This window comes from Vulpes lagopus, chromosome 17, assembly GCF_018345385.1.
Source record: "Vulpes lagopus strain Blue_001 chromosome 17, ASM1834538v1, whole genome shotgun sequence".
In the NCBI taxonomy this organism is placed as follows: domain Eukaryota; kingdom Metazoa; phylum Chordata; class Mammalia; order Carnivora; family Canidae; genus Vulpes; species Vulpes lagopus.
The window spans coordinates 18,745,207-18,817,295 of record NC_054840.1 but is presented as its reverse complement, the minus strand read 5'-3'; the positions used below and the strand labels follow the sequence as shown (position 1 = coordinate 18,817,295).

The 72,089-nt window shown below is 38.2% G+C and overlaps 1 long non-coding RNA gene across 1 annotated transcript; it reads left to right on the top strand.

Moving 5' to 3' along the window:
- The first annotated feature begins 34,064 nt into the window (after positions 1-34,064).
- Positions 34,065-62,706, top strand: LOC121477318. The gene is made up of 3 exons (XR_005984212.1): positions 34,065-34,089; positions 54,146-54,201; positions 62,629-62,706. It is a non-coding gene; the product is annotated as an uncharacterized LOC121477318 (long non-coding RNA).
- Positions 62,707-72,089: the final 9,383 nt, after the last annotated feature.

The window sequence follows — 72,089 nt, the reverse complement described above, 5'->3', positions numbered from 1 at the left end:
CTGAGTCACTTTTCCCTGAAACATGATTTACTCTTTTAATATGTAAATTGAAGCCTTTTATTATGCCAGAAAAATTTCCTTCCATCATATTTTAAAATTTTTGTTCTGTGTCATAGTTTGAGTTTTTCCTTTGGAGACTCAATTACGTTTATATAGGATTTGCTTTGCCAGTCTTCTAAATCTGTTATTTTCACTCTAGTTCATGTTTCTTTACTCCATCTTCATCCCATTCCATAGCCATCATTTTTCACTCATTATCTTATTTCCACTTCTTTATTTAACTTGCTTATTTCTATTTGCAATTCCCCTACTGTATTTTCCACAGTGTCATTCTTCCTTATGCTTCTTCCTATCTGGCAGCTTATATTTCCCTTCTTCCTCTTATCTTGCCTCTTCCTTTAATTCTTGTATTTCTATTTTGTGCCACAACTGCTTTATTTGATTTTTGTATTTAATGATAGATTTTTGGTTATAATTTTCATATGTTACCTAACAATATACTGTGTGTTGTCTTCTTCTTCTTCTTCTTCTTCTTCTTCTTCTTCTTCTTCTTCTTCTTCTTTTTAATCTTTTCTGACAGTAAGTTTTGTTTCTCTTTTTTACTTTTCTTTCTTATAGTATCTTTTATCAAGGCTGTGTCAGATCCTTTTCTTAGGATATATGGTTGAATCAGTTAAAATTTCCTGGTGTAGCGAAAGTTTGGGAAGAGGGAAGAGGGCACAAGGAATACTGTAGCCTTCCAGGATTTGTCTCTCGAACTTTCTGCCCTCTAATACGAATGATACCAACTGTTTTCTTCAAGTAGAGCCCCACTGTGGCTTTGCTGTGAGGATATACCCCCTTGACTTCCCTCAACCAAACTCCTGGGCCTTGGAGGGCTTCTTCCTGTCCTGGGCTCCCCAGCTCTCTTGCTGGTTAATGCAACCAGAGGACAGAGTTTTTGTCCAAGAGACATGACTGGTCCACTTACTGTCAGGTGCTGTGTTTTTGTGGATCTTTCTGAATTTATAAAGGCTGAACTATTCTCACCCCTTGACATTTTTTCACTTTATCACTGCCTTTCACCCCATATGTAGGTTCAGTCTGATCTATTTCATCTTATCCCTACTTAAAATATATACCTCTCTAAATCTTTCCTGTGGGCTTCTGACCGTAAGAAATACATTTTCTTCTGGCTCTTTCTGCTACTTTTCAGTCCATCTGGAAACTTGCTTCCTCTATAATGCACCACCACTCCTTATGCCACTCTCTCTGTCCCATGGAGCTAAGACCATGTTCAGCTGCTTTAGACTATGTTTTTGAATTTGTTGCTTTTTTTCTGTGCCTTAGTTAAATTAAAAATGGGATTTACTTGATCTATTTTTTCCTCTCTTCTTCCTTCTCTTTCTTTCTTTCTTTCTTTCTTTCTTTCTTTCTTTTCTTCTTTCTTTCTCTTTCTTTCTTTCTCTTTCTTTCTTTCCTTCTTCCTTCTCTCTTTTTCTTGATATAATTTCAGGATGAGAAAGGAGGACTCTTCAGATTAAAGCTAGCTCCATATTCATAGCTTGGAATCCAATGATTCAGTATAAACAATAAATTAAATCTGGAGGTTTTAAATGGCCTTTCACTACCCAGCACATGCTGCACATGTAGCCTTTACATCAACCCTAGAGATTGATTACTATTTTTAGTGGGGCTTCAGGAGCCTGCAACTAGTGCAGCTTGCTGGGTTCTTGTGCTCAGAAAGCCCTGCCCTTAACGTTCAATGTTCTGAAGTTGGTTCCCATCTTGAAATTCTTAATAATTCAATATTTTGAACTTATGTTTTGTAAGCTAAGCTTGGTGGGACAATGGAACTTATGCAGTGGGTTTGGGGCCTGGGCACATGCACTGTCCTACTCCCCACACCTCCCCAGCTTCCTCAAGGTAGGACAGATTTTGGGCTGTTCCTTCTGCTCTTAAACTGCTGCTCTTTGCCCAGAGTGGTGACCCTGCTGGTTAGAGGGCTGCATTTCACCATTGCTCTCCACTCATAGAGCATTGGGCAGGCAACTTATTAAACTCATTCAAGCGTGAAAGTTTCAATTTTTTGCGGACCAGCCATTCACCATGGGTTGAGTGACAAGTTCACAGGAAGAAGAGACTGATCAGCCAGTCTCTCCAACCTAAGGGTCCTGCATTTGCATTTCCAAACTGTGTAGCCGGCCCTATTTACATTTTGTGGCTTAGAATGTTGAGGCTAAAATACACAGCTAGTAAAGGGGAGGATTCTGGAGCTCTTAGCCTCTGTACTCTACTTCTGTCTAAGACTACCAGATAGTTTGCACTGTCAAGATAGAGTAATTGGAAGACAAAGGCAGAAATTCCATTGAATTTGTTCTCTGCAATTGATGTGCTTTAGATCTATCAAAGCAGAAATTTGTGTACTTGGTAATTTGAAACACACTTGCCTTTTGTTCTTGAAAAACAGGGAGTAGGTATTGTGGAGGATTGAAGGAGGTAGAGGTATGGCAGAGGGTTAGGGAAGAAGAGTTGGTGGTGGTAGTAGCAGTGATGAAGTTAGCTCTATTGCTGGGGGAAGTTAATGAAAAGTGCTAATCAAAGTTCAAAAAAGGTAGAATAAAAAAAAAGGCAGCATCAAATCTTGTAAAGAGATTTAGGGATGGCATTCTTCAGGCATTTGACCTAGCTTTTTAAAGATGGCTAAGATTTTGACGTACAGAGAAGGAAAGCATGAGAACCAACAGAGAGAAGAGTGTGCAGATATATTCCGGGATGTGTTCACTTAGAATAACTTTCTGGTCAAGTGAAGAAGGCATCTTTAGCTTACTTTCATTGAAGCATCATGAGGTATTATCAGCTGAATAAGACTTACAGCACATGACAAACAATCCTAAGCAAAACATGAGCAGACCTCGGGTGATTTTCAAGAATATTGAGGTGAAAAGGACTCTCTCTGCAGGGTATTGAATTTCCTGTAGATATTAGAGACTCTGAACTAATAAGATTCCGTTATTAATGCAATAGGATCTTGGTTTTACCAGCAGCATGGTGAAAACTGAGACGGTTGATAACATTAACATTTACATTTAATAATCTATATCCATTCATTTAACACATATTAATTAGTATGTGTCAGATTTTTGGGAAAATACTTTAATGACCTTATCTTGCCCTCAAGCCACTGTAATCTGTAAAAGGGAAGATAAGAAAGGTAGATAAGCATCAAGAAGAAAAGTAATAAGTCCCTTCTAAGACTGGGATAAAAGGCTGTGTAATTCCAGAGAATGGAGACATTCAAGCCTTCAAGAACATCAAAGAAGTCTTCATCCAGTATTTGGCATTTAAATTGGACTTTGAAGGATGGAGATTTCATCATGCAACAATTGAGTGAAAGAATCCCCATGTGGAGAAACAGCATGAACAGAAATAAATAAGTAAGCGATAATACAGTGAATAGTGAAAAATTCAGTTTGATAGGGGTGGCAGTAGATATTATAGAGAAGAGTTTTGTATGCCCAGAGAAATGTCAGGAGAGATGTTTTTACAAAGAATATTCATCATAGAAATTCTTTCTAGTGATGCCAAATTTATAGCCATGAACAATGGCAGAAGGGCCAAAAAATGAAGAGCCCCACATAAGAAAGCAAGGAGCTGCTTCAGAATGGCTGTGAGCTCTGGAGAGAAAATACCACTGCATTTCTCAGAAGACATGAGTGTGACACTGCTCCAAAGGAAAAAAGAAAGGCGCTGATTCTCATGACTAAAATTACATCTTGTCACTTTCCCTTTATTTCAGTGGCCATTCTGCAGGCTTTAGATACAGACTTAGAGGATGACTGATCCAAATTCTCAACTATTCATATTCTTGTCCAGAAAGAAAATTCCATATCTGTTCCTGGGAGATAACATGTGCACATAGGTAAAGAAATAAGAAATAGTCCATCAATCCAAGCAAATTAGGTTATAGCACCAACGTCCATCTCTAAAAAATACTATTTTAGGCAAATGAGGGCAATAGTTTTTAAAAACATATTATGATTTTGCAACTATCTGAGTTAATCAAACAAATATCTTATATTTTGTTGTCTATTATGGTTTTCAAAGTAGGTTCACATCCATATGTTCAAATGTATCCTCAAGGATTCGAAGATTATCAGGGCATGGAAATTAAGCCTTTTAATTTTTCAGATGAGGAGACCGGGAATGAGATACTAAATGGCTTTCTGAGAAATCAAAGGTTTTTGAGGAGACCAAACAGCTAGTCCTCTCTTTTCTGTTGCGGATGTGGAAACAGACCTATGGAGGTGGTTGACTCTCCCAGAGACTCCAAGCTAGGAAGTGATGAAGTTGAGACTCATACTTTTCTTTTAACTCTTGAACCAGGAAACTTCCCTCTACACCCTGCTGCTTCTAAAGAGTAAGTGGGAGCTTTTCTTTTGATAATTTCCTCCAAATGACTCAGCAAACACTTGAATTCTATTTCCCAAGAATGTAGTCTCTTCCATTAAACTTTCTGTAGCCAGTGTGCCTCAGCACGGTTTGTTCCATTCTGCACTCTCGTAAATGAATAAATTCTTCACCTGCAGAGGAGTGACATTTAAAATAAAGCCAAATAATTTTCTGTTTTTGAAAATGTCAAAGATGATCAGGGATCACTTCCAGGCTTGGAGCTATGGTAGCAATTTTTTCTTGAATGACTCTGCAGTTTAAACCCATATGGGTTGATATAATCTCTGGGCCTCATCTGGTGAGTTGAAGTTTTGAAATTCACTTAATCCCTTGCTATCTTGGAATCAGTATCATACCCTGGATGGGCCAACCAAAGTTTAGTGTTTATGGTTATATATATAAGAAAAGATCATTGCAGGCTACAAATCAGCGGTGTACCCAAGTGCTATCTAACTGCTGGGAGAATTATTTCACAGTATGAAAGAAACAAGGGAAAAGAACACTTTGGTGCTTTACAGGCTTTAGATGGTCCAGATAATTTTGAAAATTCATCCAACAGGGAAAAATAACATTCAGTTACAGACCTGAAGACAGAGTTTATGACTAATTATTTATGATACACAAAATGTCCTATTTCCTAATAGACATCACATGTAGACTGTAATTTGGATATAGAAAAGATATTTTCTGTATTTCTGCCTCCTGGGGAGGATGGTAAGAGCCTGATGGGCAATTGGATCCATAGTTTCTTTGTCTATCCTCATTTTGTGTGATTTTGGCAAACAAAACAAAACAAAAAAACGACAACATAAAAACAAACCTCTTTGGTGCTTCAGTTTACCATTTTTTAAAACGATTTTTTTTTTTTTGAGAGAGAGAGAGTATGAGCAGAGGGAGGGGCAGAGGGAAGGAGAATCCTCAGCATACTCCCCATTGAGTGCAGCTCCCCACAAAGGGCTGTATCCCAGGACCCTGAGATCATGACCTGAGCCAAAACCAAGTGTCGTATAGTCGAGCCACCCAGGAGCCCCTTAACATTTTTATTGTATGTGTATAATTCCTGTTTTCAGGGCCTGCCAGATGTTGTACTATAAAAACTTTACATCTACTCTTTGTTTAACAAACATTTGCCTTATGATTTTGAGAGACAGCAAGTTTTCTCTCATATGCTGTTTATTAACATGTGCACAATTGCTCCAAAATGCACGTCAATCTTCTGGGGGATGAGATAGTTGGTAGGCAGGGCTGCGGTAGTGCCCGACTGGAAGCCAGTCAGCAAAAAATGGCTGAAGGCACCACCCTTTCCTCATTTGAGAGGTTTGCATGTTTCCTCATCACACTTGCGATATATTTCAGCTTATCTGGATTACAAAATTTTCTTTTGTAGAAAGCATTGGATTTTGCCTTCATTTCATGAAAGCATATTCATAAATAATTGAGAAACTTCAGTGTTTAGAAATCACAACAGGCCTTCTTCACTGGGCCTGGCATCAGGCTCAGGCCTTTAACATGGTTTACAGAGGCAGAGGATGATAGTGGCAGAGAAGTCAGAGTTAGACAAGAATTTGTTTCTATGAGATTTTAGGACCCTTTATGGTGGCAAGTGATTGGTTCTTGTCTGGAAGACAGCGGGAGTAAGAAAACTTCTAGGAATTCCTATTGTGATAGGCTGGTGCTCTTCAATTTGTAGTTCACGGACATTTCCTAGGACAGGTGAATTCCATGAGAATGTTAAAATAAAAGAAATTTATGCAAGTAAATACAAGGGCTTGATCCCCCAAATGTTCTCTATTCTCATACTATGGCAGAGCATAACATAAAAATAAAAGTCCCTCACCCCCTCTAATCCCTGCAGATCCAGTGCAAGAGGCAATCTCTTTTACCTTTCTTTGACTTACATTTTTCTGGTGGGTGCTTGATATCCATGCATAACCATAAGAAATAAACATAATAACTCCATTTCTTGATTCATCAACCAACTCTTAACAGTAGCAGCTGACTCAAAAAACAAAAGATGCTGTTTGCTCATATATAAGCTATTCCTATTTTCTAAGAATTTTTCCCTAATTTTTATGGTTTATACACTTGAGAATTGTACAATTCGTTTATAAAGTAGCAAAAAATAAAACCGAACGATGTTTACATTATTCGGATTATGTAAATATTACTCACTGCAGAACCAACTTGTGTGATTGGATTTGTAAAGTAAAGGAAATGTAATCTGAAAACATTAAATCTGAGTCGCTTTACAGAGAATTTTCTGCAAGTCAAAGCCAAATGAGTTCTCTTTTCTTACAGTCCATTAATTGTTCAAAGTCATGCCATATTTTAGATCAATTCATGTCTGGACCATGAGGAAATGAGCCTTTCAGAACTCTGCCTAAGAGAGTGAGGATCCTTTTTGAGAGAATGTCAAAGGAAAGAGAGAATAGATCAGGACTGTTTGAGAAATGAGGTTTTAATTGTCAGAGCAGAGAGGTCTCCTGTAGACTTTATCTAACACCTAGAGAGGATGCGTACAAGTGAAATGTAAGATAATTATTTTTACAATTTCTATAAGGCAGGTAGGGTGCAGGGGATCATTGCTTTGATAATTTGATGACTGAATAAAATACAAAAAGTGTAAGGAATATTTACAGAACTCTGCCCCAAAGTGAAATCTCTAGGACTTTAGCAATACTTAATATTGGCAATAGGTCCTAATAGAGATTGTGGGATTTGTTAGACATCACAGTCCATAAGGATAGCTGGAACAGGATGGAATGTAGTGGAAACAGTTATAATATGCAGTGGACATGGACGTAGCCAGAAGCAGCAGATGCAGACCCTTCAAAGGTAGCGGTGCCCAGAAAGGGCTCTGCTGAAAGCAGTTCTTACTCAGGAGACATGGTCACACTCATTGGGTATGGTTGTGTTCAACAGATAGTAAGGGTTCCCAGAAAAGAAAAGTTAGTTTACAAGATGGAAAAAAAATGGTGGGATTTATATGGAAGATGAGTAGTTTGTTCATGAGATCTCCCTGAAAACATAATTAGGAAAGGGGAGGTAGGGAAAAAGGCTAGTCAAAAATCAGTTGTACTCATTTTTTTGTCTTTTATAGGCTCTTGATAAATACTGTAACATCTTAATATATATTTATATAAAGAGATATTATATCTCTATAGCAATATGACAGCATGGGGAATGTTGGGTTGAAGAAACTATGTTTGAGAGGATCTTGCACAACCTCTGTAAGGTTAACCAGAGCCTCATTTTACCAATCTATAAATTGGGGATAAAAAGAGACTCCTTCCTCACAAGATATTCTAAAATCAACGAGAGAGATGTGAAAGACTCCAATGGGTCATTGAACTGTTAGCTTTCATTGTGTAAAATAATCTAATTTCAGAAAATCCTTTCCTCTGGATGCTTTCCCCTTCCCAAACACCAGGGGCTTCTTATCTTTTGCTGGTACAGCAGTGGTGATTGATAGCATGCTCACCCCCTTCATCCATATAATTGGTGGGTTTGGACTGCCCTGGGGCAGTCAAAGAAGGATATACTTTATAGTACTTTGAAGGGAATATATAACCTTATTGTCCACACTGTCTGGGGCAGAATGTTCTCCTGCAGTGACAGTTCAAACCCCTCACTCTCAACCCCTAAGTAAATGTAGTTAACTTAGATTTATTAATAAACCTTTGGGAATTGTTGAAAAGTTTGGAAGGAAATTCCTGTCTGTTACTGTGAATTATCATTTGGATATTTCCAATATTTGCTTATTGAGCTTATGTGGGATAGTAATGTGAGTGGTGTAAGGGAGAGCACTAGAATAGGATTCATAAAAGGAGAGGCTCATTCTCTTTTTGTCTGCATAATTTTGAGCACATATCTATATCTCACTGAGCCTGGCACAGCATCTCAAATAAAGTATTTTCTCTTTCTAATAAGGACCTGGGGTATTGGGGACAGATGTAGTAATTAAATGGGAAGATTGCTGCATAGTGAGGCAAGATCGAGGCTTTGGGCAAGATTTTTGTCCTTTTCTGAATATCAAGATTTTGTTTGTTTTAAGTGCATAAGGAGGGGATCTTCCCAGTCATTTCTAGAATACTTAGCATTGTTTTATTTTAACTCTAATATGAGCATCTGTGCTAGGGAGAAGAATGGTGCCCCAGAGATATTCGTGTCTTAATCCTTGGAATCTGTGACTATGTGCGTTTTAGGGCAAAAGTAACTTCACAGATGTAAAACTTTGAGATGGGGATATTATCTGTGATTATCCAGACAAACTCAATCTAATCACATGGGTCTTTAAAATCATAGCACCTTTCCCAACTGAGTCAGAGTGAGAAGGTGTACTTATGGAAAAAAAGACATAAACAAGGACATGGATCCTCTCCTAGAGCCTCCTGAAGAGAACAGAACACAGTTCTGCTGACACCTTTATTTTAATACAGTGAAACCTGGGTTAGACCTCCCCTTTACATATCCATAAAATAATAAATTTGTGGGGGGATCCCTGGGTGGCTCAGTGGTTTAGCGCTTGCGTTAGGCCCAGGGCATGATCCTGGAGTCCCAGGATTGAGTCCCACATTGGGCTCCCTGCATGGAGCCTGCTTCTCCCTCTGCCTGTGTCTTTGCCTCTCTCTCTCTGTCTCTCATGAATAAATAAAATCTTTAAAATAATAATAATAATAATAATAATAATAAATTTGTGTTTTACGCCCTCTGTTTTTCAGTAATTTAAAGGCAGCTATAGAAAATGAGTGCAGAATATATATCACTCATGTTATTAGCATTTATTTAGCTCTAATATGTAGTAGTTGCTATTATACCCAGTGAAGGATCAGACGTGCCCAAGAGTCTTTAGTTAGGCTGAAGAGATGCATATTATGCAAACTTGTCTCTCAAAGGGGGGAATCCAAGTATGAAAAGATAGCAAATGAAAGCTCATTGGAAATTCAGAGAAAGGGGAAGTGATACGTGCCTGGGGAGGACAGGAGAAGAGGCGATTAGGAAGATTTCCACTGGAGTCATACTTTTAGAATTCAACCTTTAAGGATGTGCAGAATTTGACCATGCAAAGATGGGCCTACATTTAAAGTCTCAGGAATAGCACATGCAAAGATTCTGAGGCCAAAAATTACGACCTGGGTGTAAGAAATGGTAAATAAGTACCATTTGGCTTAGTTCGAGCATGAGAAATTGAATGTTAAACGGCCATTTTACATTATAATGACTGTGAGGCAGAATGAGAAATGTTTCCTATTATGCAATGTAAAAAAGCCAAATGTAAAATTATATCTGAGCTGCAACTTCAGCTTTGTAAATTATGTCTGCACATGGGCAAAAGCTGGAAGGAAATACCAGCCACAACAACATTTATTAATAGGTGGTATTAGGGTAGAAGCGTTCCAGTTAATTCTTCTTTTTTGATTATTATTATGTGAGTGATAGTTAGAAATGCATGAAACTCATTTGTGGATGATTATATCTTGCAAATATGAGGGTCTGATGTGTATATACATAACTTAAAATAGAAATAACTTGCACATTAGACTTGGTGGTCATAGTGTACAGTCTTTAATTTCTAGGAACTCTGCAAAACAAAGACAGTCAACAACTCTATTTTCCTTTCTCATATTTATTAGCATTTGAAAGTAGGCGTAAAATATATGTGCAAGGTGTTTCTACCCACAGCAAAAGACTCATCTAATAGGCAACCATCTGATAGGAAGGACTGATTTTGCAGCGGGACATTGTGATGACAAACCTTGGCTATCTGCAGAAAAAGTAAAATATGGGTTATTATTTAAATTAAAGAGATGAAATGCAAAGATTAAATAACATTTCATAGAAGCCAACCTGTGCTCAAGGGACTCACTTATTAGACAGTCTTGTGATAGAAAGTAAAATATATCCATCTCTCTGAAAAGCAATTTATTGCCCACCTCACTGTCTTGCCAACCTCAGCATTCTCTCAAGGTAGCTGGAAGCAGAATTAGTTGCAATAGTATTCACAGGTCTATCCACCTCTATCTATTGCCAAGATGAACTACATCTGTTTGCCTTGAAAGAGTTGTTGTCTTATGACTTATTATGGTATGGCTTCTTATGAAGCTACATACTCATTTGGCACTTTTACCAAATTAACTTTTTCTAATCATCAAAATGTGTGTCTGTGTATTGACATCTTCTGCAATGCGTTTGACTTCACAGCTGCTGCAAACACTAAGTAGAATGCCTTACTTGACTAAATCACTAAATCCTATGTTGAAATTAGAAGGGCATCTAGGAATCATTTATCAAGCCATCTTACTTTATGGAGGGGGGAAACTGAGGACCAGAAAGGGCAATACTTTCATGAAATTTCATAGTAAAAGTTAATGGTGATGCAAGACTAGCAATAAGTCTTCCAATTCCCCATATGGTAGGATTTCTAAGTAACATATTATCTTCTTGTTGGAAGCACAGATTGGGTTAAGGGACAACAATTATAAGCATGTTCTAGAATGTTTAAATGGGAAACTAAGTTTGACTTTGGGGAGAAAAAAGAAATTAGGTTTACCTCCCTTCCTTTTAGATGGGTGGTAATTAGCATGTTGCCAGATGGTGGAAACAGGGGGCACTGTTGGAGAGTGTATGAGGTTGATACTGCTCTGACCACATGTGGCATCTTTATTTTTCTTATTGTACTTAAAGCAAAGAATGGCACATGGCAGTTACTCACTAACACTCACTGAAATGATGGAGTCAAACAACAGTTAATACTGAAATGTGTATTGATTTTCTAAGGACACCGAGTCCAGTCAATGGCTCTGGAGGGCTGCAACACCATGGCAGGTCCTTATCCTCCCAGAAATTGATATCTAGTTGGAAGAATAGAATTTACAAAACAGCAACTGCTGAAAAAGAATTCACTTAATTGCAAGCTTACTTAGCATAGTTGCTAAGAAAAGGAATCAGAGACAACAATGATAGTAATCATCAAGAGTAATGATTTCAAAGAAAATGAGAGAGCTGAGCTGGGTCTTAAAGATAGGAAGGCCCGGGGGAGTTGACGAAGAGAAGATAATGAATCTCTTGACTTCTATTATACCATTTTTTTCCTGAGTTTCTTTTTGCATTGTTGCTTGTTCTCTTGTCTCCTTCGTGAGCATATAATTTTCTGACCCCTTATATGTTGGTGTTAACAGGCTCTCATTTCTAGGGGGTCCCATAAATTCTCTTATTTCTTTAGTTTGAGTTAGGTAACTGTCATTTGTAACAGAACAAGTTCTGGTTTGTCCTTTGAGTTTGTCTCTTTTTTTAATTTTAATTTTTAATTTTTTTATTTTTAAAGATTTATTTATTTATGATAGACACACACACACAGAGAGAGAGAGAGAGAGAGAGAGAGAGAAAGGCAGAGACACAGGAGGAGGGAGAAGCAGGCTGCATGTCGGGAGCCCGACGCGGGACTCAATCCCGGGACCCCAGGACCGTACCCTAGGCTAAAGGCAGGTGCTAAACCGCTGAGCCACCCAGGGATCCCCTCTTTTTTTTTTTTTTAACATTAAACATGTTTCTAGGAGATTTCCACTATTGTTTAAGATTTTACAATTACCTAAGAGATGATTTTCAAATCAATTTCTTGAGTCTGTATTTTATTCTTAGATATTTGGCAATGTGTAGAGACATTTTTGGTGGGCAGGGGAGAGGGACACTATGGCATCTAATGGGGTAAGGGCAGGGATGCTGTTTAAGCATCCCTCAAGGCACATGATACCCCTCCCCACTACTTCCAACACAGAATGATCCAGCACATGCTGTCGCTAGTGCTGAGATAGGAAAATACTGCCAAAAAGCCTTTTACTGAACAGTACAGCCATAATGCACCTTGGAGATCATCAACTCACCCATCACATTCTCCAACTGAGAATCTTGAAACTTGAGACACCTGAAGTAGCTAATCTCAAATCCCATTGGGAAACATATACCAGGGCCAGAACAAAAATCCCACATCATGAAATTCCCATTTCAGTGCTGCTTTACATATAGAAAAAGACCCAGAATCTGGCCATAGTGTGCCGGAGGGGCCTCATACTAGCTTGTGAGAGTCAATTGTTAAATATTCAGAAAAACGTTCCCCTTATCAATCACAATGACTCACTGCGCATGCATCAAATATTAGTACTATCAGGAAAATATAATAAAAATTTAAAATTAAACTCTTATAAATGAGTTTTCTTTTTCTACTGGTTTTGTCTATTATAGATTAAATTCTGAGTATGCATTCTTCTTAAAGCAAGTGTAAGTTAGGTTGAAACAATTCCTCATTTTTCTAGTTTGTTTTTTCCTTCATCAATTGTACTTTTTCCAGTAAATAAAACATGCCTGTACCATTAACTTTTATATCATTAATCTGTTCCTAAAAATGGCCATTTTTTTCTTGATTTGATCTCTGTGGAATTTTGGCAATGCAACATGAATTTGATGATGTCACATCTGAGAGATTTCATGAAGTGGCAATCAGTGTAGGAAGTGAATAATGTACTTTTTTAATGCTGATTTATCTAAATGGACATATGCTTCTATTCTTTTATGCCATAAATAATTTGCTGGCATCTGTGACATACAGATATTACCCTAAAGCCTGTTTTTGTGAACTGTAACCAAGCCAAAGGAATAAGCCAACTATATGTTCCCTCTTTCTGATCAAATGCAAATTTTCTGTTTAAAAGGCAAATTTTCCATTATCAAAAGATGAATGAAATGGCCTTGGGTTTCATTTGGGTTCCTTCTTTTTAAAAAGTAGGAAATAATGTGTAAGCTAAGAATATGCAATGGGCCATTTTTCTTGATTATAAATTTGACACTCACAAAAGTTTTTTTTTTTTAATTTTTATTTATTTATGATAGTCACACAGAGAGAGAGAGAGAGAGAGAGGCAGAGATACAGGCAGAGGGAGAAGCAGGCTCCATGCACCGGGAGCCTGACATGGGACTCGATCCCGGGTCTCCAGGATCGCGCCCTGGGCCAAAGGCAGGCGCCAAACCGCTGCGCCACCCAGGGATCCCGACACTCACAAAAGTTAAAACCAATTAACTAAAACTTGCTGCTTCTTATTAATTTCCTTTGCATTTTAGCCTACGATAGAACTATACTTATGGCATCCTAGAAGGCCAGAGCTGAATGACCTTTTAGGTTTATAATCCAATTTCTTGATTAAGTATATAGAAAAACAGACTCAAAGCTAGCAAATGACTTGACAAAAATAGTACAGGAAGGATCATCCTGCTCTTCCCACTCGATCCCAGAACATCTTGGCACTCATGATATCTGCCTTTACGATTACAAGGACAGAAAATTAAAAAGTATTCTCATCCACTTTGCATATCCCACACACCTTCCTTCTTTTTACCTGTTTACACCGAAGAGCCACAGATCCCTATCCTTTCTTTGCTACAAATTCCATACAAGAGTTTGATCACACCCCTTTTTGCTTAGATTTAAGTGACTTAAAATATAAGTGTTATTAGATAAAAGAATACCCCAATCTAGGAAGCATTTATATTTTCATAGATATTTGAGAGAGTCTCAGATTTTGTCTAATAAACTTTTTTATTTTAGAAAGGTTTTAGATTTACAGAAACATTGTGAAGATAATAAGAGAGTTCTCATACCCTCCATACCCACTTCCCCCCTATTATTAATCTCTTTCACTGGTGTAGCACATTTATCACAATTAATGAAGCAGCACTGATATGTGATTATTAACTGAAGTCTATACTTTATCCATATTTGCTTAGTTTTTAACCTGATTCCTTTTTTTTTCTGTTCCAAAATTCCACCCAGGATAATGAGCTATTCTTACTTGTCATGTCTTCTTAGGTTCCTTTTGGCTAAGATGTTTCTCAGACTTTTTGAGGACCAGTACAGTTTTGAGGATTAGTAGTCAGATACATTTTAGAACATCTCTCAATGGCAATTTGTCATGATGTTTTTCTTATGATTAGACTGAAGTGATGGGTTTGGGGAGAAGATTGCAGAGGTGAAGTGCCATCCTCATCACTTCATAGCAAATATATATATTATTAATCTGACATCACTATCAATGTTAAACTTATACTTATAGAGTATGTTTATCAGGTTTCTCCACTGTATTCTTACTCTCTGTATCCATGCAGTACTCTTTGCAAGGAAATCACTGTGCCATCACATTTAAGTAGTAGGCATATGCTTCATTCCCTAAACAGTATCAGCATAAATTATTTGGAATTATTCTACACAGCAGATTTGTTCATTCACTCATTCATTCATTCACTCATTCATTCATTCATTCATTCATTGTGTCAGTATGGACTCACAGGGTATAATTGAGCTTTACCTATATTATTGTTCAAATTGTCCCAGCATTGGCCACTGGGGGTACTCTCAGTTGATTTCTGTATCCATTTGACATTCTCCCATTATGGTGTATTTTGAGTACTTCCTTATTTTCTGGCAAAAGGAGATGCTCCAAGTTCATCTTGTGTATTTCTCTCCCTAGTTAGAATCAATGATTTCATGAAGGAGCCCTGGAAAATGGCATTTAAAACCATTTAAATTTTCCATTTAAACAGTATTAAAACCATTCATTTAAAACTTGATATTTATTTATTTATTTATTTATTATGTATTTATTTATTTTTAAGTAGGCTCTATACCCAACATGGGGCTCGAACTCACGACCCTGAGATCAAGAGTCACACTCTATCAGCTGAGCCAGGCACCCTTAAAACTTTGTATTTAAAACCAAGATCTGTGTCCTAATTGTGCTTATTGTGACTGGTTTATCATTGATTCTAGTTTCTCTCACCTGACAAAGCAAGAAAATACATATGTGTATGCTAACCTGTGTAAATATACTTATTCATAAATATTACTGTATGTAACTATTTGTACCTATGTAAAGTTAAGTATGAGTTCATAGCATTGTCTCCAACTCTACTCCATTGTCACATGGATCATTCTAACCCCCTAATTCTGGCTATCTGTAACTTTGCACTATAAGAGTATGACACTTGGCTCCCACCATCCATAATCTATTTATTTAATTGTTAAATTGCAGTATACATGTACAGTGGATACATGTACAGAACTAGCTCAACCCCTGTGATAAATGACTTTGGAAATCATTGGACAGTGCTTATGTCCATTTCCTTTTGACATACTCTTACAGAACACACTCATTCTAGAGTTACTCAGGTCAGCTCCTTTCCCCTCACCCTTTCAGTGAGATTATTTCATAAATTTGTAGTACAGTTAGATTTTAGTCAGAATCTGCATTCTGTCTTGGGATTCTTCAACTTTATAAATACTTTTCCTGAAATTTCATACACTGATTGACACTTTATAAATTTCTATGGGTTTTGACAAATGTGTAATGCCATGTATCCATCATTACAGTATCATATAGAATATATTTACCACTTTAGATCATTTCTGTTTCACCTATATAATATTCTTTCCCCCGCCACTCTACAAATCCCTACCAACCACTGATCTTTTTACAAACAGCTCCATAGTTTTGCTTTTTTTTTTCCAGAATGTCATATAATGAGAATCATACAGGATGTACTAGCTTCTTACACTCAGAAATAGGCATTTAAAATTCATCTGTGTTTTTATGTGGCTTCATAGGTCATTTCTTTCTTTCTTTCTTTTTTAATCACTGAATAGTATTCCATCGTATGGATGTACCACAGTTTGTTTAGTCTTTTGCCGTTTGAAGGACATCTTAGTTGCTTCCAGTTTTTGGCAACTATGAATAAAGCTGCTACAACATTTGTGTGTAGATCTTTGTGTGGGTATAAGTTTTTAAGTCAGTTGGGTAAATGCTTAAGTGTGAAATTGCTAAATAATATGTTAAGACTATATTTATCTTTGTAAGAAATTGCCAAACTGTCTTACAAAGTGGCTGTACCCTTTTGCATTCCCATCAGCAATGAAGGAGAGTTCCTGTTACTTTGCATCTGTGCCAGCAATTGGCACTGTCATATTTTAGGTATTAGCTATTTTAATAGGATCGTAGTTTTGCATTTCTCTGAGGATGAATATTTGTGCAGCTTTTTGTATGTGTATCTTCCATATGTATATCTTCTTTGGTGAGGTGTCTCCTAAGCTTTTGCCCATTTTTTTTTAACTGGGTTGTTATTGTTGAGTTTTAAGAGTTCTTTGTATATTTTGGATAGTAGCCCTTTATCAAGTGTGTCTTTTGCAAACATTTTCTTCCAGTCAGTGGCTTGTTTTCTCATTACCTTGACATTGTTTTTCACAGAGAAGGAGTTTTTGTTTAAATGAAGTTCCAGTTTATCAATTGTTTCTTTCATGGATCATGCCTTTGGTGCTCTATCTAAAAACCTGTTGACATAACACAAGGTCATCTAAGTGTTTTCCTATATTATCTTCTAGAATTTCTATAGTTTTTCATTTTGCTAAGTCTATGATCCATTTTGAGTTAGTTTTGTGAAGGATATAATATCTAGAATCATTTTTTTACATGTGGTTGTCCAGTTGTTCTGATACCTTTGTCAAAGAGACAATCTGTGCTTCATCACATTGCCTTTTGCTCCTCTGTCAAAGATCAATGGACTATATTTATGGTGGTCTATCTTTGGGGTGTCTATTCTTTTCCATTGATCTAATTTTCTATTCTTTTGCCAATACTAGGCTGTTTTGATTACTGTAACTTTATAGAAAGTCTTAAAATCCGACGGTGTTCTTGTCTAACATTATGCTAGCTCTGCTGCGTCTTTTGCTTCTCTGTTTGAACTTCATAATTAACTTGTTGATATCTATAAAATAACTTGGTGGGATTTTGGTTGGTATTGTATTGAATCTATAGATCAAGCTAGGAGTATTCTGTTTTTTTTTTTTTTTCCTTTCCTTTTGTTATGTCTTGTAAGTTTTCTGATGAAAGCCACTTTTGTTATATTGGACAACAGAAGTATGTAGAGGACTCAATTAATATGTGAGGGTTAGTTTACAGATTAGTGTGAGGATTTATTTCAAACTAGCCAGGAGGTAAGCTATGTTTAATGTTTGTTTTTGCTATAGGTACCAGAGGTTTCAAATGCCTCATGTGTCCTTGTCTTTGTCTCTCCTCCTTACTTTGTGGCTTTCTCCTCAGGGAGAGGTTATGTTTCATAGGCTTTTCTGCTGTAACTACTGTTATTATACAGAGCCCTGTTGCGTAGCAGTAAGGCATGGCGGTAGGGGAGTGTCCCAAAATGAACCAATCTAGATTTTTTTTTTTCTTTTAGTAGGCCTGTGCACCTGGCTATGGCCTTTATAAGTGATTTGATAAGGGATATGTTGGGCTTTTCTTCTCCCCCAACTTCAACTCCTTCCTTGGTTACAGAGTTTCCAACTTATTCCTTTGAAGCCTGTCATTATTCATTGATTAGGAATTCTGAAGAGGATTTGAGTGGAGAGGAGAATTCCATTTCCCCAGCTTGGATATGGCTTCAGAATTGTGTTTAGGCAAAATAAATTCCCCTGGCATGTAGGCATTTGTGATGGAGAAAACTCGGGGTATAGTTCACAATGGTTCCTCTCCCTTTCCCCTGCCAGGACCTGATATTCTCTGGGATCCTCACAGTGAGAACTTTCTAGCCTTTCTGGAGGAGAAGCCCAGGACAATGTGGAGCTCCTAAAGGACTGCACTCCTCAGATTTCCTCACTGTCATGCTAGTCTACAGTCAGCCTCCAGTAGTCCATCCAAATGGCCATTTGCAGTTTCCTTTCAGTTTAGGGTCCAGCGGCTTTCGCTCCAAGTAAGCAGATCTTAGCTGCTATCACTTTATGGATTTACTTGTCTCTCCTGATTTCAGGGGTTGCAATTTGCCCTACGACCTCAGTTATCTGATAAATTAAAAAAAAAAAAAGTCATTGATTTTTAGTTTGTCCAGCTTTTTCTTGTTGACAGCTTCTAAAGCCTTTACATAAAGCTGATCCCAGAAGTTCTCCCTCAAATATGAATTTTTGAACTTTTGGGCATAGACTAGTGGGGTTGCTATTTGAGAGTGAGCATGGGCTTTAGGTTATGCCAATGATCAGGTTACTGATCCATTCATGTTTAAATTGTTGTCAGAGGGAAAATAATCTCCCTGTGTGTTTTCGCTTCCATAAGTTAGAATGAGAGTTGCAATATGCTATCTTTAAGGGTGCTACTGGCTTATGTATTAAATTTTCAGGTTCAAAAGTCTCCTCTTAGAATTCCTCTTATGACAATTCACGGTTTCTCTCTAGTGTCTGGTTCTGCCCAGACTTTTCAGGTAGAGACAGGCCCTATTCTGGTCCCTCACCATCAGGCTTTCTGCTGGCCTGGAATAATGTCCTGTCCATATGGCAAATGACTTCCTATTGCTTTGGAGTCAGATAGTGGTATTACATCCCATCAAAGCTGGTGGAAGCCTGAATGATCTTCCAGTCGATATTCCTCTGGGAGACTCAAGGAGCCTGTCCTTTAAGGACACCACTTGGAAAATAGTCAGCTGCTTTTCCAATATGTCCCTTTTATAAATGTTTTATGGCTTTACTACTACAACCATTACAGGCTATTATTTCTTGAGCTCTTGCCATGTATAAAGCAGCATTCTATGCCTTACACATATTGTCTCATTTAGTCTGCATATAACCCTCTACGTCAGAGAAATTTTTATTTTATTCATGTGCTGATTGCCATTTTGAGAGAATAACTGGTTCACTTTTCTACTGATTGTATTTGGATGACCTGGGATTTAAACTCAGATCTGTGCCATTACCAGGCTTGGATTCTTTCTCCTTATTCAGTCTTAGGTGTTTGAGTTTCTTGTTGTCTTAAATTTGCATGTTTCATTATCTGCAGTCACCTTCAACCAGAGCATATCTTTTCATGTGATTTGCATTCACATTTCATAACTCAGAGGGTTTGTTGGGTGGAAATATCATCCTTTGTAACTAAAGAAATAGAATGTTCTGCTGGGTGTTGCATGATGTCAAGAGATATGAGTGGTGGTTTAGATCTAAGTAGCTGCGTGACCTTGAGCAAGTCACTTTTTTGTAACACCTACCACTTGCCAGATACTGTTCTAAGCGCTTTATATATATTAGCTCATTTTCCTCTGTCTCAACAACCTTGTAAGACATACAGTGTGCAAATGCAATTTTACAGTTGAGAAAACTGAGGCAGAGAGAAGTAAAATAACTTGCCCCAGGCAAGTTATTTTGTTGGCATTGCCAGGATGAAAGCCTAGTTGGGATGGTTCCAGGATCCAAATTTCTAACCATGACCACCACTAGGCAATGTGGTCTTATTTATGCACCAATTATTTATTCCCACAAACCTTTATTAAAAACCTATTGCACTGATGTTAAGTGCTGGGAACATAGTAAGAAAAAAAAAAGAAAATGAGTCTGGCTCTGCCCCAATAAAGCCGACGGTCTCCTAAACCCTTGCCACTAGAAATTCTCTTGCCCCCAGCAGCAGGGCAGCACTTGGGAACTTTTTAGAAATGCATACTCTCAGGCCTCACCTCAGACCTACTGAATCTTTTGCACAACAAAATTGGAGAAGCACTGAGGTAGAGCCTGGACACTAAAGGGTAGACCGTGGCCTTTTGTTTCTTCTTCTAGGCTCTGGTTTCTTCACGTGTAAAAGGGAGGAGGAACCCCTGGGCTCTGATATTCCTCCATTGTACCTTCTGGGTCACAGGCCAGACTATGGAAAGAGGCAGTGAGCTGAGAAGAAAAGGATGCCCGTGGCCTGGGTTGGGGGGGCCAGGCCTGCGGGACAGGGTGAGGGGGGGGGGGGGGAGGCGCTGCCTGCGGACAGGGTCGGGGGGGGCGCTGCCTGCGGGACAGGGTGCGGGGGGGGGGGGGGGGTCCTGCCTGCGGGACAGGGTACGGGGGGGTCCTGCCTGCGGGACAGGGTGCGGGGGGGGGGGTCCTGCCTGCGGGACAGGGTGCGGGGGGGCGTCCTGCCTGCGGGACAGGGTGCGGGGGGTCCTGCCTGCGGGACAGGGTGCGGGGGGGGGGTCCTGCCTGCGGGACAGGGTACGGGGGGGTCCTGCCTGCGGGACAGGGTGCGGGGGGGGTCCTGCCTGCGGGACAGGGTGCGGGGGGGTCCTGCCTGCGGGACAGGGTGCGGGGGGGTCCTGCCTGCGGGACAGGGTGCGAGGGGGCCTTGCCTGTGGGACAGGGTGCGGGGGGGCCTTGCCTGTGGGACAGGGTGCGGGGGGGTCCTGCCTGCGGGACAGGGTGCGGGGGGCCTGCCTGCGGGACAGGGTGCGGGGGGTCCTGCCTGCGGGACAGGGTGCGGGGGGGCCTTGCCTGCGGGACAGGGTGCGGGGGGGTCCTGCCTGCGGGACAGGGTGCGGGGGGTTCTGCCTGCGGGACAGGGTGCGGGGGGGCCTTGCCTGCGGGACAGGGTGCGGGGGGGCCTTGCCTGCGGGACAGGGTGCGGGGGGCGTCCTGCCTGCGGGACAGGGTGCGGGGGGGTCCTGCCTTCGGTGCGGGGGGCCTGCCTGCGGGACAGGGTGCGGGGGGCCTGCCTGCGGGACCGGGGCGTGCCGTCCTTCCGCACCGGAGATCAGCCCCAGGGCCTGGGTTTCCATCTTCTCCCGGGTCTGCAGGCGGCTGAGATCAGGAGCGGCCCAGCCCGCTGGTACCGCCCCGACAACTTACAGGCTTTTCTATTTACTTGGAGAGCGGAGAGCCTCGCCCAGCTCCTGCGGGAGGGGCAGGGACGTGAGAATTCAAAAGGGCCGTCGTGGATTTTGGAGGGAATTTATCGCTGACAAAAGGCCGCGATACTGACGGTGGGAGGGGCGCGGCGCGGCCGCGGGGGCGGGGAAGGGAAGGACGCGCGGAGGTCGCCGGTGCATCCCCGCGGGCCCCGCGATTCCCGTCCTCCCGAGGCAGGGCTCAGGGAGCCACCAGGGGCCGCCGCGCAGCCTCGTCTCCGCATACCCTGGGGAGCTGGAACTGCCTCCTAGGGGACGGGGACAGGATGCGCGGGCGCCCCCCCCCCCCCCCCCCCCCCCGCCCAGCACCGACCTGCGGTTTGCCCCGAGTGGCAGGAACCCGACAGTTTCACAGGCTTCCGCTCGTGCGCTCCGCTTGATCCCTCACACCTCCCTTTGAAAGGCGAGGGGTGGAAAGGGCCTCTTGGGCATTTCCACAGTTTCCTGGTGCTTGAGCTAGGCCCTGCCCTGGGCTAGATCCTTGGCACCTGCCCCCCTCTGAGACCCGGGACACCCCGTTGGCGGGGTGGGGGTTACAGTCTTTATACAGTAGCGGAGCTTGGGCAGGGGCTCAGAGAGAAACCTGGGAGGGAAGAGATTTCATCCAGCTGCATCTTTTTTTTTTTTTTTTTCAATTTTATTTATTTATTCATGAGAGACACACCGAGAGAGGGAGGCAGAGACCCAGGCAGAGGGAGAAGCAGGCTCCATGCAGGGAGCCCGCCGTGGGACTCGATCCAGGGTCTCCAGGATCACACCCGGGCTGAAGGCGGCGCTAAACCGCTGCGCCCCCGAGCTGCCCCCGCTGCATCTTTTTAAGGGTCTCGGGAGCCTTTGGCAGTCCGGTTCCAAGACTGCAGGCTGAGGTGTTGTAAGAGGTGCCCAGGCTGAATGCTCGGAGGGGCCACAGTGGGTCTCTTTTGGGAACCGAGCAAGAGGGGCGACTGACTGCCAGGGCCCCAACTGTGTGTGTGAATGAGATCAGCTCTGGAAAATACAAACAACCCTCAGGGATCTGGCAACTAGGGCTGAAAATGAGGGTGGGAGACAAGAGGAACGGGCTTGGCTGAGTAGGCCAGGACGGAAGCCATCGCCTCCTTCCAGCTCCCCTTTGCCAGGACAGAACCCGTCAGGGCTGACTGGAGATGGTCTGGCAGTAGAATTATGGTCTAATCCTTTCCTTGTGTACACATCACTTTCTAGCTTTAAGATTTGCTGACTAGAACATTTAGAAAGTTAGGGATTTGCCCACTCTGGGACCTCAGGATCCTCAAGACACTGCATCTGGAAGGAATCTTAGACTCCCCTGGACCCTCAAATTCAAGCATCTGATTTGGACAATGGGGACTGAGCCCAGAGCTGGAAGGAAACATTGCCAAAGCTGGTGGTGGAACAAGGGAGGCCTAGGTGTATGTTGCCCAATAATGCGTCAAGTTCTGGGGACCACACCAAGGGTTTTCATGTTTTATATGCGTGTATGTATATTGTATATTTACATGTGCACAATGTATACCTACATCAGACATATGCATGTCTGTGTCTTGACACACACATTTATTTCCCCCAGCATATTTATTTCACAAACTATGCGGACTATATTCCCACCTTGAATGCTTGAATGTGGTAAAAACAAGATTACTGCACATACTCGGTAAATGCTCAACTGTGGGAACCTTAATTAGAAAAGTTATAATGATCGTTGTTGATAGAGCTGTGCTTAGAGTGCAGCTGTGCCTGTTCTTTCCCGTTAAGGATTTTACCCAAGGAGATTTTGAAGTTGGAGATAATTAGATTTCGGAGGTTGAAGGTCAGAGAACAGGAGAGGAGAGATATCAACCCTCAGAAAGCCTAAGTGTTTTAGGAAAAACAGTCTGGTTGGAATTGAACATTAGTTACAAACAACACCTAAATTGCCATAAGGTGTTTTCTAGAAAATACCAGGGTAATTTGCTATCGCAGTGCAGGGAGCATTTCACTGGGAGTCAGAAAACTTGAGTCCTATTTCCATAAGTGACTTACTGGAGGCAGGTGCCTAGAAGGACCTCTGTGTACCCATCTGTAAAATGAGGAATTGGCATTGATAATTTTAAGGTCAATGTCAGGAACTAGCTACTTCTCTAGTAACTTCAAGCTAATTTTTTTCAATGTGCATTTATTCATTTAGCAAATATTTATGGACTGCCTATTATGTGGGAGATATTATGCTGGGTCATGGGAATACTTTTGAGAATAGGATATAAAATTACATTAGGAACTCCAAAACCTTGTCAGGATATTCTTAATTGTTATGCTTTTAAGTGTTCCCTTTGTTCTAGACATTAACAGACTGTCCTCTCATCCAAAGTCAGACACTGGATAATAAATGTATATTGTACCGAGGAATTGAGAGGACTGAGCAACATGCAAATAGAAGAACAGGAGATCCAGGGCCAAGATATTACAGGGAAAATATGATATAAGAGGAAAATTAACTGATTAAATGGGGCTGAGGCATAAGCAGACATCACAGGTCCCACGGAGGCCAATATATACAAATGGTAAAACGAGATGGTACAGTCAGCCCAGTGTTCTCAGTGTGGCCGTGGATCAGCCACTTTAGAATCACTGTGGGCTGGTTGAAATGCATGTTGAAGATTCTAGCTTGAGTTCTCTGGGAGCAGAACCTGGGGATGGGATAGATATCTGATTGGTAACGAATAGTAAATACTCTAGATGAGTCTTATGCATGCTAAACTCTGAAAACCTCTGGACTAGGTAATTGTACATATTGCAAATAATTACAAGAAGTGACATTTGGCAGGATATGAGTAAAGCATAGATGAGTCTTACTCCTAAAATTCAGAAAACCAACTTCAAAATAAATAACATAACATCCATAAATTTTCCACTTTTAATTTGTAGAACAAGTATTGATTGGGATACTAGGTAATACACACACACGATTTATGTTGCTCTGATTTATGCCCTGCTATGAGGAACTATTAGAAATGAATTCCCTGACCTCCAATTTTTTCTATTCATTAAAAAAAAAGTGTCCTTGTATCTATGGAGAGGCAAGAGGAGAGCTTAAAAGAAGAGAATACTGAGAGAGAGAAAAAGAAGATGATATTTTGCCTAAATATAAAATCATATTTAAGTATAATACATAGATTTTTGTTTCATGTGGCTCTAAGGATTAATATCAAAACGATTTAATTATGCTAAGAGAAAAATATTGAAAGAAGAAAAATTCCCTAAATTGAGTTGCCTATAAACATACATGTGTATTGTGAAGGAACAAACAACTAAAAAGAAATTAATTTTTCAAACAATTTTCTTGAGCTTGGCAAGGCTTGTTCTTTGCTTGTCACTTTGGCAAGCCAGTTCCTTATTCTTTCACAAGATGGTGCTGTGAAATGTGACTTCCCTTTGCTGCTAGAAATACAAGGTGCCTTTGGTAAATTTTGGAATAATTGCAAATTTAGCTGCCAAACCCTCTGGTTACTTTCCAGTTAACGGTAAAGTGTTTGTCGGTGACTTTCTGATCGTTTGTTATTGGCCATGACAGAAAGAGCAGAAAATGTGAAAAAATATGAAAAAATATGATGTCTATTTTACTTTTAAGACAGGGAGCAAAATCCTTACAGTAGTTCTTGTCCATGTGTCCCAAAGTGACAAATCTCTAGTTAAAACTCCCACAAACATAACAGGATGGCAAAAACATGAAAACAAAAAATCCTCACTGTGCTTGATTCATCAGGACTAAAGCCAGTTTCTTTTTTCTTCCCCTTTCTATAATTTGGAATTCTATAATTAAAAAATATATATATGAAATCTATCAGAACTGAAGGCTAATGTGTTAGATTTGTAGAAATCTAGCTTAATGTGGTGAATTTGTGGGGGAATTTGTGTTTGGAGTTGTGACAAAATTGTTGTGAATAGAATATCATTGTGTACTTTTTGTTCATGAAAATGTACATATAATTCTGATTGTTTAATTATCTCCAATGCATTTTTGGTAAACGTCTCAAAAATATGTTTACTTTATTTATTTGAATTGCCTGTGGGAAAGACATTTGCTATTATTTGCAGTTTAAGGTAGGGTAAATCTACAGAGAGGTCAGAATGAATGAGATTTATTGTTATTTTTGTTTCTACTTCTCTTTCTTTCTACCTAATCTTGGGAAATTTCCTTAGCGTTGAAAATATTTTCTTTTTTGTGGTGGTGGTAAGGAATGGAGAGCTAACCATTTTTACCCCATTTTTGCGTTGAGAGTAATAGTCCTCATACATCTATAACCATGTGGTTTTGTGTTCAGTGGTACAGAACTTTAGAAACTGAAGTATAAGTAAAACTTTACCAATAGCAGAATGTTTAGAACCAAAAGGGGATGTAGAAATAATCAAGTTGGTTGTCTTTTGTGATACAATTAAAATATATAACTTTGTCTTTTGTCCCTGGGTCCTGGCACAGAGCTCTCAAAACACATGGAATTTCCCAAGTGATAGGAATGTCTTGTTATGCACAAGGGACACCTTTTGACCATATCTGGGTTTATGCTGATGAGGTGGGTCTTGGGAAACATCTGGAGAGTGTCAGGATGGGGCTGGTTGCTGGAAGAAAAACCAATAACTAGAATAGAGGATTAAAACTTTTAGGCCCACCTCCAACCTCCCAGTAGGGAAGAGGGGCTAGAGATTTTTAATCACCAATGGCCAACGATTTAATCAATCATATTATATGATGAAACTTTTTTTTTTTTTTTTTATATGATGAAACTTGGATAACAACTCTGAAACAAGAAGGCCAAGGGAACTTCCAGGTGAACACACCGGTGTGTTGGCAAGATGGTGTTTTGGAGAGGACGTGGAAACTCTGTATACCCCCATTTTCCTAATACCTTCCCCATTGCATTGCTTCCATGTGGCTGTTCCTGAATTGTAGCCTGTGATTATAAGTATAGTTGACCCTTGAACAATTACAGGGGTTTGGGGGACCAACCGCTTGCGTGGTTACAAATCTGCATATAACTTTCGATTCCCCCAAAACTGAACCACTAATACTCTACTGTTCACGGGAAGCCTTACCAATAATATGGTCGATTAATGCATATTTTCTGTTATATGTATTTATATACTCTATTCTTACAACAATGTAAACTAGAGAAAAGAGAAAAGAATATGTTAAGAAAATCATAAGGAAGAGAATATGCAGTTATAGTACTGGACTGTTAAAAATCTGTTCAGACCCATGAGGTTCAAACTCATGTTGTTCAAGGGTCGACTATATAGTGCTTTTCTGAATTTTGTTGAGTCATTCTAGGAAATTTTTGAACCCTGATGAGTACATTGTGGGAACCCTCCTGAATTTATAGTTAGCTAAAGTGAAGTGCAGGTAATCTAGAGACAGTATCTGGGGCTAGCATCTGAAGTGGAGGCAGTCTTTGGGACTGAGTCCTTAACCTGTGGGGTCAGCGCTAACTCCAGGTAGTCAGTACCAACACTGAATTGAATTGTGGGGCATGCAGTTGGTATCGGAGAACTGTTTGTTGTTGGAAAACCAAACGCTCTTTTTCTAGTCTCATCAACGGTGATGGAATGTTTAAAACCAAGTCATGGTTGAGTGGTACCTGAAATCATAATTGCAAATGGCACTGGAGGGTGGCAAAACCAACAGGAGCCTGAGAGTGTCCTGCCTGGGAGTGTAGTGATCTTATTTGTACACCACACTACTCTCTGCTACACACTAATTTCTGTATCTACTTTGATCCACCAGTAGAGCTCAGGCTTCTGCAGGAGGTAAGCTTGAGGATGATTGGGAAATCTACAAGGAGGAAGGAATTATCTGTACTTTTTAAACCACCTATGACAACAGATAGGTGGTTCTATCAAATCATTATTCCGGATCCCCAAATTATCAGCAGATGTCCTAGGATTTCCAAAGAAACTTCTAGTGAGTTCTCATTTATCTTATAAAGAAAGGCAAGTATTTGAGAGAAGAGAGCAACTGACAATAATGTCTAACAATTCAAGAAATATAATTTTCCAAGGCTCTATCTTATCCATCATCTACCTCGTTCTTTGGAATATCATGAGATTAAATAGTGGTGTGCACTTTGACAGGTGAGGAAACAGAGGCCCGGGGGATGTTTGGTGAAATAATCTACCCGAGATGATGAGCTTTGAGCAGTGAGCCATGGTATTGTAATTCACACCGTCAATTTTTACTGAGTCAGCTTTGCATTGGTGGTCAGGGCTGGGGAGATAAAGAAGTTGTAGTCTCATTCTTCAAAAGGTTTGCTGTTTAGTGTAGGTAACAGACACATATAATAGTAGAATGTCATACAGTGTGATAATTCTAGAGAAGAGGTTCATTCAGAGCCCTGCAGGAACATAGAGAAGGTAGTGCTTCTTCTGTTCTGAATCAAGCCTCCAACAACTTGCCCCTGAACTATTAGCCTAATTTTCTCCCTTCCCCACCCCCTTGTTTGCTCTGGCTCTGCCACTCTCCATTCTCCTTACAAGAATTGGAGTCATCCTTTAAGAGGCACATTAGATTGTGTCAATCTTCTATTTAAGATCCTTAAAGGCTTCCCATTACTGAAATTAGAATAAAATTCAACCCCCTTTCTGGAACCTACAATATCCTGTAATATCTGACCTCTGCTTCTCATTCCAGCTTTCCATATTAGCACTTTCTACTCTGCTCACTATGATCCAGCCACATTGGCTTTCTTTGCACTTGTCAAATATAACAAGTTTATTCCAACTAATTTCCATCTTAGAGACTCTGTGCCAGAAGTATTCTGGGCCATTTGTTTGAAATGCTCTGGGTTCATATTTTTACCCAATTGTGTTCTCTCTCTTACTCTGTCTCTCATTTCTCTTTCTCTCTTAATTTATTTTTGCCATTTAGGTCACAATTCAAATATCCCTTTTTTCAGAGAACTCTTCCCACTGACATTAATTACAGTATCCTACAAACCATCACTTCACTTTATCTTCTTTTTTTTTTTAATTTTTATTTATTTATGATAGTCACACAGAGAGAGAGAGAGAGAGAGGCAGAGACATAGGCAGAGGAAGAAGCAGGCTCCACGCACCGGGAGCCCGATGTGGGATTCGATCCCGGGTCTCCAGGATCGCGCCCTGGGCCAAAGGCAGGCGCCAAACCGCTGCACCACCCAGGGATCCCTCACTTTATCTTCTTTAGACCACTTAGCATTCTCTAAAATTATCTGCATTATTTATGTTTATTCATTTCTTCCCCACACTTTACCAACTGGTCCTTGCTCCCTTTACTAAAATAAAAGCTCCACAAGATCTGAGGACATTGCATCTTATATTGGTGGTTGGAGCCACAGTGTTTAAAGTATACCTCTTGGCACATAGTAAGTGCTTGATGTATTTATTTTATAAATATATGTATTTCTCCTAGGAGGGTTGGATGAAGGTTTTAATTAGGAGGTTACATTCTGAAAAGTGAAGCTCCATCCAGAGATGCTTCCAAGAAGAGAAAAAAGCTCTACTTCTGTATTGAATTTAGAATTACGCATTCTGAGGAAATTATTCATCTAATCCCCAAATCTGGGACGGAAATCCCCTTTTCTGGTGAATATGCCACATAAGTATAAAGTAAGTTTTCCACTTCAGCTTCTCATTATTTTACTTATTTCTGATTGAGATATAAACTATACAGTCTATTCAAATAGGAGATCTGCTAAATCTTTGGAGGAATTGTTGCCCATTTCACAAATAAGTGTCCTGAGAAGGAGTGGGCCTGCTGTGCTCTCTTCTTCCACTGGGTTGCTGTCTCCCATCTTCCTCATTCTCCTTGGTTTCTTCCCTTTTTCCCCCCAATCTGTGCTCAGGCTGGCCAGCGACACCTAGGGGCTATCACTGTTGGCCGCTTTCAAAGACTATGCCTTTGTTGCTGTTATTGAAGGAGCCCACACACTGCAATTGTACCTGCCAGGTCACCTAAGTTAAAGCTAAACAGAGGGTAGAGGCTATTATTCAGGCAATTCAAATGAAATAAAGTGTTTTATTGCCAGGCAATTTTGTTTTTTTCGCTGCTTTATTCTGACTATGGGGACAGTTTGAACTGTGCTTCTGAGAGAGAGAGCCCAAGGTACCACTGTGGAACTACCAGCTGTTCTTCCATTTTCTCTCTTATGCCATCTGTGACTTGGTAAAAAGAAAAAAAAAAACTGTCCCTAGGTATATGATGGGGTGGGAGGGAGGGTGATGTGAATGAAAGTACTTATTGCACCAAGCTGGCCCATATTTCTGACCTTGCATTAATGCAGTCAGGCAGTTTTATTACTGTAGAAAAGCACTGTGGCATTCGCTCCTAAGCATATTGGTATGAAAACACTGGGGCATCTTTTCAAGGTTTCACAAAGGGCATTTTATGTTACTTTATTTCAAGCAACACTTATCGGGTACTTGTTATTAAAACCCCATGCTATGATGGATGTGGAAATGAGCAATTGAATCTAGAAGGAATATGTAGGATATATATGCGTGTATGTGTATCATACATAATATAATAACAATGTTTTAAGTAATCTCCTACAAGGAATTTTAAAAAGATAAAGATCTCAGTATAGTGGTGGTTGCAAGATAAGAACCAGCAGCTTCAGGACAGCAAATTCATTTGAAGTGGGTCTTGTGTGATTGACTGAAGTTTAAATAGTATAACCCTGGGTTCAGAAAGTCATTTTAGCCTTAAGGTAATGGCCTGAACATGAGGCAATTCAGGGCGTGTTCAGAAAATTGACTGTGGTATCAGCTCAGGGTTGTGTGAAATGAGAATGGAAAGATAGAAATGAGATATTGTGGAGTTCTTAAAAGACAAGGAAATGACTGTCTTATGGATGATGGGGTATCCAAGAGCTTTAGAGTAGACAGTTGACATATTCGGAAAGAATTCTAAATAGATGAATTTAGTAAACTCTGTGGGCTTCCGTGGAAATGGAGAAGCCAGAACAAGACAGTGAAACCATAGAGGGTATTGCACTTAGGTAATACTGTGGCCCTGGACTGTACGTGCAAAAGAGAATGGATCAGATGCATCTGTCTTCACTAGGACACCATATATCCAGGTTGCCCAATTTATGGTATTTAGAGAGGGAGGGGAAGTGTGGTGGGATCATCCAGAGAAAGAGAGAAATCATGAGGAGGTATTCATTTGAGGGGAAAATGATAGATCCACAAAAAACAAAGATCCCTGGTGACTTGCTGGTGCCCCATCTTATCCTGAGACACTTTCTGAGTAAGTAATTTAAAATAGACTGTGACCAGTTTTTATGACATGACCTCATGCTCCAAGTTGTATAGTTAGTTCATACTACAATCCAAACAGAAAATACAATGAGAAAATTCATTGGCTTGAGGTGGAATTCATTGTTCTACCCTTCTGGCAGGTCTTGTTACCAAGGAAATTAATAAAAAGTTCATGTGCTTTAAAGTTGTGGACCCGAGTTTGAATCTTGGACCTGCTACTAAGTTGTGGTGTGACCATGAGAAGATTAAAGGAAGTGTGTGAGCCAAGGCTCTTAAAAGGGGTTTACTACATATTATGTGTTTCTCCATTTATTTCACAATATATTGACAATCCTCGGTTTTAAGTACTGTAGACTTTGAGTCAAATGTTTTGCTTTTGTTTTTTATTGCATTTTGTTTCAAAACATATATTCTTGAGATGCCAAGATGGTCTTGCTGTAAGACTATCTTCCCTAGAGTAATCTTATAGCTGATAACTAGTTCTACCTAAAGTGAGCCATGTCAGAAAATATTGTCTAATCATTACACACAAAGAAATCAGAGTTAAAAGGGGCACCTGGGTGGCTCAGTTGGTTGAATCTGCCTTTAGCTCAGGTCGTGATCCTAGGTTCTTGGGGTTGAAGCCTTCGGTTGGGCTCCCTACTCAGTGGGTACTCTGCTTCTCCCTTTCCCTCTGCCCATCCTCCTGCTTGTGCTTTCTCTCTCTCTCTCTCTCCAATAAAATAAAATAAAATAAAATAATAAAATAAAGTGAAATAAATCAGAGTTAATGAAAATCAGGCTGATAGCTTGGTAGGACATTTACTAAAATGTTGAAATACTTCATCATAGCCCCTGTTGGAATTTGGGGAAAATGTATGGGTTAGAGGAACTGGAATGTGGTGCAAAGTTATTACTGACTTATATATAGCCTTCTCTTACTAAATATGGACACTAGGTTCATAATTTAAGGAAGAAGTTAGTGTACAGGGACAGCTGAGCTCGATGGTTATTTGTTTATATGAACATTATTCAAGTAGTTGAGACTGACTTAATAGAAAAGTAGTTTTGTGAGGGACCCAAGAACTGTGTTAAACATTTAAAGCTTTAGCACATGAGTGTCACAATTTAAGACTAAGAGTAAGAGTTAAACCTAACAAATTATGGCTTGATTGAATGGAGAAATGTGAGAATGGAGAAATGGAGAAACTGTGGCAGCTTCCCAGGTTTGGAATGAAATGTCTAAAGATATTGACTCACATTTAGTTCAGGTGATGATGCATAGCCATTTGCTAGTGTGGTTGTAGAGAAAAAAAGTCTAAAGGACTAAAAGTCTGTTAGTCCTTATTTAGTAAAAGAAGGACTAATAGACTTCTAGGGGCCTTTTCATGAATTGCTTGAGGAAACTGAGTCGCTCATAAGACATTAATAATAGTAAAGGGCCAATCCCTGAATCATCTTAATCTGTTTGTGCTTAAATTTACCTTTGAACCTCTACTAAAAAAAGTTGTTTAGATCTTATGGTTTAATAACTTTAAGAGATAGACAATAAAAGTATCTACTGTTAGGTTAATAAACACCAATACATCTATTTGCAGTTAATCAATTCACATTTACTTAACATTCTCTTGTCTCATTAGATATAAATTAAACACATAGTTGGGAAACTAAACTGAAAACATTTTCCAGAATTTATACAAAGCATGAATACAAAATATGTTAATGGCAGCTGGAGACAGAGTCACTTCAATACTGTGATGTTTAACAAAAAGCATGTTACTACACTGATGAGCAAAAACCAGAGTGAAAGACAATTAGACATCTCTATTAAATGTACATTTTGTTATTCTGTGGAAAAAATATCAAAAGCATGTGTGGCATTGTCATGGCAACGATGGAATTTTTCCATCTATAATCACTACATGCAAATTTAGTAACATTGATTTCATCTTGCCTATTTCTGGGGCTATAGTTCGGGATATTTCTGCCTGGTTAGTTGAAAGATCATTAATGTAGGTTAAATTGAAGTAAATTGAAGATATAACATCAAGAACTGAATTGTGGCTAAAAAAAATGCTACAACTAAAAATAATATGGTGGCTAGTTTTCAAAAAAAAGAACAACACATGTATTCCATTTATTTCTAAAGTTGGAATTTGAAGTTAAGTGAAAGGTTTTGTCTTGACCATGGCATTTAGTGACCATAAATAAGTGTGGTCCTTTGGGAATTTATTAGGATTCTTACTTCATACTAGGTACCTAGTGTCTACAAAACAGTCAAGTATGACTTCTTAAACATATGTGAGGACTTTTTTCCTAAATAAACAGTTTAGGCAAACAGTTCCCCCTTACTTGATCTATAATATATAATACTTAGTAATTCCCTATGTTATCACTACCATGATACTCCTTTTCTCTTTCCTGGTTTTCTAGGATTCCCAGAAGAGTGGAAGCAATACTGATAACACTAGCTACTTCCTGCTTTCCTCACAGACATGCTCATCATTTATATAAAGGTGTTTTCCTTAAAAATTTTGAGAATTCTTAATTTGAATAATTGAATAATACAAAGAATTTAATTTGTTATTATCCTCCCATGTTGAACTCATTATTCAGTAGGTTCTTTTTAAAAATATTTTGTTTATTTATTTTAGAGACAGAGAGAGGAAGTGGGAAGGGGTAAGAGCAGAGGGAGAGGGACAAGTGACAAGCTGAGCTCAAAACCCAGTGTAGGGCTTGATCCCACGACCTGAGATCACTACCTGAGCTGAAATCAAGGGTCAGACGCTTAACCCACTGAGTCACCCAGGCACCCCTATTCAATGTTTTATTTTTTCAACATTTATATTATTTATTTTTAGAGAGAGAGAGAGCATGTGAGCATGGGAGTGGGGGAGGGGCAAAGGGAGAGGGAGAGAGCCCCAAGCAGACTCTGTGCTGAGCATGGAGCCTGATTTGGTTCCATCCCATGACCCTGAGATCATATCCTGAGTCAAAACCAAGAGTCTGATGCTCAACGGACTGTGCCACCCAGACGCCCCTATTCAGTAAGTTTTAGAAATGTGCTGGGGTAACAGGTAAGAAGCAGAATAATTTTAATATTGAAGGAATAATTTCATTTGGGGTTCTTATTTAAAGAATATTGCAGCCATGAATAGTCTACAAAGTCATCATGAATTAATAGAATTTCTGGAACTAAATATAGATCCCCCAATAAATTTGCCATAGTGTTATAAATATGATAAGTCTGCATTTTAAATCAGCTAGAATTATCAAGTGATAATGACCACACCAGTTACAATGATTAGATGGCATGCCCTTGGTCTTATGGCATGAAAAGATTGTTGCTCATCTATTTTCTAAATTAAAGTTAAGACCTGAATATCAAAATGAAAGCCAAATAAGGAATCTTGATAGAATAATAATATAGTTCAGATATTGGGCTTCTCTTCTGAGGGTACAGTTGTATCTTTTGAAAAATTTTCCTATATTTAGGATTACTGTGGATGTAGGTATTGACCTATGTGAGTAATTTAAAGAGTAATAGATAAGAAATGGCTATAATTTGCTGCATTAAAATAATCTTTCCTCCTTTTTTCCTTCTTCATTCCACTTTAGAAGTCATTTGAAAGTACAAAAGAAGATGACTCAATGTAGTAATATCCACAATGGAGGTTTATGGTAGGTAACTTGGGAAAAAAAGTATTTTGTCAATTAGTTAGCAATTTGATTTTATCTAGACAATTTTTATGGCAGGAAACTTAGACAAAACCATCTTTTAGCATCAACTTCTCTGAAGGGAAGAGTGAGAGCACAGAGACTAATGCAGCCTCTTGGGGGATGTAATAGAAATCTCCAAATCCCTCAGGTAGAAGTGTGAACACCAGAGTTTTTGTTTTCTTAATCTGTTCAAGTGACCTTGAACACGGTTATGTGACCTTGGATAAAATCTCTTTTTGCTTTTTAAAAAGGTTTTATGTATTTATTTGAGAGAGAGGGAGAGAGCAAGCGAGAGCACGAGGAGGGGCAGAAAGGAGGTGCAGCGGGAGAAAGAGAAGCAGGCTCCTGGCTGAGCAGGAAGCCCATCTCCATGGAAGCTCAATCCCAGAACCCTGCGATCTTGATCTGAGTTAAAGCAGATGCTTAACACTGAGCCACCCAGGTGCCCCAAATCTTTTTACATTTCTGAGTCTTGAGGTTCATGTGTATGAAATGATTTGGTTGGAAATGTCAAATGATGTGGTTGAAAGTGTCACCCAGTCTGGAAACACAGATGACTAGTAAAAAAAAGGTTTTGATTTGTCTTTGCTTTCTTTCCTCATTTTAAGGGAATTCATTTGTATTGTATTTTACAAAAGTATCAATTTTTGATTCTTGAGAAACTCTTATAAATGCTGGCTTCACTGTAGATTCATTGAGAAGCACTATTCTAGGAGATGATAATGAACTGGCATTATTTTGCATTCACATAAAGTGAAGCAAGAGACATCTCTTCTTAGGAGAGCCTTTCAGGATTCCTAGAGCCTGGAGTGTCAAAGGACACCTGCCATATTTGACTTCTGTAATTTGATCTTCTTTGTAGTTACCAGTCCCTGCTCTTGGACCCCAGGTTCCTCAAGGGCAGGATGGTCTCCGAATGTCTCCCTTTTACTAGTATGGATCATTAAGGATATATAACTTGGTGCATAAATCTCTTCTTATTGATTTATTAGACCCTCGCCTTACCTAGAGAAGAGTAGGAATGACGAAGAGTAGGAATATGTAGTGCTAGATGACGAGGCAAAGACAATGAGTCATTTAAATTCCCTCATCAGGGAAGGCAGCTCCCTTCCACATCCACTTAGCAGATGCTCAGTTGCCCTTCTTTGTACTCTGACTTTGATGAGGGTTGCATGTTGTCTAAATTTAAATCTCCAATGTGTCAGTTATTTAACTTATAGGGTAGGGGGGAGGTATCACTCCCATGACAGAAATATTTTGAGAATCAGCATTTGTGGTGCAAGATTCTAAAGTATCTTGCTTGGAAATACCCTGATTTTGAATATTTTATTACTTACTGTTTATTCAGCAGGTCAGGTCAGGACTTTTCTCCCCACTGTATGGGGCAGAGGAGATGAATAGGAGAGAATTGGAATAGACAATATTTCAGACAGAGAAGCTGAGAAGGCCCAGAGAAAGCAAGTAACTTGCCTGAGGTCACCCACAAAATCAGTAATAGAATTGACACTAACCATAAGGCGATCTCATCCCAGTTGTGGTGTTCTTTGCTCGGTGCTACCCTATTCGCCCGAAGTAGTGTCAAGCTTCTATTTAGCATGCTGCGTCTCAACCTCACATTGCCCTTTTCTTAGAAATAGGTGGGATTAAAGAAATTATTTGATCTTTTATCAGAATTGGAGCAGTTTTTGTTTGATACAGGAGCTAAAGGTCACCATAGAGGTGAGAGACAACACCATGCTATGCTCTAGATAAGCACCATCAGTGCTAAAATTTTATCTTTAAAACATAATCATTATCTGTTATAAAGTGCTTACTTTATGCCAGCATTATTTTAGTTGCTTTACCTACTTTAACTGATTCCCACAACCATCTTAAGGCAGTAACTATTATTGTCCTCATTCCTACTTTGCAAATGTGGAAACTTGCCACAGAGGATAAAGAACTTGTGTAAGGGTCACACAGCTGGTAACGCTTAAACTAGGATTTGAATCAGGTGGTCTGGCTGCAACATCTCTGCTCCTTCCCACTGTGCCCAAATGTCTCTCAATAGTGATGCCTTCTCTTTTTCTTTCTTTCTTGTTTTTTAATTTATTTTTAAATTTTTAATTTTTTAATTTATTTTCAAATTTTTAATTTATTTTTAAATTTAAATAAATTTTAAATTTATTTATTTATTTGTCTATCTATGTTGCTAGAGAACATTGAAAATACAAAAAAAAAGAAAAAGAAAAAGAAAAAATGCAAAGAAGAAAACAAAGTTCATCCTGTCCTACCACCCAAAGATAATCACTGTTAACAATACTCACTAGCAAATCAAATGACAGGAAGATACTTATAATGCATTTCAGCAGCCCTGTAATTCAATGCTTCAAGTTCCTTTTGAGTTCCTGTTATTGTTAATATATCCAAGAATAAGGTTGCTTCAGATTAGTTTGGGTCCTGTAAAATAAGGAGCTGCAGTTTAAAGGTTTACTTCCTCTTACCTTAGTACCACACTGGTGTGCTTCTGACCCCTTTGGCATGCTGGCAATATAGATGGAAATGGGCCTTCTTAAATGAAGTGCTCACCACTAGACAGATGGAAGCTTCCTATGTACCTGGCCAACCTCCAACTATTACTTAGGATAGAGGCAGGAGAAGGTTGATGCATCAGAGCTGGTGACACTCCCTAAATTAATGGGTCTGATGTTTTGATTACATATTCTAAAGAAATTCTTGGGATCCCTGGGTGGCGCAGCGGTTTGGCGCCTGCCTTTGGCCCGGGGCGCGATCCTGGAGACCCGGGATCGAATCCCACGTCGGGCTCCCGGTGCATGGAGCCTGCTTCTCCCTCTGCCTATGTCTCTGCTTCTCTCTCTCTCACTGTGTGCCTATCATAAATAAATAAAATTAAAAAAAAAAAAAAAGAAATTCTTTAGAATTTGTAATTAATGTGGCTTTCTATACATTACCATTGATGTCATTATCAACTGATAACATGGCAATAGTAAATCAAAAAGGAAGCATTTAAAAAATAGGCTTCTCTAATAACACAGCACAAGCAGCTTCAAACACATTGGGGTCATTCTTCTGACTTAGGTCAATAAGATATCTGTTAATAGGAATCAAAGAAACTCAGAATAACATCAATTCTTAATCATGCAAGAAATGGACATTTTCTAGATTCTGGCTTGAGCATTTGGGTGCTAAGCATGGGCTTCATTACCTATATTCAGTGGCATTGTGTCACTAAGGAGAAAACTATTGGGCACACAGATAAAGAAGATTAATCATGCTCCTTTAATTTTCTTTCTGCCTTAGAAAAAAATGTAATGCAAATATGAATAGTCTCATGAGAAAGTGAAAAGGGGAAAGACAGTGCTGGCTTCCAACACCAAAATCTTCTGGTGTCCTAGAAAATACATGTGTCCTAAACATTACAAGCCAAATTTCTTTGCCGGAATTGTGATATTTATGATTCACACATTACATTGCCTTTTACTGGTTTATTATACAACCTGTTTTCAAGGAGATACTATTTAATTCTAAGGAGTAAATTGTGTGTGTGTATGTGTGTGTGTAGAGTGTATGTGTAGAATCCTAATATAACCTTTTTCATTTTAGCTTCAACTGAATTTCTAAATAATCTGAGAGAATCTTTTGTTTTTTAATTATCTGCACTATACAAACTTCTGACATTTATTCTCTAATTAAATCATGATTCTTACAGCCAAGTGATGATGCCATCATTATGAGTTACATAAGAAAAAAGGAAAATGAAGTAAAGTAACGACAAATTTAATAAAATATTTCTAAATGGAAATTCTGGCAAGTTAAAATGCCAAAAAAATCAATTTATTAAAATGTTTTTGGAGGAATCCAGAGCTTGTGCCAGAAGCTGAGAGGAAACAGATTTCCATGAGGTATAGGATTCACCCTCATGGAACTTATGCCCTGCTTGGGTACTGAAAAGTAAGCACATAAGAGAAAGGGCTAACCTCATAAGTTATAGTTCACATAAAATTACATTTTATGTGTATAAGGTATATTTCACTACTATCCAATTTTAATTTTTATTATTTGTCTTAAGTTATGGAAGGATATCAAAGAATTTCATAATATGGAGCTAATCTTTCCATTTGGAGGACTGGGAAAATTCAGGTACTAACAGAGTAACTTGCCCTATCATTGATGAAAAGAAGAAAGGTCCTGAGATTTAGGCCTTAAGTCTTCTTTCAGTTTTCTCGTCATCTTCCAGTCTAAAAAATAAGCCTGTATTTGTCACAAAATCGTAAAGTTGCAGTCCATCCTTCTTGATACCCTAGGGGTCACCTGATACTTCTTGATAGAAGGAAGCATTAATGCATGACTCTAAATCAGGGCAATAAAATCATTTCCATACTTGACGATGAAAGAACATATGATGTGGAGATAGATGCCTTAGAGAATTTTTTCCTCAGGGAACCTATAACAAGAGACTATGCATCCATGTAATATAGACATAAAAGGCCCTGGAAAATGGGGAAATGGAACTGGTGGTAAGACATTCAAAGCACTTTTCATCCTTACATGTCTATGGTTTCTTTAAGTCTCCTCTATAGTTCTGTGAGTCTACAAGCTAATAAAATACTAGTATGTAAATAGAATCATAAGCTTTTTCCTTGCCAAACCTTTATGAAGAGGATTTTTTTGGAAAACAATACGGTTTGTTGACTGTGGTTTGACAGTGGTTATGACATACAATGCTGTCTTGCAACAAAGGCCAAATCTCAATTCTGGAGATGACACAACTAGAATAGAACTTCAGCTGACATTATTTGATATTCCTGCCCCAAGAGTAATGTTTACCAGTATGACTCTGATTTGAGTGAAGAGGAGGAATATAAAATGGAGTCTTTAGCTATCTTTTTGAAGGCTTATTGTCTATTTATTTTTGTATAGATGCCCGTGCTTAAGCCAAACTCTTACTTACATACTTTTCCTATGATTTATGCCATCTTCATTCTTCACCCCATAATATGCATTCTTATCAAATTCTTATCTTATCAAAATCTGAGCTATTTTGAAGACTTTTCCCAAATATCACCTCCTCTTAAAGTCTATTCAAATTAGGATCCATTTTCCCTTCAACTGAGCCTCTAAAACACTCAGTGCTTTCTGTATACCTTGCGTTTCTCTGACTTGTATTAAAGTTGTTTATGTTCAGCTTTCTTCATTCTAAGAGACTCTGAATCTTATATGCAGAAACTACCTTCTACTTTTTTCTGTATCTTTCCAATTGCCTACCAGGATACCTGGCTCCTGGCAGATGCTCAAAATAATTTGTTTTGCATTAAATTAAATAAAATTCTAATCCATTTTCAGTTTGAAAGATGGCCCACTTAATAGGTTGATAAAGATAAGAATATATTATTTACGAGAAAATACAGTGCTGTATGGTTATTAAGAGTTCAGGCTTTGGAATTAGACAAACAAACAAAAAAAAATTAAAAAAAAAGGAATTAGACAAACAGAGTAAGAATCTTGCCTTTACTACTTAAATTACTTGAATAAATCACTCAGTTCTCTTTTCCTTAATTTTCCTATTTGTAAAATTGAGATGACATTTGTACCTCTCTCAAAGGTGGTTGTCAGATAATCCTGATAATGTTTAAGGTATAATTTTACATAGATAAGATAATTTATGTAACAAAATTTTATTTTCATTGTGTCAGGTGCTAGGGATATGTTGGTGTATAAATAGCAACTACTATCCTCCAGCATCTGGCAGTTTGGTTGAGAGGACAGAGAAGACCACAGATAATTGGGTTCCATTGTGATAGGGGTGTGCTTAAGTGGTTTGCTGACAAGCATTTTCTGTTTAGTTGCCAGTTTCCTGTATGCTTGCTAGTATAAGCTGATCATTAGGATCAGGAAAATATCTGGTTTTTCTGCCCCACAGTTTAACGGCAGTCTAAACTTTCAAACTGAGGAGCTCTGTAGAGGTTCTGAATTTATATTAGCACTAAATAAGTATAACATGTAATACCATGGTCAAAGAAAGCCATTTCCCCTAGCATTTTAATGTATTTTATGAGCAGAAGGAGTCATAAAAGTGTTTCAGTTAGCAGTTCAAGAGTCAAATCTGTTAAAAATTTTCCTGAAATAAAGCAGTCTGAAGGAAAGTGATGGTCATAGAATCATAACACATTTAAAGTGTAGAAATAATATTACCTATGTCTCACTTTACACACCATAACCCTTAGAAGAAAAGTGACTTGCCCAAAGTCATACAGCTTTTAGGTGGGAGAGCTGAGGCTCTGAGGACACCTTATCTGGACTTAAGGTAAAATCTACATGGTTAGTTTGTTAAACTTAAGAAAGTTGCATTTGTCTAACTTCTTAGACAAGAATGAATTGCTTCAGGCACCGATGGGAGATAGCATGTATCTTATGATTTATCACATACAGTGAAGGGGAACTTACTACTTTCCTAGACCACTTTCACTATTAGACAGCTTTAAATGGTAAAAAGTTATTTTTTACTTATTCAATTCCTTCCTACCTCCACATACTTAGAAGCAATAAAAATAAAATATTGTGCTACTGTTCAAAATGACACTGTGAGCCAAGCAAGAAAGGAAAATTTTTAGGTGTCAGAAATGAAGATTGAATGTATAGCTCTAAAGCAAGTGGGAATTGTAACTTCATTTCACATAGTGTACAGGATCACAACTATGTGGCTAGTAGCATTTTAAAGTCCACACAGAGACCAGAGCCATGCCAATTAGAAAGTTTCAAACTGGGCTCCTTTATATATCAGGAATCTAAAAAAGATGCCTATTATTATTATTATTATTATTACAACGACTACTAGTAGTATCCCATTTTTATTTACTGGAACTAGAAAAACTGAGCCAAACAGGCTAAGGTTATAGTTACCTGCCCTGTCAAATAATTAAAAGTAATTAGTTAAGGGGTGTTTGGAATCTCAGCCTTGCACTGAATGAAGATACAAGGCAGGAGTTCCACTGGCCTTTCACTGCTGAGAACAACAAAAATTTTTAAAAATTGAAAACTTAAAAGATGGTATAGAGCTGAGGAGCCCAGTAACTATGGTTAAAGACAGTTGCAAAACCACCCTTCAAGATGGAAGAGAATGATCAGTACATATAACATTATAGGCCAACATTTCACCACACAGGAGATCATACATAGTTATGAAAAACAGCTGGTGTATATAACAGACAGATAAATCGATACCCAAAGGACCAGAGAGTATGGGTTGATTTGACAGGAACTTTAATTAAATAGGTTTAAATGTAAAAATTTAGAAAAAAAAGAAGAATCTATGAATCATAAAGAAGATTTCAAAGAGAGAATGGACTTAAGAAATAAATTTGTGAATAAGCCTAATAGAAATCCTAGGAATAATAAATATAACTGTCAATGTAAAAACTAAATGGAACAAAGCAAACAATTCTTGTTAATAACTTTGATAACAAAATTACCAGAAGTTAACAAACAAGCAATAATAAAAATCCCTTCTAAGTAATTTCAGAATTATAATAATTCTTGATGTCTTTGGGCCAAAAGATGTAGTACACTCATAATTCAAACCTCCTGGAATCCAACCATTTAGCAATAGAATTGTATATGATAGATAGATAGATAGATAGATAGATAGATAGATAGATAGATGATAGATAGATGATAGATAGATAGATAGATAGATAGATAGATAGATGATAGATAGATAGATGATAGATAGATAGATAGATGATACAGAGAAGACATGAGAGAAAGAGACAGACAGACAGACAGATAGACACAGAGACAGAGAGAGGAGAAAGAAAATAAGATATACAAGACAATAGCCAGAGAAACAAAAACAATATCACTATCTTAAAGGATCAGACACAGAGATATGCAAAGTTAGTAGTAGAACAGCGTAACAAATGCTGTGGTCCTATATAAAAGCAAATCATAACTGAAGGCTTGGCTTCTGAATGGTAAAAAAGGAACAAGTCTTCCATGCAAATTGGGAATTTGGAGCCATCTTGCTACTTGAACCAGAGATGGGGTGTGATATTCTTTCCTTATATAAGGAAGTTGAGTGTAAGAGTTATCCATGGCTGCCTGGGGCCATACCTTACATGGAATCCTAAACTTGGGAGGTGAAGGGAGGGTTATGTATATTTCCTTGAGAAAAGAAACTAAATCAAACCACTTTATATCTGAATGTTCTGCAGGGTCCCTATATCCTTGCAGGATTGGATCTGGGAGATGTTATAAATATGGTTTGAGACTGATATGATAAGAAGATACAAGTAGAAATTGCTGGATAGTGAGAGATGAGTACAGAGGGATAATGGAAAAGTCATAGAAAAATAAACCAACATTTTTCCTTAAAATGAACCTGGAATCAGGATGCCTGTGTAGCTCAGCAGTGTAGCGTCTGCCTTTGGCTCAGGGCATGATCCCCTAATCCCACATCAGTCTTCCTGCATGGAGCCTGCTTCTCCCTCTTCCTATGTCTCTGCCTCTCTCTCTCTCTCTCTCTCTCTCTGTGTGTGTGTCTCTCGTGAATAAATACATAAAATCTTAAAAAAAAAAAAAAAGAAATTGGAATCTATAATTCCAAATGCTGTTATTTAATGCTAAGAAATGCAGAAAGAAAAAAACAAATTAGATTATTAATTTACTCTATATGAAATTAATTTTATTGAGCATTTTTGACAAAGACTAAAATAAGCATTCCATTTGGTTCTAATAATTTGTTATGATAGTATTAATAAATTCATTCAAAATGGAGCTCATTAAAAAACAGGTTAAAAAGAAGAGTGATGGATGATAGATTGAGATGATCCAATATATATTTAATCAGAGTTCCAAAAAAATAAAGAGAATACTGCTGAAGGCACATTTGAAGAGAGATTGAGATTCTGGCTAAGAATTTTTGCAGACTGAAGGAAGATATGAGTCATGAGGATTAAAGTATACAATAACAAGCAATAAGATAAATAGAAATACAAATAAATATACAAAACTAGGTTTTCTGCTCAGGATCTTACCGGATTGAAATTAAAATGTTGGCCAGAGCTGAGATTTCATCTGAGGCTGAGTTCTCTTCCAAACTCAACAGTCGTTGGCAGAACTCAGTTCCTCATAATTATAGGGCTGGGAACTTCCATTTCTTGCTGTTTGTCAGCTAAGGGTTGTTTTTGCTCTTAAGAGCCACCATTTATCCTGCCAATTGGCCTTCTCTACAGCTTGGCAGTTTGCTATTTCCAGGGCAGCACTATAGTCTCTCATGCTTCCTGTCTCTTCTTTCAGGAAGGGCCCAGTCCCTTTGAGGATTAAGTCAGAATAGTCTCAAAACAGGATAATCTCCTTTTTGATTAATTCAAAGTCAACTGATTTAGGGACTTAACTACAGCAGTAAAATTCCTTAACCTTTGCATATAACAACCTAATTCTGGGAGTGAAATAATCATATACACAGTCTTGCCCATACTCAGTTGATGGTCTTAACTCTTAAAAATAGTATTTCTATACATCAGGGACAACCAACTAGAAAATTTTACAAAAAATAAAAGTTACTATTCACCATACCTATGCAAAATATGAGATGCTATGTTAGTCAGGATTCTAAGATGTCCCCAAATATTTTCCTACCTAGCCCAGTGTACATGCCTAGACCATGAAAATTTTAGATTTTGCTTTTGTGATAACATGGCACAGCTGATCTGATCTGGGTGGGCCTGATTCAATCATATGAGCCCTATAAAGGTAGTATTTTCTCCAGGTAGTAGTGGGATAGAAAGTTAAAGAATCACACAGTCTGTGTGACTCAGAATAATATAAACACGCATGCTGTGCACCGTCAATAGAGAGGGGCAGCCTCAAGGAGCTGCAAGCTGTCCCTAGCCAACAACGAGAAGGAGAATGGAAACATCAGTTCTACAACCCCAAGGAAATGAATTCTACTAGCAACATGTATAAACTTGGAACAAATCATAGGTGACTTGACTTAGGAAGTTAGAAGAGTCCTTCCAAATTTACAACAACCTGCTTGTTTAACAACTAGGACCTGAGACTGCAAAGCCACCAATCTCCAGGTGAATAGGAGAATCAGGCTATGCATCCCACACGGTTGGCATTGTATTATTATTTTTTTAATAAAGGTTTTATTTATTTTTTTCATGAGAGACAGAGAGAGAGGGAGAGAGGCACAGGCACAGGCAGAGGAAGAAGCAGGCTCCATGCAGGGAGCCCCACATGGCACTTGATCTGGGTCTCCAGGATCAGGCCCTGGGCTGCAGGTGGCGCTAAACCGCTGAGCCACCAGGGCTGCCCCGACATTGTATTATTTTGAACTTTTGATACTATTTTGGCATAGAAGCTTGTTTCCACACTTGCATAACGGAGACAGGCTGTACAGTTTCTCAGAGCACCTTTACTTTTACATTTGAGTTTATAAGAAGTGCAAACAATCTGACTTTCCTATAACTCACGATAGCAGTCTGCCTTTTAATACCTAAATCTACAAAGCAGCAGACTAGGTAGAGGACAGGAAGTGATGTCTAGAAGTAAACAAATAAGATGCACCGTGTAAACAATTCCAGATGGATCTCAGGAAAACAGCTTGAAGGGCAGCCTTGTAGCATCACACCTCTGCAGCAGGAACAAGCACTTGATAATGGGACAGGCTTTATTTGCCTGCACACTTTGCATTTGCTTTCAGTCAGATGGGAAGGCAAAGCTTCTGCCAACCCAGCAGAACAAAACCCTGCCTCTGTTTATGTCTTAGTCCCCGAGGTAGAAGGTTAACTTTGGGGATGACAGATGAAATGCTTTGGTTTGTCATTTATACCACCGTGCACAGATGGCTCTCAGGCATCTATATGATCTTTCTCGGTACTATTTGCTGCTCCTCCATCCGGTCCCAGGAGACCAGGTGTGAGATCCAGCACTAAGCAGTTTTTGCTAGCTGTGAATTGCATTGAGCCAAAGAGGCCATGTGGCTGGACTTTGGAATGTAAAATAACGTCATTATTTATACCATGAAATTAAACTGCATGTTAACCAAAGTCCTAAAATATTCTCCAGGGAGAAACTTTGCTCTCTTTAAAGATGATATCACCAATTCAGGTTATAGTTTAAGAAATATGACAACTTATACAGCATTTTAATTTTCCTGGTACAAATACGAATATTTTTAAAATCTCTTTTTTCTTATGTGCTAATGTAATTCTTGAGTACTATGTTTTAATTCAACCCATTAGATAATTTATGGATTTCTTACTATATATAGTTAGTGCTTAAGAGCTACTAAGGATGCCATGATGGGAAAGATAGAGTTACCATTGTCAAGCATCTCGCAGTCCTTGAAAAAGAATATGGCATGAGTGGAAAAATTACTCTAGACATGCCAGAAGTGCCTCTTTAGAAGTTTAGAGGAAGGATAAATGGTTAGTTGAGTGAGATCAGGCATAGTTTTAGGGTGGGTTATTATGTTTGCTTAGCTTTAAAGGATGGATAGAATTTCAACCAGATAGAAATGGAAAAGCAGGTCATTTCACACCATGAAAGTCATCTTAACATGGGAATGTATAAATTCCATAATATACAGAGCAAGAAATGGCATACAGTTCTTTATACCTGAAGCCTTCAAATTTGAACAGATTTAAAAAAAAATTTGTTGCATGGAAACCATTGATCTTTCAGATAGAACTATATTTCCCATTTCACAGAAAGCAGAACCAAGACACAGATATTAATAAGTGTAGTTACCACTTACTAGGGCATCATGTGCCAGGCACTGTTCTCAGATGCCTTCACTTGATCTGTGAAACAGCCTTATGAGACAGTACTCCAATAACCTTACTCTATTGGTAGGGAACTTAGATAAAGAGAGGTTAAAAAACTTACCCACAGTTACATATCTGCTCACCACAAATGAACACTGGCTTTCCCAGTCTATATTCAGAATACAAAAATAGAAAACTTACCACTTCTGAGGGGAAAAAGTGAAAATAAAAGTTAGGCTCAGAAGCCGGTAATTAATCAGAAAATGGGACATTAAAATTTTTGAATACAGAGATGCTCAAAGCTAATGTTCAGGCAAAATTGGAAGAAGAGAGAAGCTACAGGAGAAGAAATGATTTAGAAAGTCATTACAGATGTCAAGTTTTGAGTGAGTGGGATCTGTACTAGAGCTGTTCTAGAAAAACCACTAGCATGGTCAGGCTATGAGTGGATGACTTTTGAAAGAGTCTGAGGGTACCCTCAAATCAAGGAGTTTGCTCTTTATTCATAATGAGCCTCCTTAGGCCTAAGCTGGGCACAAATCCAGAATTCTTCATGTAATTGATAGACTTGTGACATTTTCTGGGTACTTTAACTTGTTTCTACTACAAGTTTTAAAGAGATTTATCAAGCATGATTTTGCTTCTATGGCTAACTGAGCTCATTAACAGATTTACTTTTCCAGAGATAGCAACTACAAAATCTGGAAAAAAATAAAAAAAGCAACAACTTAAAGGATCTGGAAAGTGAATATGAAGAGAATCAAAACTTGGAAGAAGGGGAATTGCACATGGTGAGGTTTTTTTTTCTTTTTTCTAGTTTAGCCTGAGGGCAGGGCAGGTGGCATTTGGTGCCATGCATAAGGAATAAAACTCTAATAATTTGCAGACTTTCTGACCTGAAGAATTAGAGAAGAGAGTTCAGAGTCATTACTGGTTCAAAATGGTAAGGATAGAACCCCAGAACAGATATAGCCAGAGAGGAGGACCCCAAATCTTTGTATAAATTTTTCTCTAATCTCTGGCTGGCCCTGAACCATGCATGTGTGGGCAGACCTTCACCCTACCTAAACAGGACAAAACAAATAAACACAAAATTAATTGCCTATGAGACAAAGGTTGCAGTTTATATCCAACCAAATAATTGCCTACTAACCAAAAATATCACTCTTTGGGAGAACAAATGTGGCTTGTTCTTAAGAGAAAAAGTAATGGAGACCAAACCTGAGATGGCCTGAATGTTATAATAATAGATACGTCCTTCATCAGTTAATAAATATGCTTACAGAGATACAGGAAAATACACTTATAATAAATGAAAATATAGGAGATCTCAGTGGAGAAATAGAAACTCTAAGGAAAGACCAATGGATATTCTTAACCTAAATAGTCAATATGCACTGTGGTGAGAGCAGACCCAAAATATGATGGGAACCAGAGCAGAGTAGACTCGAGAATTATGTTTTCAGAAAGACCTAGTGACTATAAAACCTCCCAGGCTCACTCCAGTGTGCCTGCAAGACGAGGACAATGTTGTAGCCAAATGTCAAGGGTGGAAGAAATTCTTCTTGTTACCTAATGAAATGTACTGTTGGAAGTTTCACCAGTAGAAAAGTAACTCTAAAAAGCTATTGTCCTTTCTGCCATATTTTGGGAGCAAAGCATGTCACTAGAATAAAATGAAAGGAAGGGAAAACAGGGAAGTGTACCACCAATGAGATAAAGGCAATAGAATGAAAGGAGTAATGATCCAATCTCCATTTCTGCCTGCCACCTCCTTTTCTCTCACTGATAACAAAATCCCAGCATGTGATCTTTAGGATATATTCATTTCCTTGCTTCTCTTTTTTAATTATATGCATCCCTCATACTTTCAGGAATAATTTCAGAATACTTAAATTAGCACATATCATTAACAATGAGGTATAGATATCAATATAGTTTTTAGAAGTCATGCAGAGAAATTAAGCAAAATAGTAAATACTCCAAAAACCTGGTTTTTGGTTTGAAAATTGAATATTATATTTTTCCTTTGACTAAAATTTAAAGGCAAGCTTCATGGAGTAATAACAAATGATATTAATAAATAATTATTTCTAAGTCATTAAAACCCTAATTATGAAGACTCTGGAGTTAACTTGGAAAATGCTTCTGCTATGACTGACAAAAGCAAATTACCAAATAGTATGTGTATGCTAAATATAACTAAGTTAAAATCGTCTTTGTTAGGACAAGATACAGAAAGCCAAGAAAAAAAAAAAGAGGAATTTCAAAGTTGAAGAAATAAAATTGTGATAGGTTTTTCCGAATTTCTGTAATTATTATGTATGTGTAATAAATAAACTTTAGCTTTGCCCTTCTGGAAACTAAAAATATACAGAAAACAGCATTAGGTTTTGTTTTAATCATTAGGTAAGTGGCAATCTCTGTATAAAAGAAGCTAATACAATCATAGGAGTTAAAAATAACAAACAACAACAGCAGCAGCAGCATAAGGGTTTTTTTAATAATAAATTTATTTTTATTGGTGTTCAATTTGCCAACATACAGAATAACACCCAGTGCTCATCCCGTCAAGTGCCCCCCTCAGTGCCCGCCACCCAGTCACCCCCACCCCCTGCCCTCCTCCCCTTCCACCATCCCTAGTTCATTTCCCAGAGTTAGGAGTCTTCCATGTTCTGTCTCCCTTTCTGATATTTCCCACTTATTTTTTCTCCTTTCCCCTTTATTCCCTTTCACTATTATTTATATGGTCTCATTATATGGTCTCATTCATTTGGGGAATATAAATAATAGCATAAGGCTTTGGAACTGCTCCTGACTCAGAGAATCTCCTGAGATTCAGTGTGTGTCTGAAGCTACCCTGATGGGCTTTGAAGAAGTACAGGGGTTTGGGAGCTCCGTCTGCCCCTATCCCTTCAATTTATAGAAAACTAAAGAGTAGTCTAAGGATGGATATAGTATACATGAATTGTCATATTATTTGATGAAGCAAGCTAATGAGACCTGGAACTTTTGTTTTTTCCAGACATTCTTAAAAAACGATTCTCATCTCACAAGCCACTTCAGCACAAAGACAATTTAAATTACATTTTAATCAATAGTGCAAATAAAGTGTTCCTTTTCCAGTCTAAGAGTAGGAAAATAACACATTATAAATGACTTCTCAAGTCTCCACTAGAATCTGCAGATTTTTGCAGTTCTTGGAGAAGATGAGAAGATGGCAATTCCCACAATGACTTCTTACCCTCTCAGTAAATATATGTCCAAAAGGCAGTGCCACACTCATAATTCAATTGGTCATTTGGCTAGCATAAGAGAGAGGTTGAGGAGATTTAACAAAAAAACCCTAAGACATAGGGACTTGATGGTGCCTTTTATGCTAGTTTGGCTTACATCTTTATATATGATCTGTTTTTTTTTTTTAAAGACTTCTATGACTCTGTCTCAGAGAGGTCTTTCTCATCTCCTGATCTGATAGTTCTTAATTTTCTACCTACTTATGGTGCTTATCATGGTCTAACTGCCATTATTGTTATTTGAGGCAATATGGAGGACATCAACTTTGCTAACAGATTTCATATGGAACCTCAATCCTCTGATCAGATTTATGTGACATCAGGTAGGTTTTCTTGAATTCTCAAATCAGAATATTTCTCATTAATAAAACAGAGATAATTATACCAGAAGTCCTATGTTTTCATGAAGATTACATACAACTACATATGGAAAGTGTTTATCAGAGACATGAAAAGGAGTATACTCAATAATCTATAACTAGCACATGCTTTTCTCATCTCTTTTACTGCATTTTAGCTTCTTGAGAATTAACTCTTTTAGATTAATTTTTTTCTGCACCATAATGTTGGAGAAGTGAAGAGATAATACTGACATGATTTCCATAAGAGAACATTCCTGAATCACAAACACACATTATTTAGAGCACTTGTTAACTGCTCTCTACGACATCTAATCTCTGTCTTCATGAATATATTTTAAAAATATTTTATGTATTTATTTTAGAGAGAGAGAGTGTGTGCATGTGTGCAAACGAGCATTGGGAGGAAGAGGGCAGAGGGCGAGGGAGAAGTGGACTTCCCACAGGCGGGGAGCCGACATGGGGCTTAATTCCAGTTCCCCAGGATCATACCTGAGCTGAGGCAGACACTTCACTGACTGAGCCACCCAGGTGCCCTTATCTCCATGAGTATTGATCATGGAAGAATCCTGGATCTTTTCTGTTGGTTCATTGGTTTGTTTGCTTCCTGGGTGAGGCTCTGATCCATCTGCTAGATGAGGCTGTGAGACTTCAGGAAGGAACTCTAACTATGCCTCCCATACAACAGGACAAACAGAAAGGCAAGAAAGTGTGACTGAGGTTATTGAAAGGGACACTTTATATCTGATCCTATATATATATATGTGTGTGTGTATATATGTGATATATATATATATATATATCACATTATTAAAAATCACTCATTCTTTGACTATTATTATACCTGAATTACTTGTAATGTACTTCACAACTGATAAAAAAAAAATCAGGAACATGTGCCAAGACTCAGTAATTGAAAGCTGCTTTAATGATTTCCTCTATTATTCCTTTTGAAGCTTTCTAGTAATTACTTTGATTATCCGGTTATACCCATTTCTTTTTCTAATTCTTATGATCATATATGAAGCTGTTTCCTTTTTTTTTGAAGCTGTTTCCTATATGATTGACACACTTCAATTAATTCCGAACTTTTAAAAAATTTTGTATTTTAAATGTTTTGTGTTTTCTTTCTTTCTTTCTGTTTTGTGTTTTCTATATGTCATTACGACTGCTTAGGTCAACCAACTCTTCTTTATAGTCATTCTCCCTATAGAAATAACCTATTTAGTTTATAAATTTTCCTTTTATAGTCTGTTACATCCTAACCTTCATTTTATAGTATTCAAAAGTCAATAGATGGGAGATTATCCAGGAAGGTCATTCAGACATTGAGAATTCACCTGAGACTCACATCCAGTCATATGTATTGTTCCCTGTATAGAACTGAGCTGAAACCTTTTTCTTTAGTACAGAGGAATGATTCAAAACTCCAGAAAAATACAGAATTCCATAAATTGGATAGTTTTTATCATTTTGTTCACTTCTCTAGCTGTTAATTTTGCCTATTTATTTAGTCACAATGGAGACTTTGGCTCATTCTTCTTTCAAGGATAGATCTAGTAACCTGCATTTCAAGGTGTAGAACAATGCAAGAACTGAGCCAGAAAATGATGTCCCTTACTGGTCTCAGTGAATTCCTCTTCAGGGCAATGAAACAATGTATATCCCTGAGAAGGTGACTTTGAAATCGAACTCTGAAAAGAATTGCTTTAAACAGTGAGTGTATTTAGAGACTTGCAGGAGTTGCAGCATCAGAAAACCGGGCCCGCATCCTTTGCCTAATAACCCCAGCCCATGGACAGACTCTGATAACCCCACAGAGGGATTTAATGATCCACACTCTGTGTCCATCTATATTGTTTCCAAGGAACAGGATCTCTGCTGAGAGAGAAATCTACCCCATCCAGATGATGGGTAAAACTATGGGAGGTACAATTAGCTTCACAAATTGTCATGGGCTTTTAAGACTTATTCACTCTTAAAATACTTTAATGATTAGGTATCTCAGGATTCAGCTTTTATGGAAGCAAAAATAAATGTCAGTTTTAATCTCCCAATCAGTGATTTCTCAAAATGAGTCTGGCAAACCGTCTCCCATCTATCTTTCGACATGCCTGTGAGGAGGAAACAGGAGCAAATAAGATGGAAATCCCAGCAAGGTAGATGAGTAATGATGATTGCCTCTTTCCCATTTATCTTCTCTCTCACAAAATAAGTGGCTGGAATTCGAGATTACCATGGAGCTGTTTGTTAGTGGTGACAGCTGTATGGTCTTGGTGTAGAAAAATGTGTTCTGTGCTGGACTGTTGAATCATGTAGGTCACTTGCAGTCTTTTTTCTCAAAAAAAAAAAAAAAAAGACAGTGTGATAATTTGATTTCTGAAGCCTAATGGCTACCAAGAACTTAATAATTGATTCTGCCTAGATTTCCCCCTTTTTAGAGAAAAATATCAAGTCATAATTCTTTAAGTTTTTATTTGAATTCCAGTTAGTGAACATACAGTGCAATATTAGTTTCAGGTGTACAATCTCATGAACCAATACTTCCATTCAACACCTAGTGCTCAAAAAACAAAACAAAGCAAAACAAAAACAAAAACAAAAACAAAACAAAACACCTAGTGCTCATCACTTAATCCATATCACCTCACCCATCACCTCACCTACCTGGATTTTGGTGAGATAGCATTAGGGCATTGCACAAAAAGCATCTTCCACAGTTTGGAAGAGGGGATAATTAAGCACTATAGTTCATAATTATGTTTCTATTTTGGTATTGAACCTACCTATCCCTGATTAATGGCTTTTCTTACTTTTTGAGCTGTTTTTCAACAACTGAAAGTTATTTCCTGCAAATATAACTTTCTTATAAGGCTATCCATCTTGGATGTTTTCCATGTGGCGTATAATATAGCCAGTGTTTCACAGCAGAGCACATGTAGTCCAAAAGGAGAAGCTACATGAATGTCACATTGAGCAAATTTCTGTTGGCATTAATTTACATTGTTTATACAGTCATTTTTATTCATAAGACTTCTAAAAAGTTTCTATAATTTGATTCACAAGTTCATGCTGGCATTGATCATAATTATTTAAAATCATCTATTATTGTGACTTCCATGGAAATACAAAAAGGCAAAGAAAAAAGGAAATGTGAATTCAGTCTAATATGTTATAGGACGAGTAGTAGTATCTGAAATTAATGGAGGGGAAAAAGTGGCTATTAGAACTACATTCCTAATGCTGAAAACAAATGGTGAGCATTTCACGTGGCTGTAAGAGTTAATGGGGTAGCCCCCTTAGTGGCGGTAATGGTGTATTTCTGTTTCCTTCTCCTTTTGGAATTTTTGTAGAACATGTATTAACTATTATTTATCAGTGCCCTGTTAAGTAGGTCATCCATATTCAGATTTAGTGTCTGATGTTCAGAAAAATTTCCTGAACTTGGAGAGTACCCAATTAAAAATCTGAAATAAAAAAAAATGGTGAAGCAGAGATTAGGATTTGTGTTATTAGTACACCAAGGTTTGAAGAGGATGTTGAAATTAATTGTTGACCTGTTTGATCAAAATTATTATTGTTCAACCTTGTTTGCATCTTTAAATTATATAGGAAGATTTAAAAATATTGATTCCCAGGCCACATTATATATCTCTGATGGTAAGACCCGGGCATCCATATTTCAGTGTACATCTTAGCTTAGGAAACACTGGTCCAAATGGTAACAAAAATGTTGCTAAATCCTTTGACAGTTCAATTGGCAGAGATATTTATGAGTAATTAAAACTGTTGAAAAAAAAAGGCTTATGGCTAGGGAAAGCTATGTGATAGGTGAGATTTTTCAATGTCACTGCAACCGATGATACAGAGGTAGTGAAGCTTTATTTTAAAAACATTTGAAAAGACAAAGTAAGACAGTATGAAACATTTCTACACCAAGGATCTTTATCATTTTAGTCCATGTGTTTCTGGAATTGTCAATAAAAAAGCCTCCAGAGATATCTTTTTATCCTTTTGTGGGAAGCAGGAACTAAGGATTTAATCATCAGGATTGGAATATGGAGTCAAGAGAGATAAATATAGATATTAGAAAGACATAAATAGATCTGACTTCTTTTTCTTAGCCTTTAGCTATAGAGACTAAGCTACTTATCCCCTCCATTCTTTGTCCCTCCATTCTAAAGTCATCTAACAGGAAATGAAGGGATACTTTATCACTCGCTTTGACAAAGACCTGTTCTTGCAGGGAAATAATGACAAAATAGTGTCTACATCGCTAAGTCTTCTTCTTCTGGATTTTTCAACACTTATAAATGTTTTTCAACATTTATAAAATGGTATGGAATATCCCAATATATTTATGAAAGTAGTTTTAGACCAACTGATCAGACATATTTTTGCAAAATAGCCAGTCAACTTTGACATGGTTTCTAATGAATTCTGAGACACTAATTAGTACCATCTGTTACAGCTAGCTCTGCGGCTTTCTTTGTTGTTGTTTCTCAAAAACAGAAGCTTCTAAGACTTTGGAGGTGATGAAAGTATTTTTCTAATTACTTCCTCTTTTTCTTTTTATTTCATATTTTTCAAGGAAGAAGGGTAGGATACAATACATTCAAGATCATCAGGAGTACAAGTTTTTCCTAGGTGAGTTTAAATTCAATAAGTACATTATTTCTCAGACATAATGTATAGTATGCTCCTTAGCTTCTTAGTTAATCTACCTGTAGCATAGGAGATTCCTTAGCATTAACTATCAAAATGTTTTTGTTGTTATTTTCTTGTTTTCTTGCTATCCGGTCTCAAAATTCCACCCATTCAGTCTGAGGTCATACTGTTGTGATATTCTGAATCTTTTGGCCAGGACTCCTATGTTCTCATTGGAAAGGAAGAAATGTTGATATATCTAGATCAGCCTTGAAAGCCTGAAGAGTCCTAAATTGATCTGGGATGGCGCATTATTCATTCACTGTTATTAAAAATATCCCATATGTGTCATGTGGAGCAGAGAATGCCTGTGAGAAGTTCCTTAAAGAAGGTGTTTGAGTGAATAAAATTTTTGTACTGCCCCCATACATTATCTTTCTTAGATATTCATAAATTCAAATTCATATTCTGCAAAGACCATACTTTGTGAAATGCTTATCCATCCAGGGCAGAGCTGGTGAGCAGAGAGAAGCAAAAGCTTTTTAAGTTCAGAGGGAAAGGCAGATGACTATCTGTACCAGAAGGCTGGCTTGAACTGGTTAAGCATAAAAAAAAAAAAAAAATTGTAAGAAGAAAGAAAAAAAGTATCTACTATACATATACCTCTGAGAAAGCGTGAATTTTATACGAGTGAATTATACATAGATTCTTTCCTTACATATCTTATCATCTAATAGAGGACATAAAACAAGTCTGGAAAAGTGACATGAGGAATGTAAAACAGGCCACAAGAGAGGTACAGAGTACTATGAATATTCTGTGCTAGGAGAGATTATTACTACCTTGGGGATAGGGTGGAATTAGAGAAATCTTCATGGAGCAATAGCATTAACTGAGTTTTAAAGGATGTTCTTTAACTTGGAATGTTGGAATAGGTACACAGGTAGGAGTATAGAAGGCGTGGATCATGCTTGGGATGGGAATAGATGGTGAAATGTTGGCAAGAAAATGGTTAAATTATTTTAGATTTTACGCACAGTCCTAAATTTCAAGCTCAGGAGTTGGCTTAGGAGAAAGCTATTTAATGAAAATTAGGTATAAGAAGTCATTTTTTAACTGTGTAGCAATTAAGCATACATGGTAAGCAATTTATTCTAGTGCTCCTAGCCAGTAGTACATTTTCACATGAAACTTGAGAGCAGATAAGAAATGAAGAATTGGGGAAAGCTAACACTGCCCTCAGGTCTTCAGAAAAGCAATCCAGAACCTGGCTTTTCACACTTTGATGTGTATGCTGATTACCTGGGGATCTTGTTAAAATGCAGATTTTGATTCAGTGTATCTATGGAGCCTGAATCTCTTCAATTTTTAGGTGCCAGAGTCTGTTTTTTGTTTTGTTTTTGCTTCTTGGGGGAGGGGGCAAATCTACAGACCACATATTGAGTTGTGAGGATTTTGGATCAGTGAACTCCCAAACTTGATTTTACACGGCAAAATCACCTGTGGAGCATTAAAGACTACTCAACGTCTCGACTCTATTTACAGGGATTCTAATTTAATTGGGCCTTGGATGGGGTCTTGGCATCAGAGTAGTTAAAAGTCCCCCTGCGGAATTCTAATGTGAGGCCTCTGTTGAGGAGTACTGCTCTAGGCTATGTCTTAAGTTAGTGTTTCTCAACCCTGGCTGCACATTAGAATCACTCAGGGAGGTTTTAAAAATCCCAGTGCTCATGCAGCATGCCAGACCAATTAAATCTGGCTCTCTGGAGCAGGGGCCTGGGCATTGGTATTTCTCAAAAGCTCCCTAGGTGATTCTTAGGTGCAGCAAGGTTTAGAATCACTGACCTGGAGGGATTTAGGAATTTCTCTCCTTTATCCTTGGCCAGAAGCCTGGGCATCTGCTGCTGTTTGTAGAGCAAAGTGCACATGATATTCTGTTGTCAAATCTATCAAGTATTAACCGCCTTGTATGTAGCTCATCAATGCAAATAAGACCAGTTGTCTAGGGCTCTTAGTTTGGGGGTGAAGAAACAAAACTGAATTTTTCTGAAATGAAAAATGTTGAGGAATAAATAGAAAAATGAAGAGTTGAATTCAGGAGCCATGGGCCTTACTTCAGTGGTCCTCTCACAATGCAGGTCTGCATTATTAACACATGGTTCCAAGTAGTCTCACTGAAAACCCAGATAAGACACATAAAATCATTGTAAAATAGTGAAATAGAATGATGTTTGGATTAGCAGGACAGGACCAGGAAAAGAGGGGTAGGGGTAGTAATGCATAGGAGGGGACTCAAAGGGTTTGGTCCTAACCCTATTACTGCCTCTGTGATGTGCACCTCAGCTTCATGGTTTATTGATGGGAAAAAACTGACACATATTTATAAGGTTTTTATAGGCCATAATAACATGACTATTTTGCTGTAAATTGAAATCTACAATGCAAGTGTCAATAATTAAAGGTATAGGATCTCCAGAACCTCAGAAGTGAGGATAAATAACATTCATGTTGTCCAATTCTTCACACACCTGCCTCCCTGCCCTGGAATTATTGCTCTCAAGCATGCAGGTGCTCTATATTTGCACTTAGACTCTAAATTTTTGTTTGGAGTTTGATAAACAGTTCTCAACATGAAGTGACCATTTGGGAGGAAATAAAAGTCAGGAAAAAATTCTTATCTTGATCCAACTGTACTTTATTTTTTAGACAATGTAAGATGGTGTTATTTTTAGGGCTATAGGATATTACTGTGTCATTAGTAATAAAAAATTAAATCATCATTCAAACTTGGGTTAACAAGAGCAAATCTGTGCTATTTATGCTGAATAGATAGGTAAAAACCTAAATTCTAAGTTGTTTATGAACATTGACACAGACTGACTAGGAAATCCATCTGGACTCAGATTTAGCAAACATTAGAAGCATTTAACCTTGAAATATCATTCTAGCGCTACTAAGGGAAATAGAAATATGGGCTTGAATTATCCATACAGGTAATTATGTACTAAGTTGTCATTCCAACGGGGTGAGTCAGACTAGAAAAGTCAGTCATGACATTGAATTTATAGAAAAACAATATAAAACATGGGAAATATGATAGATTCATAATGAAGAGTCTTCTTAATTTCTTTTTGCTTTCAATTCAATACTTTTTTCATACTGCTAATTATAAGATTCAAGTAATAGAATCAGAATGACCTGTAGTACAGCCTCACATGTACTCAGATGAGTGGAATCACTGGGATGCTCAGACATAGGGATATGAGAAAATACTTGAATGTTAGTTAGACTTCTGATCTGCAACCTTCTTATAGTTAGAATCAAATGATATAATTTATGTAAAACTGCCTTGCACAAGCATGCCTTGTCATGCTTGACACTTGTTATGCAACCTTTTTTGGTATTCTTTCCCTATAGTAATAAGCATTTTTGAGCTTTTATTATGTGCCAGGTAATGCTCTTACTCCTTCACGGGCATTAATTTCTGTGTTATTTATAAAAACTACATGAACAAGAAATGACAAATAATAAGCATTTGCCTATAGCAAGCAGGTAAAGGAGCTAGCGACTTGACCCCAGACAATTGATCTTCAGAGTCCAGATGCTTTCTACTAAATAAACTATCCTTTTGTGTTTCAAAGCTCTTCTATCATTTGACTTTCTTTTTTATATATATATTTTTTAAGATTTTATTTATTTATTCATAGAGATGCAGAGAGAAAGAGAGAGAGAGAGAGGCAGAGACACAGGCAGAGGGAGAAGCAGGCTCCATGCAGGGAGCCTGATGTGGGACTCGATCCTGGGACTCCAGGATCATGCCCTGGGCTGCAGGTGGCGCTAAACCACTGTGCCACCGGGGCTGCCCCTATCATTTGACTTTCATTTAGAAAATGAGAAGATAGTTGTGCTGGAAACTGGCTATACAAAGATAAAAATGATGTGCTAGTATACTATGTAGACTCCTCTATCCACCACAATCCCATGTCACCATTTCTTTAATTAACTCCTTTGATAATCCTCTACTGCCTCAAAGCACACACGTGGGCAAAGGAATCATAGACTTAGAATTTCTGCTCTTATAAATTTCTGCTTGCACTATATATTCATATATTGCACTACCAACCCTCTCCCCATTCCTGGCCCACATGTTATTAATGAGGAAAATGAGGTCCAGAGAACAAAATTTACTAAACTATGAAATGAATGGAGCTCTGGGAGCTTCTATTAGCTTAAAGGGTTATAGATGCTCACAGAATCAAATGTCCTTTGCTTTGGGATCAGGTCCGTTTTCTGTCTTCTAAAGAATTATATCTGAAATCCCACCTTTTTTTCTGTTTGGCCCACTGAGAACTTCAGATTTCAGAAACTCAGAAGGATTTTGCGACTCCTACTTTTGATAGTGTATTTTCAATTCCTCATTGACTTGACTTTTTCTGTAGTCCTATTTCTGGGAAACCACATATCTGTGACATCTCTCTTGGTTAGCTTTTGACATCATGTATCTGTTTCTGGCTTTTATTATCTATATTTTGTAAACCTTGCCAACTGTTCTCTGAGTTACCACTTGGCCAGGCTTAGTGCTAGTTACTTGGGGATGAGGGCACCAGACTGGCATAGTCAACATCCTCACAGGATTTGTAGTCTAACAAGATACACAAACAATTAAACAGGAAACTATCTCTTAGACAGGTAAGTCTATGATGGGGGATGTAGATCTAGGTGAAGTGGATCTAGGGAAGTCTTCACAGGAGAGACGATCTCTGAGATGAGACATATAGGGGGAGCATCAGTGATCCAAGCTTCATAATAGCAGGGACAGACCTGTTTAATTGATCTCAGCATCCTTAACACAGTGTCTGTCATATAATTAGAATTCAGTAATTATTTTTGAATGAAGAGATAAATGCGAAGTGAAGAAGTCGACAGACTCCCTCCTTGACCAAATTTTAGTCAGGTTCCCTTGAGTCCTCTCATGGCTTCATCCATGGGCCCTGCCTTGGCATGCTGAGCCTAGTTTTAGCAAGGAAGAGCAAGTTTATTGAGAATATCCCCCATCTTTGGTATCTAATGACCTTGGCCTGCCTTTATCATGAATCTGATTTAGCAAGAATTCTCCTAACCTTGATATATAATCAAAGTGCTCTTAATTTTTCATTCACTGACCCCCTTTCTCTGCTCATTGGATATAAATCCAATGGGCTGTCTTTGCTGGATTTGGAGTTAAGTTCACCTTCTGTCCCTTATTGCAGCAATCTCAAGTAAAATGGTAACATTTTAACAAATGCCAGAATAATTTGTTTTTAACAAGGGTAAAGATGTATGAAGCCTCAGATACAAGCTTCCTTAGTTTGCTTATTTTCTTCCTGCTCCTTGGTAGTTTTTCTGCAAAAGAAGAAAATTTTTACACCGCTGATTATTATGGAGATTAAAGGAAACACTGTATGAAAATGATGTATGTAAAATAATCAAATAATTCCTGGCATATAATAGATGCGAAATAAGTAGTAGATATTATCTTTTATCTACTGTCATTTCCTTATGCTCTTAGTTATCTAAAGTAAGCTCTGCTTCCCTCAGATTTAGATAAAGAAGTGAAGTCTGAGCATCTCCTGAAATTATGTGCAATACTGTGTGTACACCCTCCCTTATACAATACCTCTAACACTTCATATCTCCTGTCTCAACACCTACCTTAAATTAGATTCTCTTCCTAAAAATTGGTACTACTGATTTTCCTTTAGTCTTTAAAGTACACATCTTGTAATAAACTTTGGTACTTCTCTCTTCTTTACCCTTTCCAGTAGTTCTGCAATTAAATGTCAGCAGTGTTTCCATTAAAATTCTAAGTTTTGTCATTTTTTTCTACTCTCACTTTGGACCATCTTCACTTTGTGCTGATATTTCTGCAAGAGCCTCCTAGCTAGTCTCCTGGCCTCTAGCTTTTCTTGACAGTGTGTCCATCCTTCACGGCATTGCCATATTTTGTCTTTAATAGATTGTTTCTATATTACTAACTCCCTATTATTTATTGGATGAAGCCCCTTACCCAACTAGGATGGCCCTCTGACACTTGCTTTATTGTTCAATGCATTTGCTACACTCTGTGATCAAGAGGAGAAACAATTTTCTTCATGAATCCTCTTCCCAATAATTAATATTTAATTAATAATTGCTTAAGGCAGGCAACAAATTGTCTGATCATATTCTCCTTGTTTTTCCCAAGAATGTCCTTCTGTCCTTCCACTCTCTCTTGCCTCTCCAAATCCTAGCCATCTTTCATGCTCTAGTTCAAGCCCTGCATGTTTCAAAGGAGAATTCCCTAATTTTCACTGTTTCCTGTTCTACCCTCTGACTACTTGGATTGCTGGTTTTGTGCAATTTAGCCCTTTGTAGTTACCTTGTGATGTGTGTGCATGTGAGCACACAGGCGCATGCACCACTCTTCCTTCCTGGGCTCACGACAGGAATAGGATTTGTCTTATATTTCACACTGCTCCCATCACCAAATTGTTTTAAAAATGTAAAATGTACTAAATAATTATAGTTGATAAGCAATCTTAACCATGTACATAGAACTCTAAACTTAATTTCTTAAGTATTTTCAAAAGGTATAGAAAAATGTAGCCATATAAACTTTAGTTCTCTAGAGTAACAATGTACTATTATGGTTGTTTAACAAGCAGTCAGTTCTCCCAAGTACAGAAAAAGATACATAAATCAATAAAGAATTTGTTATTTTCAAACTATGTCTTCCTGCAAGACATTGTTTATGAATAAGTTCTGCATTAAATCAGAAATCACATCACTCCTGTTGATTATGTCATAAGTTATTACCTGACTGTGCAGTCTTGGCTATTATTATTTCTATAAAGGCAAGGACCCAAGCTTAATGCTTTGTAAGGGTCTTTGCCATCTGAAAATTTATTTAAACAGTTCTATAGAGATACACTTTCACACATGCATTGAAGGTCTTGAAGGTTATTTTCCTTCCTGAAATTTATATGCAAAATGTACTGAAGGCTAAATGAAACACAGACAAAAATATGTACACTATTTTTCCATTTCCTAACTTAGAGAAATGATTGAGCAAATTTAATTTTAATCTTAAACAACATCTTACCTAAGAGAAATGACATACAAATATTTAAAGCAGTGATCATTTTAGAATGTTTGAGAGAAAGAAAGCAATGAGCCAAAGTGAGACAATAAAAATAATTATAAATATTTATTTATTGCTTCTCATGTTCCCAGCTTTGGTACACACTTGACATCAACTTTTTGTTCTCCAATTCCAAAGTGAGATCTCTGGTCAGCCCATATAAATAATAGAATATTGGGACTTTTTGGGACCTCAGAAATCACCTGGTCTACCCTCTAATTTTATGGATAAAGACATTGAAGTGAGGAAATGGGAGTTAAATTGTCCAAGGTCACAGGACAGTTTAAAGATAGTCTTACTGGGATTAAATGTACAGTTTTCATGACCTTCTCCCAACTGGCAATTTTCTCTTAATACTGGCTGATGTAAAGGGATGAATTTTGCAAATATAGACTTACCTCATATTGAAGTTTGATCTCATATCGATAAGGATCCATTATACAGCCTTGGAGAATGCAATATTTTGCACTTAGGAAATTTCTAAGAGGATAGATCTCATATTAAGTACTCTTAAAAAAAAGAAAAAGAGGGGATCCCTGGGTGGCACAGCGGTTTGGCACCTGCCTTTGGCCCAGGGCGCGATCCTGGAGACCCGGGATCGAATCCCACATCGGGCTCCCGGTGCATGGAGCCTGCTTCTCCCTCTGCCTGTGTCTCTGCCTTTCTCTCTCTCCCCGTGACTATCATAAATAAATAAATAAATAAATAAATAAATAAATAAATAAATTTAAAAAGAAAAAGAAAAAGAAATGATGGAAAAGAAAAAAGAGGAAGCAAGGAGACATAAGTCCTTTGGAGACGATGGATGCATTTATAACCTTGAGTGTGGTGATGATATCCTAGGTATATGTGTATGTCCAAACTCATCAAAATGCATAGGAATTAAAAAGGCATGATTTTTGTATATTATGCCTGCCCCAATAAAGTTGGGAAATGCCATGATCAAAAGAAATAAAAATTATATTTGCATTAAATGTTAAATAAATTAATGTTAATTAATTGAACTGTTAAGTCAAATTAAAAATCGGGAGCTTTTACATAAAACCTAGTCTTCTGAATGCTTGTGCCCTGTCTCTGAACAGAACCATTACCTGAAGTTTGTTGAGGTATATGCTCTGCAGTTCAACCTACCAATCTCATGATATGTGACCTTTCTGTTACCAGTGGAACTTTGAATTTCAGATCTTCCTTCTCAAACTTTTGTCCAGATGTACCCAGGATTCTTCAATCTTACCTTTTTTTTCCCTTCTGTCTCTGCTCTTGTTCAGGCCTTTGGCACATTATCTTTGGAATAGCTAGGAAACTGGTCTTCTTGTCTCTCATGACGTTTGATCATTAGCTTTCAAGGCCCACTGGCTGATGTCCTGCTTTCAGAAGTAGCTGCTCGCGTAGCCACAGAGAGGTAAGGAACAATTGCTCACTTTTTCATTGAGGCATCACTTAAAATTCTTTTTCAAAGCAATGTGAGTTCCATCCCATTAAGGATGGAACTGGAGGGTATTATGTTGAGTGAAGTAAGTCAATCGGAGAAGGACAATCATCATATGGCTTCACTCATACAGGGAATATAAGAAATAGTGAAAGGGATCATAGGGGAAAGGAGAGAAAATGAGTGGGAAAAATCAGAGAGGGTGACAAAACATGAGAGATTCCTAACCCTGGGAAATGAACAAGGGGTAGTGGAAGGGGAGGTGGGCGGGGAGGTTGGGGTGACTGGGTGACGGGCACTGAGGGAGGCACTTGATGAGATGAGCACTGGGTATTATACTATACATTGACAAATCAAACTCCAATAAAAAATATAAAAAATAAATAAAGTGGTGAGATACGGAGAGAAGGCTCACACCGTCCACAAGCCTGGCTGCCTGCCTACCTGCCTGCCTGTGCTCACTCTGGCCCTGGCTCTGTCTCCCTCCTGTAACCCAGCTGTGCCTCACAGTACCAGGCTTCTCTTCTCACTGTCCTCCATAGTCAGAGGTCTTTGGCCAAGTTTTCTCTCTGCTTCTCATTCCTTTCCCTCCCTGTCTGCCCCCGTTATTTATATCTGTACCTTGAGCCTAGGGAAGATCAATAAAAAGATGTTTCAAATTTTTAAATGTTTTTCTTATCCATGAATTTGTCCTGGGCATAGTATTTCGATTTCACAAATGATCTAGGAGTGTCTCTCCATGGAAATGATCTCAGGCATGGAACTGAAAGTATAAAATATATGTTAATGATGAAAAGAAAGGGCAAAAGGGACATTACGGGAAGAAATATTTTATGGCCAATATGATGGTGTAGCAAACCACTTTTAGAATAACTAAGCATTTCTGTTAAAAACATAAAAGGTCAAATAGCATATCTTAAATTGCAGAAAGAAATTCATTCAATTTTAAAGTTGTTCTTGCACTACCCAAAGTTACTTAGAGGACAAAATAACTGAGGTTAATAGACTTTAATATGTCACCAGCCTAAGTGGTTGATCAAAATATAAATTTAAAGGAATAAGGCAGATATTTCAAGCCTGTAATGACATGCCATCAATCTCCGAAATGATTTTGTATCCAGTTTGTCCTAATACGATGACAGTTTTAACCCTGCATATTTTCCCATTAAAGCTGCAACTTTCAGTTTCTCTATTATTTTAACTTTGCCATCATCTTCATAAATAGTGAGACCCTATTCAGCACTGACTCCTTTAAAATCAGTAATTACGGATGATGTTTGCTGGAGTTTGAGGCAGGCAGAGGGCTGCTACAGGCCTGACTTCACTAACTGGTTTCACCTTCCTTTAAGGAAAGATTTGTAAATAATCAGCGGCTGGCAAATAATCAGTATTCTGGGCCAGTACTACCTCTCTCATCACAGTGCACTTGATTCTTTTTTTTATTTTATTATTTCACTCTTTCTACAATTTCATGTTAGGCTGTTATATTGTTTAAGAGAAAGACAATTAAGAAGTGAGCAACATGCCAAAAGGGAAATTTAATATTTTCAAAGCTCTTATTAACAATACAATATTGTTGGTCTCAATGAATGCCTCTTTGGAGACTTTTAGAACAACAGCAACAATAAAACCAAACCAAAAAAAAAAAAAAAAGAAGAAGAAGAAGAAGAAAGGGTTTCTTTCATGATGAAAACATGGAGATTCTGATTACCCGAGACAGAAGCTATTTATGTACACCAACTCTTTTGACAATTCCTCCCAATCAGGTGAGTTGAGGTAATTCATAGGGAATTTCTAGACAAACAGTATAAAAGTCTTCGCATGTGCTGTTCCCTTTGCCAGGAAAACTTTTCCCCTAGATGTTTTTCTGCTCTTGTGTTACCTCTTCAGAGAGATTTTTCTTTTGACCAGCTGGTCTAAAATAACACAGCAGTTCTCTTTATTCCCTTGTATTGATCTGTTTTTCATCATATCATTGTCACCTACAAACGAGTCATACATTTATTTATAGATTTCTACGTAGCACATCAACTAAATGAGAGTAAGGATGTCATCTTTTTTGTTCATGGCTCTATTCTCAGAGCCTAAGACAGTGGCACAAAGCAGATCCTCAGTTATTATTTGCTGAAATTATTAATTAGTAAAACACAGGTCCCTTATGGAGGATTATTTTATTTTAAAACTATGTACCATGTGACTATAGCATCATGATGAATATCCAATCTACTGTCTTTCTTGAAGTTCTAATACACATTTGTACAGGTGTACACTCTTTAGTTCATCAGATATATTTGCATCAGTAACCAGTCATAAAAAAGCAAACACTACAACCTGGTTAAGCCAAGCAGTCGATTCAAACACAACACTCTTCATCTTTAGAGTTTTATTTATTTCAAATTCCTATGTACTTTTTAAATGAACTTAAAATTTGTTGTTGTTTTGTTTTGTTTGAGTGCCAAAGAAGGGAGACATGAGATCAACAGTATGCAGAGAGGTGATTTTAAAGCAATAGGTGGTCAGTTCCCATTAGCGTAGCATGTTTCTCTTATTTTTCCCCTTTTTCTCTAGCATGAGGATTCGGAATGTACTTGTTATAAAGAATACCTGCAGTCGGTCTATCTGATCACACTGAGAAGAACCTTGAGAAATGTTCTTGTTTATCTCCATAACCAGGATAACATTTTATTGACATTGAAAAGCATGTGAGTTTTCCTTTCTTTCTTTTTTTTTGTGTGTGAGTTTTCCTTTCAATAAATATTTCAGTTAAGATGGAAATGCCAATTTATTTGTATCAAAGTGTCCAAAAGTACTCTGAAAGAAAAGTTATGGTTTGATTTTTGAACCGAACCTGATTAAGCACTTGGAATATGCTATCTATGCTGCTACCTTAAGGGACATCAGAGGTCACCACACGACAGGGGCTGTCTCAAGGATTGCACTGAAAACAGGAGAGTTTATTTCTTGGTTCACACATTTATTGATTTGTATAAACTTCATCTTGCAACAAAAATGATTTAAAGTAATCTATAAAAGGTTATATACTATAAAATACTATGAGTTCAAAGCTGGGCAGAAAGATAAGGTGAAGGATAAACAAGGGGAGGACAATAAAATATGGCAATGGAATAATATATCCTTGCTGAGGGATATATATGAATTGATAATTATGACTCAGTGTGTGAATAAGTATAACGCTGAAAGTATGCACCTGGTACAGTTTTAACAGGTAAGGGAGTGAATAACTGTCTAAATATTTCTCCAGAGACTTTGACTGAATCAGAGAAGATGTCCTAGAATGAACGGAGTTCCTGAGTTCCTGAGGAGGAATAATAATTGTTCAGACAGATTGAGTGGGGGGTTACAGTACTCTAGGCAAAGAGAAAAGCATGTGGCATGTGCAAAATTATAGAAGCATGCATAATTAAAACAGCATGGGACGTTTGGGAAATTATAAGGATAAAAATGAAATGGGAGAAGCCAGTGATGAGGGTAAAATGGGAGGATGGCTTCCAGCCAGTTCTCGTGCTGCATTAATTTAGTGTCAAGACCGAAAAACACAGGTGACGGTGCACCTCAGTGAACACAGTTTTGGATGGTGGTTCACTTGTGTTTTGAGGAGTAGATATTGTGACTCATTCAACTTTTAAGTATGCTTTAATGTTTACTGTCGGCCAGAGAGGTGAGCTGATGGTTCAGCTGTGCTCCCCCGTGGGTAACCTGAAGGCGTTCCCAGAGCAGAGCGGTGTTCCCTTACTACCTCGGTATCCTGAAGTGATCCTCCACATGCAAATCCTTCAGAGCCAAAATGATGGGGGTAAGGCTCATGGGGTATTTACAGAATCTTAATTCTTTTGTAGTTGCCTTAAATATCTTTTCTCAGCAGCAATATTTTTTTTAAAAAAATGCTGCTGCACTAATATTCCTGGCACCTTACTTCCTTTTTTTTTTTTTTTTTTTTTTGATCAAGGAAATATACCTCATGGCAGATGGAAACAGGTCATGATTTAAAGAAGGCAGAGGGTGCCTGAGTGGCTCAACCTTTGGCTCAGGTCATGATCCCGGAGTCCTAGGATGGAGCCTAGGGGCATTGGGCTTCCTGCTCAGTGGGGATCTGCTTGTCCCTCTCCCTCTGACGCTCTCCCTGGCTCCTGCTCGCTCTTGCACTCGTGCTCTGTCTCAAATAAATAAATAGAATCTTAAAAAAATATAAAAAGGACAGAAACCTGACACAACACAATGTATTCATTTTATTCTTTGTGGTCTGCATCTCACGTACATTCCTTTATTGGAACAGTTTCCCCCCACAGTGATCCTTTTCTCCCTGTAGAGCACTGACCACAAGCCAGATATTTTTCCAGACTTTGGTCTCTTTACCCCATGGTTGACAGAACAATCCTTTAAGATCCACTCTGTATCAGGTGGTCACATGACTCACTTTTGCTCATTGGGTAAGTTCTACCTGAGTAGGTAGGCATTGACAGCCCTGTACTACATGGGATGTCCACAAGCCACGTTCTTGTGGCTTCTAGCCAAGCTATCCCAGTCCTTACTCACCAGGCTCTTCCAGACATCTTCTCTCTCCTCTGGCCTGTGTCATATTTCTAACACTGACATATCTCACCCTGAGTTAAAGTCTGAACATTCTTCAAGGTCCATGTGAACCATATCATTCTTCATCATGCCACTCATCCTCACTGCCCTAGAACCATTCTTATTCTTTTGGCTCCAGTAACAATTTCTTTCTCTTACCTTATTTGTGGCATTGTGTATTTTTTTTTCTTACTAGACTCTGAATTTGTACAGACAAAAAATTCTGTGTCCCTCTTTCTTTCCTCTCATTTCAACAATCATCTCCACCTCAAACTTCATCCACAGCGCTTGGGCCTAGTGCCTGATATGTTGTGTGCTGTGTGTGTGTGTGTGTGTGTTCTCAAATTTGTGGAAGGATCCCCCCATCTCCCCCTATCTAATTAATTAGTATCCTTCACTCACATATGTTTTTGGTGAATATATTTAAGTTTTATTCTCTTAGCAAATTTCAGTTAATGTTACAAATTCGATTTTCAGACTTTATTCATCTTAAAGCTGAAAGTTTGTATTACTAACCTTTCCCTTCCAGCCCCCTCCCTCCAGCCCCTGACAACCCACTTTTCTATTCTGTTTCTATGAGTTTAACTTTTTTTTTTTTTTTTTTTAAGATTCTGCATACCAGTGACACAATGCAGTATTTGTCTCTCTGGCTTATTTCACTTAGCATAATGCTCTCCAGGTCCATCCATGTTGTCTTAAACAGCAGTATTTCCTTTTTTTCTCATGGATGAACCCTCTCTCTCTCTCTCTTCACACACACACACACTCACTGCCTCTTTATCCATTCATCTGTTGACAGACACTCAGGTTGTTTCCATTATCTTGGCTGTTGAACATGGAAGTGCCTCAAGAAATAGGATTGCTGGATCATATGGTAGTTCCATTTTTTATTTGTTGAAGAACCTCCATATTGTTTTCCATAGTGGCTGCACCAATTTACATTCCCACCCACAGTGCACAAGATGTTCCTTCCACACCCTCACCAACACTGGCTTATCTCTTACCTTTGATGATAGATATTCAGGCAGGTATGAAGTGATGCCTTAGGTGGTTTTGATTTGCATTTCCCTGATGGTTCCTGATATCTAGCATCTTATCATGTACCTTTTGGCCACCTGTATGTCTTCCCTGGGGAAGTGTCTATTCAGTTCCTCTGCCCATTTTTTAATCAGTATTTTTGTTTGCTGTTTGTGCTATTGAGTTGTGTGTTCTTTATACATTTTGGATATCAACTCCGTATCAAATACATGACTTGCACATATTTTTCTCCCATTTCATAGGTTGCTTTTTCATTTTGTTGAGGCTTTCCTTTGCTGTGGGGAAGGTTTCTTTCTTTCTTTTTTTTTCTTTAGAGATTTTATTTAGGGCAGCCCCAGTGGCGCAGCGGTTTAGCACTGCCTGCAGCCCAGGGAGTGATCCTGGAGACCCGGGATTGAGTCCCATGTCGGGCTCCCTGCATGGAGCCTGCTTCTCCCTCTGCCTCTCTGTCTCTGTCTCTATGAATAAATACATAAAGTATTTAAAAAAATAAAGATTTTATTTATTTATTCATGAGAGACAGAGAGAGAAGCAGAGACACAAGCAGAGGGAGAAGCAGGCTCCATGTGGGGAGCCTGATGTGGGACTCGATCTTGGGTCCCCAGGATCATGCCCTGGGCTGAGGCGGCGCTAAACCGCTGAGCCACCCAGGGTGCCCATGGGGAAGGTTTCTAATTTGATGTAGTCCCACTTGTTTTTGCTTTTATTGCCTTTGCTTTTGGTGTCAAAGCCAAAAAATCAATCAAGCCAAGACTGGTATCCAGGAGCTTACCTCCTATATTTTCTTTTATGATTTGTCTTTATTTTGCGATGTTTTTTCCATTAAGGCATGGAAGGATACTAATCCATAAAATAAAAGCAAATAGCCTCTTTGGAAACAGCTGCTTTGATGACAGGTAACATGCAAGAGTCACCCTGCCTTGCACTAGGGAGATCATTAGGAAGCTAGCAAAGGCCCAGCTAAATGACAGTTCAAACAAATTAACCACCTACATGGGGGTATAATGGATTTCATTTCCTCCTGCTGGTCACATGGAAGGAAAGTGCCTCACAAGTGAAGTCAGCAGCTTGATGAAATGTTGGGACCTGGGCTGGGGCTACATAGGAATTAAGATCAATTATAGTCTCTACAGTTCTGATGACATCATCTGTCTTTGATCACAAAAGCGAAAACAGATTTAAGAATTCTATTACTTCTGTGTATGTTACTCTTTATAAATTATCTGTTATCTCATTTACTTATATCAACAAATTAGTGAATGAGGATAGATTGGATTTACTTGTCCCAATTACAGGCAGAGAAGCAGAGCCTTAGAGTTTTGAAGTAAATTATTAAATGTCACAAACTCAGTGAGTTGCAAAACTGAGTGTAGAATGCATAATTTTGACTTTGAGGAATGCGTCCTTCTTCTTTAAAATAGGAAGTATATCTCTGACTTGGGAGGAAAAAACAGTGGAGATGAATTCTAGAAGATAAGAAACCTCTTACATTTCAATCCTGAATGAACTTTTCTTTTTCTGCCTCCTTTGGAGTATGTGGTAAACTCATATTGCACCAATTTAGGTAAGCCCAGAGTACATTTTCCAGAATTCCCTTCTATGCATAGTTCCTAGTTAGCATAGCTCATTTGGATCATCCTTTGGCTTCTTTAACTCCTCAGCCAAGTGCATATTTAGATCTAGGTTGAAAAGCAACAGCATGTTCTGAAGAATACCTGTAGTGCCAAAATTGATGGCTGGGAGAAGGTGAGGGGCTGATGTGAGCTCCCCTTTATCCTCATGGATTCTAGATTGTATTTGTGGGTTTCACTTTGTCCCTGTTCTCACCACCATCACATATATCTGCCCTTCCTTGCTGCCTGTCATAGACAACAGCCTTTACACTATTTAACCAGCCCCCACAAATTCCTATACTAAATCCTTTGATTGTATGTATGCATGTGTGTATATTAAAATTATATATACATATATATGTATATGGGAATAAGAAAGAATATGTGTATACTAATCTAGAGTATGCCTCACCATACTTGAACATCCTGTGATTAAAGTCTGAAAAACTTTAGTGTCCCAATATAGGCAGTTGTGCTAATGGTTGAGACCCTTCAAGAATGAAGGTGTGAAACCTATCCCGCAAGTGGGATAACTATGTCCAGCTGACATGCTTGCTGAGGATAAAGGGAACATAGAACAGGTAGTGGAGGAAGGTAGTTATAAATACCAGTTATGACGATGTGACCAGTGGCAGAAATGGGACTGTATTAGTCATGCATATTTCTTCTTTATTTTGATAAAAATAGACTTGTGTATATGGTAACTGTTTTTTTTTCTCTTCACCTGTCCCATTTTTCTGTTTTCTGCAGTAAAATGTATTAATGGTTAATTTTAAATCTCAATATTTACACTTCAGAATATCAAAGAGGGAATGTTACTCAACTAGAAGAGGAATAAGCAGCCATCCAAAATAGACTAGGGCCATTTGTAGCCTCCTTTAAGGAGATGGTGTGCGTAATTTTGGTTTTGTGACGAATGGTAGCATTACGTTAGGTGAAGCATGATTTTGTGATCGTCTTAATTGTAAATTAAGTTCAGTATGGCTAAAAGAGTTGTAAATGGATGCCAGCTTGACCAGGGGTGGACTATGATAGATTTGTTTTCTTTCAATTTAGCTAAGGTGGAATTATATTTCCAAGAATCCCCTTTACTGGAGAGTTCCAAGTTAGGGGGGGACCACAAAAGATATTTGTATTGACCTTAGTGAATCAACAGGCAGTTGGGAATGGAAGATGGATGGGAAGTGGTGAGAGTGAGGACAAACCCATGGCAGTAACTGGATCCAGGTTGGACTTAGACTCCACTGGCCTCTTACTACCTTCCAGGCTCCAACTTGATTGATGTGGTGTCCTTTGCCAGGTAAGTAAACACTTCCTAAGACAGAAATCAGAAAAGCTGAAGGTGAATCTAATGGGAACTGTGGTAGCAGTTGCCCAACTGCTCTCCTGTATTAATAAGCAGCAGAGCAAGCGAGCTGCCACTGTACATGGGGTCCCTGTACCAACCTTCCTGGTTTAACAAATATGTCTTTTGTGTCACTTCCCTTTCCTACTTGAGGCTCCAGCACCCAACACAAAGATAGCAGCCTTCCATGCCCACAGTTGCATACAGTATGAAATACTTATCTACTTACAGTCCTTCAGTTTGTTCATAAGAATGTGTATGTGTGTGTGTGTGTATGTGTAAGTGAGAGTTCTAGTGCTACAGTTTCTTCTTCCAACTGCACTGATTTATAACTCAAAAAATGTTAGATTCATACAAACACATATGGTGCTTTAAAGGGCAAGAGGCTTTGCATTGAGGCTGTGCTAATGATGGTGATCATAACAATAGCTAAAATTTACTATGCCCTTACAGTATAAGATTAATTCTTGTTTTTTTTTTAACAATACCACTGTAACCTTGGAGGTAGATGCTCTCACTATCATCATTCTTTTTATTTGAATCAGACAATTCATGGTATTTAAGTCCTATCTCCTCTGTCACCTGATGTGATTGGAAGCCGGAAATCAGGCACAAAGGACCTGCTCTATCCATTGTGGAATGGGGCTGTGAGTTCAATGCTCTAAATGAAGCTCATTATGAATGATCTGATCTGATTGACCTATGTGTCAGATA